The sequence below is a fragment of the Entelurus aequoreus genome, linkage group LG20, assembly GCF_033978785.1.
Source record: "Entelurus aequoreus isolate RoL-2023_Sb linkage group LG20, RoL_Eaeq_v1.1, whole genome shotgun sequence".
NCBI classification, from domain to species: Eukaryota; Metazoa; Chordata; class Actinopteri; order Syngnathiformes; family Syngnathidae; genus Entelurus; species Entelurus aequoreus.
Window position 1 is genome coordinate 36961419 of NC_084750.1, and position 63234 is coordinate 37024652.

General features: G+C 37.3%; 4 protein-coding genes across 5 annotated transcripts; 3 read left to right on the forward strand and 1 right to left on the reverse strand.

The window, feature by feature from the left end:
• The first annotated feature begins 4314 nt into the window (after nt 1–4314).
• Nucleotides 4315–9301, forward strand: atp5if1a (ATP synthase inhibitory factor subunit 1a). The gene is made up of 3 exons (XM_062028930.1): nt 4315–4479; nt 8834–8946; nt 9040–9301. Exons 1-3 carry the CDS (start codon nt 4408–4410, stop codon nt 9179–9181), a joined length of 327 nt encoding a protein of 108 aa, XP_061884914.1. The 5' UTR covers nt 4315–4407; the 3' UTR covers nt 9182–9301.
• Nucleotides 9302–9512: 211 nt separating this feature from the next.
• LOC133636239 (heterogeneous nuclear ribonucleoprotein R-like) lies at nt 9513–38656 on the forward strand. Of its 2 annotated transcripts, XM_062030041.1 has the most exons (15): nt 9513–9677; nt 18306–18466; nt 18539–18657; nt 18729–18836; nt 18917–19030; nt 19659–19835; nt 20108–20243; nt 20365–20570; nt 27981–28130; nt 28206–28324; nt 28392–28921; nt 32047–32109; nt 37023–37056; nt 37155–37217; nt 37921–38656. In XM_062030041.1, exons 2-12 carry the CDS (start codon nt 18310–18312, stop codon nt 32076–32078), a joined length of 1848 nt encoding a protein of 615 aa, XP_061886025.1. In that variant the 5' UTR covers nt 9513–9677; nt 18306–18309; the 3' UTR covers nt 32079–32109; nt 37023–37056; nt 37155–37217; nt 37921–38656. The 2 variants fall into 2 exon arrangements, with proteins under 2 accessions (XP_061886025.1, XP_061886024.1); XM_062030040.1 differs by lacking the exons at nt 32047–32109; nt 37023–37056; nt 37155–37217; nt 37921–38656 and having other exon boundaries at nt 28392–29912.
• A 5121-nt stretch (nt 38657–43777) lies between these two features.
• dnajc8 (DnaJ (Hsp40) homolog, subfamily C, member 8) lies at nt 43778–51324 on the forward strand. The gene is made up of 9 exons (XM_062030042.1): nt 43778–43927; nt 44330–44431; nt 44523–44579; nt 47377–47443; nt 47524–47618; nt 47704–47775; nt 50727–50818; nt 50888–50963; nt 51026–51324. The coding sequence occupies exons 1-9, from the start codon at nt 43859–43861 to the stop codon at nt 51143–51145; spliced, it is 750 nt and encodes a 249-aa protein (XP_061886026.1). The 5' UTR covers nt 43778–43858; the 3' UTR covers nt 51146–51324.
• si:ch211-81a5.8 (uncharacterized protein LOC560648 homolog) lies at nt 50820–53401 on the reverse strand. The gene is made up of 4 exons (XM_062030043.1): nt 53253–53401; nt 52923–53178; nt 51655–51742; nt 50820–51573 (listed from the first exon to the last, which is right to left on the reverse strand). Exons 2-4 carry the CDS (start codon nt 53135–53137, stop codon nt 51424–51426), a joined length of 453 nt encoding a protein of 150 aa, XP_061886027.1. The 5' UTR covers nt 53138–53178; nt 53253–53401; the 3' UTR covers nt 50820–51423.
• Between the last annotated feature and the right edge of the window lie 9833 nt (nt 53402–63234).

Genomic DNA, 63234 nt, shown 5'->3' on the forward strand with positions numbered 1-63234 from the left:
CACTGCAGCCACATGCAGAAATCAACATGGAATCGAAAAGTATTAAATCTGTGACAAAAATAATACCTGCTCTGTCTAAACGATACCGTTTGATCAGCTGCTCGTCATCAAACAAATCCAGGACATCGTTCCGCTCCCTGAATGTTCGCGCATGTCTCTCTCGCCTCAGTGCCATCCCCTGCTGGCAACTCCTAACCACTTAAGACACCTCTGAAGGTCTCTTAAATATCGTGGAGAGTAGGAGTGATTCTTAGACTTAAGAACGTTGATAAAAAGCTTTTATTCTTAAGTTTGAGAGTAGGACTAAATTTCGCAAATTCTCAGGACTTAAGTGTAAAATGGCACTCTAAGAAGCTTGATAAGTACGGCCCCTGGCAACCTCAGTCATGGAGAGTGGGAGGGAACTACAGAATGTTACCTTGATTGCAGTACCATTTCTGGCCACATTATTACATATGGCACCTTTAATAGCATGTTGATATTATAAGCACGTTACAGTGATCTAACAAAAAATGTATTCTAAAAGTAAACAAATAACCAAAAAACAATGAGATAACATTAAATTGAGTGTATTTTTAACATATCTTAAGGATTTAAGGGCAGCATACTAAATTCTGATATTTTTGTATTTTGTTTAAAAAAATGCTAAAAACAGATATGATCTTTTTGTGTGTGTATATATATATATATATATATATATATATATATATATATATATATATATATATATATATATATATATATATATATATATATATATATATATATATATATATATACACATACATATATATATATATATATATATATATATATATATATATATATATATGTGTGTGTGTGTATATATATATATATATATATATATATATATATATATATATATATATATATATGTGTGTATATATATATACAATTTTAAAGACAGTGCTTTGTGTCAGCTCTGTGTAGAAGATGACTAATTATATTATTGTTAATTATAAGTTAGAACATTTCAACTTTTTCTCATTACATTCCGATTTTGTTGCTCTTTTTCTTACATTTTTACTGTTATTTTTTCCTCCCGTAAGAACACAATAATACTAATATTACAATTGTGTAACTGCATAACTTAGTGTGTCAAAAATTCAGCCAGTACAAAAATATTTATGTTCAGTTACACCTTTAACAGTGTTTATTGTTGTTGCTGTAATTTTTCAAATTAATTGATTCATAAATTAGTCTTATTTGTAATTATTAATTAACTAATTAACTAAACTTTAGGTTTATTTTTAGTTTATTTTTATTATTTTTCTAACCCTTTTAATGATTTTGTTGAGGGGTGTCTAAACTGGTTTCATTAAAGGCTGCATAAAATGTCAAAGGACAGAGGGGCCATTAATTTTTTTTAATTTAAAAAAATATGCTAAAAACAGTTATATGTATTTAAAGACAAACATTTTGTAAGCTTTGTGTTATAGGTGACCAAGTGTATCAGTAATCATCATTAGATTGGAAAAATGTCAGCTTTTTTCTCATTACATTCCGATATTTTTGTTTCTTTTTCTTACAATTTTGCTGTTGATTTTGTCCCCACCAATATGCCACTTTGCCCCACTTTGGACACCCCTGATTTAAGCAGTAACAGGCAACAAATTATTACCTTAAGGGTAGTTTGAATTAATCAATTGTTTGATTAAATATGCAACATGTGCAGCCTGTGCAGGACACTATCCTTAATAAAACATTTATTTTACAATCAATGTTTACTGTGCATTTATATATTTTCTTTTATGGGAATGCAAATGTCATCGATGGCATACAAAAATAAAAGGCAATTATAATTTGGTGTTATTAAACATTCATTAATTTATTTTTATTTTATTTATTTTTGTATATAAATCTTTGTTTATAATCATCATCATTTACAAATAAACATATGAACAACAACAGTACAAAACAGCGCCAGGGTGTTGTAAACTCAATAAAACAACTGCAGTACAATGCAAAATATGCAGTGTGTGAATGTGTGTGTGAATGGGTAAATGTGGAAATACTGTCAAAGCGCTTTGAGTACCTTGAAGGTAGAAAAGCGCTATACAAGTACAACCCATTTATCATTTATATATATATATATATATATATATATATATATATATATATATATATATATATATATATGTAGCAATGCGTAAAGTCATAAGCTCACTCAAGTTCTGTAAATAGTCTAAATTTGGAGCACATCATCACAGTTTTCACAGCTTTTTGGTTGTTACAGGTAGAAAGCGTTTTAAAGTAAAGTTCCAATTATTTTTTACAGGCACAAAAGACAGGTCGGGTATTGACATTAAACATTAATTTCACAAGAATTATGATCATATCCTTGCATAGCTGCATGTTAAAGTTAAAGTACCACTGATAGTCACACACACACTAGTGTGGCGAAATTACCATCTGCATTTGACCCATCCCCTTATTCCACACCCTGGGAGGTGAGGGGAGCAGTGAGCAGCAATATCAGAATCAGAACAGAAATACTTCAATAATCCCCAAGGGGAAATAAACATTTTCAACACAATCCCATTCAAGAGCAGACAAACATTACAGGGAGACAGAACAGGATCGCTGACAGGTCTGCCAACTTCCGGCGCCCCTTACAAAAATGGTGAGAAACAGGTAAACGCTGGGAGGGAGAGAAAAAAATGTAATAAAAAAAATTTCAGTCTATGCCTGGGCCAAGGAAGAAAAAAAATAAAATTAAATAAAATTAAATTAAATTTAAAAAATACCTCTTAGCCATAGCACACAAAAACATGTGTGTAAGACGGAAACTTGTATGTTCTATACTATATATATACATAACATGTACTGTACTGTACAATCTACTAATAAAAGTCTCAATCAATGAATCAAAAAGCAGTTAAAACCAGCGTTTAGCAGCTTTAAGAACACAAATAATCAAGTTGTTTGCAAATTTAAAAAAATACATATAATTTATTTAACTTCATTTTTTATTTTATTATACATTTTTATTTATTTATCAATTTATTTATTGATTTATATTTTTTAAACCATCAATTTACTTAATTTTGAACGCCACTTCCTGTTCTCCATCCCCATCGCCCAGATGCGAATACAGCATTGCCAGACGTACAGTAGTTATTCCATCAGTAAAATTATCTCAAAATCAATAAATCAATTGTTTATTGATTGGGAGCCACCATTGTTGCATTCAAAGCCCACAATAAATAGACCACTTCGATACATGGCTATTTGCAAACACATCCCGATAATTGTTACTAGGGGTGTGGGAAAAAATGGATTCGAATTCGAATCGCGATTCTCACGTTGTGCGATTCAGAATCGATTCTCATTTTTTTTTAATTGATTTATTTTTTTATTTTTTTAATTAATTTTTTATTTAAAAATAATATTTTTTTTAATTTTTTTTTTTTTTTTATTAATAAATCCAACAAAACAATACACAGCAATACCATAACAATGTAATCCAATTCCAAAACCAAACGCGACCCAGCAACACTCAGAACTGCAATAAACAGAGCAATTGAGAGGAGACACAAACACAACACAGAACAAACCAAAAGTAGTGAAGCAAAAATTAATATTATCAACAACAGTATCAACATTAGTTACAATTTCAACATAGCAGTGATTAAAAATCCCTCATTGACATTATCATTAGACATTTATAAGAAAATTTAAAAAAGAACAATAGTGTCACAGTACTCGCATCTCATAAGCTTGACAACACACTGTGTCCAATATTTTCACAAAGATAAAATAAGTCATATTTTTGGTTCATTTAATATTTAAAACAAATTTACATTATTGCAATCAGTTGATAAAACATTGTCCTTTACAAAGCTTTTTACAAAAATCTACTATTCTGCTTGCATGTCAGCACACTGGGGTAGATCCTGCTGAAATCCTATGTATTGGATTAATAGAGAATCGTTTTGAATCGGGAAAAAAATCGTTTTTGAATCGAGAATCGTGTTGAATTGAAAAAAAAATCCATTTTGAATCGAATCGTGAGACACCCAAAGATTCACAGCCCTAATTGTTACTGTGCAAAGTTTCAGCCGCTTGAGGGCACTGTGATACAAAATCAGTTTTTTCCCCCTACAGTTTATTTTAAATGTGACCACGTTAAATGGCTTTACAACGCATACTATACCTGGTCTGTGGCAATGTGGTACTGTAGCTGCAGATTCTAAGCCATGTCACATAGTGTGTGTACAGTCATTTTTAAAGAAAACACTCTCCATCAAGATACGATAATGTGTCATTCCCCATCTGGCAACGTCACGTCCATATACACATTTCCGCATGTTTGGCAGAGAGGAGGGTTAAAGGGGTACTTTAACTCGCGCTGGCGTGGCAACAACAGCCGATAACTGTCGGATTATGTCTCGGCTCCTTTTGAGAACCAATCTGAGGGGATGTATCGCCTCTCAGATGAGAATGGCATCTGAACAGGTAAACGCTGACGTAATGACACCCCTCATGTTGACATTATCGTGCTGATGTTTACGCCAACCTTAGGACTTTGTCTCACAATTGGAGTGAGTGACCTCGTTTTTCGTTCTACAAGGTTTGGACTTCGCGCCCCCTTCAGCTCTTTTTAGTCTTGCGGATTCTGTCAGTCTTGTTCTGGCAACGTGCCGACAAATACTACACGATTCAAGAATGATTCACACGTTTTGTAAACATCATTGAGTGACGTGGGCACGGGAACACAAGCAGCTCTCAAAGGGGGATTTTCTGCAAGGAAATGACAAGAATGCTTCACTAAAGGTATATCTTCTAAAGGTGTGGCAGTTTGTTTACTTCAAGCAGGTGTGCCCAAACGGTTTTCCCCGATGGCTGCAGAGCAGACTGTATAATTGATGAATGCGGAGGCCATTGTGAGATATTTGGCTGTCTGAACAGTGTTTACAATAGGACTGCAATCTATCTGTGGCGTGGGGTGTGACGGCGCCATCATCTAATTTTCATAATTTAACATGCGGTTGTGTTTGATTTTGTGGGAAAAACAAAAAGTGAGCAAAAAATAACAGCAAAACTATTGTTTTTAGAAATACAAATCAACTCGCTTCTGTTTGTGTTTTTTAATATCGCTACTATTTGATGTATCTACTAGGGTTGTCTTGATACAACTTTTTCACTTCCGATACGGTACTGATTTTGCATCCTTGACTAATGGTCAATACTAGAGATGTCCGATAATGGCTTTTTTGCCGATATTCCGATATTGTCCAACTCTTAATTACCGATTCCGATATCAACCGATACCGATATATACAGTCGTGCAATTAACACATTATTATGCCTAATTTTGTTGTGATGCTCCGCTGAATGCATTAAACAATGTAACAAGGTTTTTCCAAAATAAATCAACTCAAGGTTTGGAAAAAAATGCCAACATGGCACTGCCATATTTATTATTGAAGTCACAAAGTGCATTTCTTTTTTTTAACATGCCTCAAAACAGCAGCTTGGAAATTGGGACATGCTCTCCCTTGGTTGAGGTGGGCGGGGTTTGGGGGGTCGGGTATTGGGGTAGCGGGGGGTGTATATTGTAGCGTCCCGGAAGAGTTAGTGCTGCAAGGGGTTCTGGGTATTTGTTCTGTTGTGTTACGGTGTGGATGTTCTCCCGAAATGTGTTTGTCATTCTTGTTTGGTGTGGGTTCACAGTGTGGCGCATATTTGTAACAGTGTTAAAGTTGTTTATATGGCCACCCTCAGTGTGACCTGTATGGCTGTTGACCAAGTATGCATGCATTCACTTGTGTGTGTGAAAAGCCGTAGATATTATGTGATTGGGCCGGCACGCAAAGGCAGTGCCTTTAAGGTTTATTGGCGCTCTGCACTTCTCCCTACGTCCGTGTACCACTCCGTACAGCGGCGTTTTAAAAAGTCATAAATTTTACTTTTTGAAACCGATACCGATAATTTCCAATATTACATTTTAAAGCATTTATCGACATCTCTAGTCACAACCAATAAAAATCTGATCCAATATCAGCCTGAATATTACATACCGTATTTTCCGGACTAAAAGGCGCACTTAAAATCCTTTTTTTTCTCAAAACTCGACAGTGCGCCTTATAGGGAATAAGTTTGGTTGAGCTTAACCTTAAACCTCAAAGCTATTATATTTGGTACATGGTGTAATGATAAGTGTGACCAGTAGATGGCAGTCAAACATAAGAGATAAGTGTAGCCTGCACTACGATGGGTCTTAAGTAAATGACACCAACATGTTAAATGTTCCATTGAAAAGATAGAATATTACACACGGCGCTCAAAAATCTATCAAAATGTTTTAGTACGACTTTGGTAAGCTATGAAGCCGCACCGCTTGAAGAATTGTCGGCGCATTAAACATATGAGTATTATTATGGTGTGTGTATAAGGTAAGACATATTATCTGGGCTTTTGTTTCGCAATATTACGCAAAAGCAACTTTTCTTACCTTCTGGTACCTGCTGATCTGTATTTGGGATCTGCATAAATCCTGAAAAATTGTGCGCGTCCGCGCCGACGCCGTAGTTTTTAAGCTTGTTCTTTTTCTCTATCTTCTTGTTATGTGACATTCATCCTCCGCTGTTGCCATTTCTAATATAAAGTAGTGTAAAGTTCTTAGTTATATCTGTCAGTAAACTCGCCATGAAAGCGCTAAAACATACCGGCGTAGTGAGTTCACATTATTCACCCAAGGAACTTTAGTTATTAGAGTTCCGGTCGGACGGTTTTTCATGGGACACATTTACGGTGTGGTTGTTTCCGGATGAGGAGATGCTGCTCCGTTATTGATTTAAGTGAAGTCTGAATGTCATTAAAACAGTTAGCTCCATCTTTTGACACTTCTTCCACTCCCGTCCTTGCACGCTACACCGCTACAACAAAGATGACGGGGAGAAGACGCTGCCGAAGGTGAGCCACGTAAATAAGACCGCCCACAAAACAGCGCATCCTGAAGCGACTGTCAGAAAGCGCCTTGAAGATGATCTATAAAACATAATCTATGTAACATTTTGACCAAAGAACCACCATTACATGTTATGTAGACTACAAGGAAGTGTTTTCAATTTAGAAAAAAATGATAATAATATGACTCCTTTAATGCGCCTTATAATCCGGTGCGCCTAATATATGAAAAAATATCAAAAAGAGGCCATTCATCGGCAGTGCGCTTTAAAATCCGGTGCGCTCTAATTTTTTTGTGATAGAGTGATTGGAGCACATACTTGTTGGTCACAAAAAACATTCATGAAGTTTGGTTCTTTTATGAATGTATTATGGGTCTACTGAAAATGTGACCAAATCTGATGGTTCAAAAGTATACATACAGCAATGTTAATATTTGGTTACATGTCCCTTGGCAAGTTTCACTGCAATAAGGCGCTTTTGGTAGCCATCCACAAGCTTCTGGCAAGCTTTTGGTTGACATTTTGACCACTCCTCTTGACAAAATGTGTGCAGTTCAGCTAAATGTGTTGGTTTTCTGAAACTGACTTGTTTATTCAGCATTGTCCACACGTTTAAGTCAGGACTTTGGGAAGGCCATTCTAAAACCTCAAATCTAGCCTCATTTAGCCCCTCCTTTACCACTTTTGATGTTTTTTGGGGGTCATTGTCCTGTTGGAACACCCAACTGTGCCCAGGACCCAACCGCTGATGATTTTAGGTTGTCCTGAAGAATGTTTCTCTCATCTGACATCACCTGGACAAAGATAAGTCCTTCTGGAGGAAAGTTCTGTGGTCAGATGAAACAAAAATGTAGCTGTTTGGCCACAATACCCAGCAATATGTTTGGAGGAGAAAAGGTGAGGCCTTTAATCCCAGGAACACCATGGCTACTGTCAAGCATGGTGGTGGTAGTATTATGCTCTGAGCTTGTTTTGCTGCCAATGGAACTGGTGAGAATGAAAAGGGAGGATTACCTCCAAATTCCTCAGGACAACCTAAAATCATCAGCCCGGAGGTTGGGCCTTGGGCGCAGTTGGGTGTTCCAACAGGACAATGACCCCAGACACACGTCAAAAGTGGTAAAGGAATGGCTAAATCAGGCTAGAATTAAGGTTTTAGAATGGCCTTCCCAAAGTCCTGACTTAAATGTGTGGACAATGTTGAAGAAACAAGTCCATGTCAGAAAACCAACAAATTTAGCTGAACTGCACCAATTTTGTCAAGAGGAGTGGTCAAAAATTCAACCAGAAGCTTGTGGATGGCTACCAAATGCGCCTTATTGTAGTGAAACTTGCCAAGGGACATGTAACCAAATATTAACATTGCTGTATGTATACCTTTGACCCAGCAGATTTGGTCACATTTTCAGTAGACCCATAATAAATTCATAAAAGACCCAAACTTCCTGAATGTTTTTTGTGACCAACAAGTATGTGCTCCAATCACTCTGTCACAAAAAAATAAGAGTTGTAGAAAGTATTGGAAACTCAAGACAGCCATGACATTATGTTCTTTACACGTGTATGTAAACTTTTGATCGCGACTGTACATAGCTTACTTTAGTGTAGTCACTAGTATATGTTTATCGCAGTACAGCGTTACTATTAAGTGGCAATAAAAAGATGAGCTGCTGGCTAAACATTACCCCCAGGCCGTATGTTGGATTCCCCTGATTTAAGCATTAAAAAAATTTCAATTTTACAGCTAGTGTTGTAAAGTATATGTTATATTTTTAGGTTAATGTTGAAATTATTACATATTAAACTCTAAACATGTGTGAAGAGTATGTGTTGAATACGGGTGAATTGTTCCAAAGACATATATGACTAATGTTTTTGAATATGGTCTGTTATTACAGCTTGGTGAACTAGGCAGGGGAGCAGGAAAAGGTGGCGGGGCAGGAGGCGCCGTGAGGGAAGCAGGGGGAGCCTTTGGAAAACGAGGAGTTGCAGAGGAGGAGCGGTACTTCAGGTGACACCCATCACATGGAATAACTTTCTCATGTCTTTTTAGTTTTTTTCCATAATCGCAACATTACCCCCAAAAAATGCTTTCCACTTGCAGGCAAAAGGAGAAGGAGCAGATGGAAGCACTGAGGAAGCACCATACAGAGGAGATTGAGCACCACAAAAAGGAGATTGAGCGCCTACAAAAGGAGATTGACCGTCATAAGGGCAAAATTAGGAAGCTTAAACATGATGACTAAACCACCATATTATTGTACCATAACTGATAATCAGATGCTGACTTATTAGACCAAGTCTGTTATCGCAGACAATTTTGAATGCAACGACCAATAAAGTGATTAATATTTCACTTGCAATAATTGTTACTGTTTGAGTATTTTGTCCTAAAAATGCATTTAATTGTGATATAGGCTCCAGCACCCCCTGCCACCCCGAAAGGGACAAGCGGTACAAAATGGATGGATGGATGCCGGATAATCATACATTTTAAAGTGTGCAACGTCAGATTTCTTGAATGAGAAGCCAATGAAAAAAATAGAAGCCCGCCCCCTTTTTCGTCCAGTTCTCGCGGTGTTTGCCCGTTGTTCACGTTCACCGTCGACGAGACGAGCCGTCTGGAAATTTGTCTCGTGGTTTTGACACAAAACATTTTTTAAACGTTTTTCTCCCTTTGCCGGGCACAGTTGTTGTCTTACAAATCCAAACACGCTAGTCTCGGTTGTCGGAACCAAACCGGTAAGTGTTGCTAACTACCCGTTTTGCAGTTTGTACGGCTCTTGTGGGTTTTTTTTTTTGCTATCTTTCTGCACAGCGCGGCCTTCATACACCTCTGCTGCAAGCTACCTAGCAAGCACACCACCGGCTCGTTCTGCTCACAAGTGGATGTTTTTCAGTGCCTAAAACACTAAACATTATTTCACATATTTTACGCATGTTGTGTTAAACAAAAGTACCCGGATATAATAACAATGAAGCATTATTCACCGCCGTAGTTTAGCGAAGGTTTGCGAGGGGGCGGGGCGGCGAGGCTGCTATATAGTAAGCGAATGATGTTACATTACGATACCAAAATACTTGCATGTTAGAAAAAGTAACGCATTTTAGATTCTTGGACGAGAACTTTGCATAATGCGAAAAACACATATTTGTTAGCAGTGCTATTAGCTTAGGGATCACTCGACGCAACATTACGGCTCGGCGAGGACGACCCCTTTTGTCCGCATAAGAGGGTTGTAATAAACCTCTTATTCACCATTTGTTAAGGAACTTTTTATTTTTTAGTACTGTGGGTAAAGCAAACTAGCGCTGCAGAAAAATAGTTTTGTTTGTACGTACTTTTATTTTGTATTTTTTTTACAATGCTTGGAGCTAGGGCTTGGGCGATATGGACGAAAAAGTATATCGATATATTTTTTACTTAAACTCTATATTCGATATATTTTTCGGTGAAAGTATACATATAAAGATATTCATTTTTGAGCGGTATTCAGTCAAATAGAAGTGAATGACAACTGTTATGTAAACAGTCAGTTGCACTTTTATTAACTCAGTTAGTCATGATGGGTGTTAACAGCACAGAAAAGAAACTGTTTAAGTCAAGGGTGTCAAACTCAAATAGAGAGTGGGACAAAATTTAAAACTGAACAAAGCTGTGGGCCAAGGTTGAACAAATTAACCTTTTAATAGGGGCCCAAACAAGTTTTGCATTGAATATTGAACAAGCAATGCTTATATAACTTTATAGTGACATGCACCGCCGCTGTATATAATCGGCGGGCCAGCTCTAGTGTTAATTTGATATCACCTCAAGGGCCAAGTGAAATTACACGGCTGGCCAGAGTTTGACACCCATGGTTTAAATAGTACAGAATTACATAACATAAATAAAATAGAAATATATTTTTCTATGTAAAGTAAATAACATAACTGTGCAAATAATACAAAATGTATCAAACTCAGATAAAAAAAAATACATTTGCAGGCAGGCACTTTGTGATTTCCCTTCCTGGTTCATGACCGCCCTATCTTTCCTCTGATTGGCCTGTCCCTAACCAATCGTGACTCATCATAGTCAACAACGAACCAATCATGGATGTTCTTATACTGCAAGCGCGTCTTGGAAGGAGGAAGGGGATGGGGTTTAGTAGCCCATGGAGGGGAAGCGGGGGGAGAACAAGGAACGCAACAAATAAGCAGCGTTATTGTATCGATATTACGATATTTTCTTAATTCATATCTTTAAAAATATATCGATATATCTTACAAACTCGATATATCGCCCAGCCCTACTTGGAGCAGTGGTTCTCAAACTTTTTTCACCAAGTACCACCGCAATAAACACTTGACTCTCCAAAGGCCACCATAATAACCAACGTTAAGAAACAGTAGTGTAGTAGGCCTAAGAGTTCATTAAAAGCAAGGCAGAGGTTTTATTTAACACATTTTTAATATTTTTGGCCACTGTAACATTACACAAAATGCACAAACATCACCAACAATGATAGTCCATATGCAAAACAAACCAAACAGTCCAGTTGCAATCGATTGAATGCCCTGAGAATACAATGACCTGGATGAATGAGAACATCCATAGATAATTTATCAACTAAATACTTATTGACATTTTTCTTGAATGGATCCATCCATATGTGGTGTCACAGTGGGGGGGAGGTGTGTAAGCTGGAAGTGAGTTCCACAAATGGCACACTCGTATGTATGAAGATTGATGTAGATTTATCCAGTATGGATGTTGTGTAGTGAACAATCTTGTTGTCCGGGTACTTGAGAGTAATGTCGTTAGCACCAAGCTCCAAGGATGGCTTGAAGCATGTTTTTAGAAGATGCAGAGTTGCTACATCCCGTCTCAGCATCAATGGGTAGATGCAAGGTTTGATTGAGTGTTCAATCTACAAGAGATAAGGTTTTCTTAAGTCTGCTGAGAAGGCAGAGTGCAACAATACCTGCTCCACTACAGATTGGTGAGGAATATTTCACAAGAGGATTTATGTAGGAATTTTGGATTTAAACTCTGGCCTTGGAGGGGAGAAGATCTCTAGACCAGCTTAGTATATACAGTCGCTTGGCAGTCTTCTTGGCAAGACTTGTGATTTAAGGAGTCCAGGTAAAAGTGTTAGTGATGGTTACACCAACTAGAGTGACACCCTTGGCATACTTACCATACATATTGCATGCAATACACTAGGGGCGCCCAAAACTCTTGCCTCCAATGTCTAAATTGAAAATGTGCCAATGGGCGGCTTGCCAAACATAGCAATTTTAAGCATACAGCCGCTCCATTAAATGGATAGCAACCAGTTAGCCTTGCACACATGCCACCATGGTCAATATGAATATGTATGAAATTAGAGGCACCCTTTGGCAGGCCAAAAGAAACGACTAGGCGGGCCAAATTTAGCTCTTGAACCCTAGTTTAGGTATTCCTCAATTTACTATACATAGAAATTAGAGTTGTATGTTGGAAAAAATACAACATTTAACAATCTCCAGAAAGAGATTGGGGTTACCAAGCTTACGAGTTGCCTCTTTCAGTTTTGCATGTCCTGAAACCACTACAGAGCTTAAACCTTTGACTTTTCACCCACATTGTCGGGAGGCTTTTTCCTGTGAGTCTTCCATTCTTAGCACAACCAGCTGTAGGCTATTCAAACATCACCGGTAGAATAAAATGCACAAAGTAGTCCATTCCAGTCCGACGCATTTAGCACTGCAAACTGCGGCCAAAGGTTTTGGTATTTGGAAAGTACTGCCCCCTCCCCCCCCCCCCCCCCCCAACTCATTTAGTCTGAAAATGCTTTGTTTGAGAAAGTTCCTGTGGAACAAAAGGGTATTGTGTTAACAATTTTAAATACAGTGGTTGCCGTGCTTAGATTTTTGTTCCAAAAGGTCAGACATAGGGTTTGGTGGTATGGCCTAAAATCTATATTACGGTAATAAACTGTAGCCCCTTATGATAAAAATTAGTCTCACAATATAATATTTTGCATATAAATAATCGAAACCTTTAAAACAAGACACAGCTAGAATGGGTCATCAACAACTCTTATCGTCCGCCAAATTTATATCGTATATCATCTAGGGATGTCCCGATCCGATATTTGGATCGGATCGGCCGCCGATATTTGCCAAAAAATGCGTATCGGCAAAGCATGGGAAAATGCCGATCCAGATCCAGTTTTTTTTTAAATTCCGGTCCGTGTTTTCCAAACGCACAGATTTAAATAATACATTCCACTTTTCTGCTGCTCCCTAATTTCCGTTCCGCATTTTCCAGCACACCTTCAACACATCCACAGGTCTGTGTCCTAACCGTTAAGACGGCCATGTGAATTAAAAGTTACCGGTAAAAATGTCAGCTGTCTCTGTGCGATATAGAAAATGACTATATCGGGATATTCGAGTATACGTTCTCACGCAGTTGCTTTTAGCTGCTGGCATAACACGACAGGCTCTTCCCACTCCTTCTTGTGTCTGCTTCTCACAGACAGCAAGCGCACCTTCTTACACACGTCACATACTGTCACGTCATACGTCACATACGTATACGCTCTCTCCCAGCAGAGAGGTAGCAACATGGCTAACTTTAGCTGTGATGCTAGCGTAGCCGTGTAAGCGGTAATAATGAAGGAAGAATTAATTAATTCCCAAGAAAAACAGCAGGGGGTCCATCGTCTGGCGGTGGTTTGGCTTCAAGTGGGAATATGTCGAACATACAACCGTAATTTGTCAAGTGTGGGGCAAAAACGTTGCTATAAAAAGTAGCATTACTGCTAATATGTAGCATCATTTGAAAAGTCCCCTGCTAGAAAATGAAGAGTGTTTGAAACTCCGCAAGTCAACATCTCCATTGTGTATTATTCAAACTCACCTAATTCAGCTGGCTAGTTGTTATCAAGAGTACTAAAACCCTTTTCAACATGAATCTGACAACTATGTAGGCTAAATAACTTTAAACTTTAATACATGCTCGGATAAGGCCAGTATCGGTATCAGATCTGAAGTGCAAAAACAACATCGGTATCGGATCGGAAGTGCAAAAACCTGGATCGGGACATCCCTAATATCATCTATATCAGGCAACCCTAGTCAGCCAAATCGTACGAAAACTGTATTTCTTCCCCCCTGAAGACTTAAAGGCCTACTGAAACCCACTACTACCGACCACGCAGTCTGATAGTTTATATATCAATGATGAAATCTTAACATTGCAACACATGCCAATACGGCCGGGTTAACTTATAAAGTGCAATTTTAAATTTCCCGCTAAACTTCCGGTTGAAAACATCTATGTATGATGACGTATGCGCGTGACGTCAATCGTTGAAACTGAAGTATTCGGCCCCATTTAATCCAATACAAAAAGCTCTGTTTTCATCTCAAAATTCCACAGTATTCTGGACATCTGTGTTGGTGAATCTTTTGCAATTTGTTTAATGAACAATGAAGACTGCAAAGAAGAAAGTTGTAGGTGGGATCGGTGTATTAGCGGTGGACTACAGCAACACAACCAGGAGGACTTTGAGATGGATAGCAGACGCGCTAGCCGCCGACTTCACCTTGACTTCCTCCGTCTCCGGGCCGCCGACCGCATCTATGATCGGGTGAAGTCTTTCGTCGCTCCGTCGATCGCTGGAACGCAGGTGAGCACGGGTGTCGATGAGCAGAGGAGGGCTGGCTGGCGTAGGTGGATAGCTAATGTTTTTGGCATAGCTCTGGGAGGTCCCGTTGCTAAGTTAGCTTCAATGGCGTCATTAGCAACAGCATTGTTAAGCTTTGCCAGCCTGGAAAGCATTAACCGTGTATTTACATGTCCATGGTTTAATAGTATTGTTGATTTTCTGTCTATCCTTCCAGTCAGGGGTTTATTTATTTTGTTTCTATCTGCATTTAAGCCCGATGCTATCACGTTAGCTCCGTAGCTAAAGAGCTTCACCGATGTATTGTCATGGAGATAAAAGTCACTGTGAATGTCCATTTCGCGTTCTCGACTCTCATTTTCAAGAGGATATAGTATCCGAGGTGGTTTAAAATACAAATCCGTGATCCACAATAGAAAAAGGAGAGAGTGTGGAATCCAATGAACCCTTGTACCTAAATTACGGTCAGAGCGAAAAATGATACGTCCTGCACTGCACGCTAGTCCTTCACTCTCACGTTCCTCATCCACGAATCTTTCATCCTCGCTCAAATTAATGGGGTAATCGTCGCTTTCTCGGTCTGAATCTCTCTCGCTGCATTGAAAATAGGAAAATGTGAGCAGCCCTTTCTCCTGTGACGTCACGCTACTTCCGGTAGGGGCAAGGCTTTTTTTTATCAGAGACCAAAAGCTGCGAACTTTATCGTCGTCGTTCTATACTAAATCCCTTCAGCAAAAATATGGCAATATCGCGAAATGATCAAGTATGACACACAGAATGGATCTGCTATCCCCGTTTGAATAAAAAAAAATTCATTTCAGTAGGCCTTTAATGCTTATCAAATTATTTTGTTCCAGACACCCAGAAATATTCAAACAAAGCACATTTTGTAGCGAATAAGTATAAAATGTTACAATTCTAAAGAGTTACATGCCGAAAAGTAGTAATGTTCCGATCAGGGTTTTATGTTGCCGTTCCTGATTATCCATGAGTGAGATCAGCCAATATTGATACTGATTACATTTATTAACTGTAATTTGTTCCATTTATTGATGGTGTGTGCTGTTGACAGTGTAACAATTTTAACAAAACATTTTTAACTGGTTCCTTATTCTCTTTTATTACTTACTGTATAAGCAAAGTCAATAGTACACAGTAACTAAACAAAAGCAAAACTTACTCTCTTATTTATATCCTGTAGTCTTTGCCCTCAAAGGCCTTCTGTGTCTAAGGAATTATTCCTTGAGTTTGTAAACATTAAAGTACCAGTAGAAAGGGAAAAAAAGTTGACTTTATATGCTAAATTGTGTTTTATTGTATCCATTAAACTATATCCAATTGTATTTCCGATCCGCAAAGTATGTGAAAATACTGTCTAAAACATCACAAAATGCTACAATTTCTGATCGCCATTTTGAATATTCTGCTCCTAATCCATCCATTTTCTACCGCTTCGGTAATTTCCGTAGATTCGGGGTCGGATGACGTCACAATGGGAATGCTTCTGCGCTCTCACCATATGAACACATCAGTTATACTGGAAATACGCAAATATTTGAGATGTGATGTATCATTCACTATCCTCATGTAAGACACGTACACATGTTTTTCTTTTTTTTATTGCAGTCTACGACATAAACAAAAAGTCTGCTAATAATTGAGTTAATGGGAACTCTCTATTCCGCCCTCAAAGCCCTCTAAATAACCATCCAAAACCCGCCAACAATACTTTATTTACATATCGTTACCTGATTATTAACCTAATACTTGCAATATAGCGTTAACACAGACAAGCTATTTTTTTTAGAGGCGCATTGATAACAGAGAGCTTATCGTACTGTACTGTGAGCCAGCCGGTGTCCTGCTGCTGCATCGGGTCTTGGCTCGTCAAAGGTATTCTAGATTATAAATCATGCCTTTCATCTGGATAATAGGAGGATTTGGCCATGTATCAAAACGTTTTTCATCTGTGACATTCAATTTATATCCGGAGATGGAGACAAAGACACAACAACCGTAGACGGTGTCTGCAGGCAGAAACTTTTCCTTTAGACTGTTCGTGTGGATTATGAATAATTATTCATCTGAATGGGAAAATATGAACATCCAATCAGTCATCTCAGTGAGAGCAGACCTTGTACAGTAGGCCATAATTTTATTATGTTCTTAGTTTCTATTTCTTGTTTAGCACTTAGCATTGCTATAGTGTTTCACACAAAAATTCAGGTATAAGTATAAGGTAAAAAGTATAAGGTTCTGGATCATAATTTGGGTTGGCTCTCACAAAGCCTGCATGATTAGTAGGGGTGGCGGAAAAAAACACAATTTCGAATGAATCTTGATTGTTATTTGTAACAATATTAATCTATTCAAAAAAATCAAAGATATACTTTATTTTTTTTATTTTTTTTTAATCTGGTCTGTCCAGCCACTCAGGAAAATCATATTGTTTTTGTAGATGCCCATATTTACTTTATAAAAGAGAAATGTGTGATACTTATCTTGATGCCTAATTTGTGTTTGACTTTATCAAATGTTTGGGTAGAATTTTTTTGAACAAAACAAGTTTTCTTTTAAGTAAAATATAAATTTATCAGAGCTGTTTGTCTATTTTATGGAGAAATGCAGTTAATCATAGAATGGCACACAACGTTGTTAAAAAGTATTGATTTTGAATCAAGAATCGTTTTGAATCATAAATCGATTCTGAATCGAATGGTTACCCCCAAGAATCGAATCGAATTGTGTGGTGCCCAACGATTCACAGCCCTAAAGATTAGCATTGTTGTAGGTGGGGAAGGGATCTGTGGTTCCCACCCCTACGTCACGGATTACGCGACTAGCTTGCTCATGTTTGCTTAAAATGGCTCGTGAATCTCTTTGAGATGTATAGTATTTTGATCATATCTATTTACTAGCAAACTTTGTAAGTCTTTTGGTGTTATCAATCAGATATGATAATAGCTTCAAAATAGAGGAAACTTGTTTTTAACAAAAGCTGCAACAAAATTATTTGGAAGATAGAAGTATATATCTAATTACACCTGTATCAATTATATACTGATACTATCTCTGGTATCGAAACCACCTATTTATGTATCAATCCGTCCTCCTCTTACATTGTGTGTACTGCAAATTGTGTCAGTCAGATGGGATCAGTCTTGTGAAATAAATCTGCCATGGCCAGTCACAAACGTTTTATAAAAATTGTCCGATGCCGATCGGCACATCTCTACCGAAAACACACAGATAAACGGACATGTTTATTTTTTGGCCGCACCGTAACTGAAATGGTATACAAAGACGAAACGTCTTCCCTAGAAAGTGGGGCGTGGAGAAACTGAGCTACCATTATAAAGAGATGTACTATATGAATTATGATTGAGTGCTTTGTTTGGTAAAAATGTTGTTAGTTGATTATGAAAGCTGTCTTTTATTTAGTCATTACCGTCTACCAAAAAGGCGCAAAATAGTAGCAAAATATCAGAGTCTGATTCCATTTTGTCATAAAATGACTAAAACATCTGACCGTGTCCATTTTGGTCCTTTGCATAATTTTTTTAACAGAAGCTTTTGTATTGAATCTTATTTTTTGTTAAATTGTGTAAGTGTATATAATTTCCTTCATCACAGCAGAATTGTGAGTGGAGAAACAAAACATCAGATGAAAGCTCCATCGTATAAGTGTATTACAATTATTTTAAATCAGGAGAATGGCTGCCGCTGAGGTGAACGGTAGTTCTGCCCTAATAAAGGAGGAAGAAGAACCCATGGATGTTACCGGGACGCTCTCGGAAAGCTACCAGATACTCATTGACGCTGGGCTTCCACAGAAAGTTGCAGAAAGTCTGGACAACATCTTTCAAACAGGTGAGCAGCCCATGTGGAATATACAAAATGTTCCTGAAATGTTGGAAAGTAACCTTATCTGTGGTCATGTAGGCCTGGTGGTATATGCTGAATTGGATGAGAGGGCTATTGATGCTCTGCGTGAGTTCAGTGAGGAGGGTGCACTTGCTGTGCTGCAGCAGTTCAGAGAGAGTGACCTGTCGCACGTACAGGTAACAACACAAATAGAGCCACTGTGGGTTTTCAGTTATTTGTTTCAATTTGAATCTCCCTTTTCATTCAGAACAAGAGTGCTTTCCTCTGTGGAGTAATGAAGACTTACCGACAAAGAGAGAAGCAAGGTAGCAAAGTACAAGAGTCCACCAAAGGGCCAGATGAAGCAAAGATAAAGGTATGGAAGAGTTCAGAATTGTGTTGTAAAAGTTTACTTCTAAGTCATGACATTCATTCCGTTTGTGTGTTCATTAATAGGCTCTTTTGGACCTGACGGGATACACTTTGGACGTCACCACAGGGCAGAGGAAATATGGAGGCCCCCCGCCTGAGGAGGTTTTCAAAGGAATTCAACCAGGGATTGGGACAGAGGTAAATATATACTAATTTACCAACATCTACACACTAAACTTAAGGAACCTGAAAGGGTCCCCTCAGAAAAAGTACTGTAAAAACTACGCAAATTTTGTAGTTCCACTCTAAAAGCTTTACCTCTTAGCATTACAAGATTGTTTGGGGACAAAAATGCCTACCTTCAAAGCTCCCATTGAATAATTTGGACTCTTTTGAAAGGTAAAAAGCTCATTCATTTTTCCCTCAGCAGTCAGAATGTGCCTGAGAGAGAAAATGCCAATCCAGAGCTTAGCAACGCTTGGCAGGCTTATTAAAAATTCCAGATGGATTTTCCAAGTTTTAAGAGGCATTTTTTTAAAGTAAACCTTTTTAATTGTTGTTCATTTGTTTTCTAAAACTGCTTATCCTTATTGAGATCACAGGTAAGCTGGAGCCCATCCCATCTTACTTGGGTGTGGGACCAGAACTGGTCACTCATGTTAACCATTTTTAATTACACCTTGATTATCAGTCTATTGTAAATCAAAGTTTACTACTGTAAAACATTAAAATAACAAAACACTCTTGCATTCATTGTATATATTTTTTAATCCAGCACAGTTAGTGTTATACTTATACTGACACCATTGTGTCATGCCTTTTTCAGGTGTTTGTTGGAAAAATCCCAAGAGACTTGTATGAAGATGAGTTGGTGCCACTCTTTGAGTCTGCCGGCCCTATCTGGGACCTCAGGTTAATGATGGACCCGCTTTCTGGTCAAAACAGAGGTTACGCCTTTATTACATTCTGCAATAAGGATGATGCGCAAAAGGCTGTGAAGCTTGTAAGTACTCCTGTTGCATATTTGGCGAAATACACTTTACATCAACATTACTGCATTGTAAAAAAAAAAAATGGCAACCTGCTGAAGAAGTATGGGGACACTTATATAATCTTTTAGCATAGCGCTAGTGCCATTGTGGCTGGCCTAGATAAATACGGATATTTACACATTGTCCATATTGCAGGTATAGTTTTAAGAAGATAATAATAGTTGATCACAATTCCTGCTTGTGAAGGTTGCTCATTTGTTGACTGTCTTTGTTTATCCTCTAGTGTGATAACTGTGAAATTCGCCCTGGGAAATACTTGGGAGTGTGTATATCTGTTGCAAACAATCGCCTGTTTGTTGGATCTATCCCAAAGAATAAAACTAGAGAAAGTATATTGGAAGACTTCGGCAAAGTTACAGGTCAGTTTCAATATCCCATAGGACGATTTGTGTGCAAAACAAAGTCTAACAAATAATTAGAAAATATTATGTATTTTGTACTGGACTACTGAGACTGAACATTTTCTGATTTACCTTCCAGAGGGTCTTCAAGAAGTGATTCTGTACCACCAGCCAGATGATAAGAAGAAAAACAGGGGCTTCTGCTTCCTGGAGTATGAGGACCACAAGTCGGCCGCACAGGCCCGTCGTCGGCTCATGAGTGGAAAGGTCAAAGTGTGGGGGAATCCAGTAACTGTGGAGTGGGCCGACCCTGTTGCTGAGCCAGACCCGGAGATTATGGCAAAGGTAAGTGTGATATATTTATATATAAATATCAGGCATGTCAAATGTCCGCGAAAAAGCCGAAATCAGCGTTTTTAAACATTCATTTCCGCATCAAAATATCAACAACACAGGAAATGCGTCCCATGAAAACCTGTCCGACTGAAACTCTCTAACAATAACAAAAGTTCCATAGGTGAATTATGTAAAACCACTACAATATAAAAAAAAATATGATCAAACAAATATTTAACGCATGCCTCAGCCGCAGGTACCCGTTGTTCTTGCCTAAACACCGGGGTGAATTGCAGAACAGGGAGGCGATCAGGGGTGCGGAAACAAGCTCGCTCGTTAGCATCATCTCGCTGGCTTACTTGTTGTCGCTTGCGTTAGCTCTCCAAGCCACAACGTCGACGGCTTTCTACTTTGCTGTTAATCATATTTGGACGATTACAATATGAACTCTGTTAGTTCCGAATCAGTTTTAGTTCTAGAGCATTTATTAGTAGCAAGGAAGAAGGTATATTTTTAACGTGACGGGTATAAACAGAGGTCATAACACCGCAATTATATTACCAGAAGGGCTATTGGATAGAAGTCAAATGGGAAACATTTTCTGGGTTCTTTGCATGCATGTCATAGAATTTTATATTACATTTTCAATTATAATAATTTTAGTCTGTTATCTACTAAAAACAATTATGTGGTACATTACATTGGACATGTAAGTGTGAAAGACAACCAAAAGAGGTTGGTAGATGATAATAAATCTAAATGTAAATTATAGTGTAGAAATGAACCCAATTGCAGGAAATGTAGTCTTGATTTTTAAAATTTTATTTCAGGGCTGAACTCTTCCATTTTTTTTGGTCAGTTTTCCCCTTTTTTTCCTCAAAGGGTGCTCACATTCCTTAAAATGTAGGAGCGTCATCTGCAAATAATAATTTTAAGTTTTCTGTACCCTTGAGGATAGCGTTGGGTCCCTTTCACATTTGAACTGATACAGTGAATTTAATTTTATTTATATATTGCTTTTTCTCTATTGACTTTACATTGAGAAACCCATTATCTACATTTAAGCTACATTCAAACCAGTGTGGGTGGCACTGGGAGTAGGGTTGGGTATCGTTTGAATTTGAACGATTCCGATTCCGATTCCGGTTCCTGGCTATCCTCGGTTCCGATTCTTTTAAGAGGCAGGGTCAAAAAAAAGTTTAGGATATTTTAAATGAGCTAGCTAACTTACAGTCTTTCTGAATGAAATAGTCTGACATTCTCCATCAATTTTAATTCTATTAACATTTTTATGAACTTTACTATAAATTCCTCACAGGGCTGTTTTCAACTAGAATATAAATATCAAATCTATGAACTTGAATATAAATATTATAAATTATGAATACATTTTCCCAGGGGTACAATTTCCTCAAGAGAGCTTTATTTTTGAAAACCTCATGAAAACACATTTACACACACAAGTGTATGATGCTGCAGGTACTTAAAAATGTTACCGTGCTCCCACTGATGGGCTAACCTGGTGCAGAAAAGCAAATAAACAATAAGAAACAACTTGCAAAACCCAGTCCAGATTAGCAGCAGGTACAGTATAAAATCAGAGACAGTTCTTGTTTAGGAAAATGACCATATCCGCCTTCTCAGGCAGGATGCGTGAGCGTTCTGGACAGATAGTGTCTCCTGCTGTGGAAAATACACGTTCGCTGGGTGTGGAAGTAGCTTGAACGCATAAATAGGAGAAAGCTAGATCTGACAGCAAAGGATAAGTCTTTTGTTGGTTCCACCGGACCACCACCATGCAGCAGGGTCGTCAGACATAAGTATCGGTGGAACGTCCTGGTACATCTGCAGCTCTCTCTCCACTCGTTTCTTGATGGACATGGAGCTCTGTTATTTCGCGGTTATTTCTTTTTTTTTGTAAAGTAAAGCCACACTTTCGACCGCCGACGCCCGCTATCCATGCTTGAGCTTGACTGACTCGCTCGGCTATGCTAACACTTCCGGCGGTGGGCGCTTCTTCGTTGGTGCTCAGCGGCTTCTTCTTCCGGTTCGGCGGACTTTTTTTTTTTCTTTTTTTTTCCGGTCGCCGGACTGGGTATCGAACATAGGAATCGAAATTTAAACTTTTGAACGATACCGGGAGAATCGGAAAGTTAGTCCCGGTTCCAATCGATACTCGATACCCAACCCTAACTGGGAGCAAGGTGGGTGATGTGTCTTGCCCAATGAAACAAAGGTTGTGACTAGGATGGCAGAAGCTTGATTCGAACCAGGAACCCTCATGTTTCTGGCCGGCCGCCCGACCATCTAAGCCTTGCCGCCCTGGTACCAATTTACAGTATTTGGAAATCTGGAAACCAAGGGTCCTAACTTTGGGTATTTTTGTGTTTTTTTCATGTGGAAATTAATGTTAATTTGTTTGATTATAAATCTTTTTTTTTTTTACATTGAAAACTGGGCTTATAATAACTGTTGTCCAGTTGTTATATTTTGTTTTCTTGCACTTCTGAGTGTAATTTGCAAATACGCATTCATTTTAGTTTGTCCTCTGTGTTGCCGTAGTCAGGAAGTAGTCTATTAGCATTAAGTTGAATGTGCCAGTTTTGTCTTTTGTTGAGCCTTACAAAATTTGCATGAAGCTTTTCCCCAAATTGTCAATATAGATATGGCGGTGGGGGAGTGGCTAGGAGCGTGGCCAATATGGAGTCGTTATGTATATGATGTCATGATTAAATCAATTGCCAATGATGCGTGCATTTCTTTAAAAAAGCTAAACAAATGTTATACATGTAACACCTGTACCGCCACTCTATATTAGCTAGATGGGAGTAGTGGGTGCTTGGGTATCTATACATCCGTGGCTTCTTATCGCAACAACCCGTCCGACTGTCACTCTCTAACAATAACAAAAGTTCCGTGAGTAAATTATGTAAACCTACAAAAATATAAAAAACAATAGCATGCAAACACAATTTGTTTAACGCTCACCTCCGCCACAGGTACTCGCTGTTCCTCTTGCCTAAAGGCCGCACCAAATTGCAGGACATGGCTTTATGTCCTTGTCAACAAACGTAGTATTATTTAAATGGAAAGTGTGTCACTTCCATCATTGATTTGTTGTACAATATTCCCTCCGACCCTTGTAGTTACTAACACACAGTGCAGTTTGTGTCAAGTGGTCATGAAAAAATTGTCTTTTACTGACCAGTTCCTTCAACTAAGATGTAGTATCATCCGTGTTGGAACACTGAGTGTGTGAACTAGGAGGCGCAGCCCCGCTCCCCTCTGTGCATGGCGCAGGAGGGGTGGGAGTGGGAGGGATACACACAGCTCTCAGCGCGAGTGATCAATCACTTGTCCATTTGGTTATGGGTAAAATTTATTTCAAACATGCTGTACAGATGGGCGAAAATTTTACTCTAGTTTTATCAAATTTGGATGGATTTGTTTTAGGGGCAAAGTGCGATGAAAGGGAACTCCCTTTTTGCACATGTGCGACAGTTTTTTTTGTTTTTTTTAAGTCACACTATTTTAAGCGCATTTGCGAGTAAATTTGTCACACCATACACCACCTTATTTGGATGATTACAATCCAAACACGGTTAGTTCCGAACCAGTTGTAGTTCTGGAGCGTGTATTAGTAGCCAGCAAGAAGGTATATTTTTGACGTGACAGAGGTCACAACAATATTACCCAAGGGGATGTGGCTACAGGATAGAGTTGCCAAATGGGAAACATTGTCTGAGTTCTTTGCATGCATGTTATAGAATTCTACATAACATTTTAAATTATAATAATGTTAGTAAATTGTCTACTTACTAGGGGTGTAACGGTACGTGTATTTGTATAGAACCGTTTCGGTACGGGGGTTCCGGTTCGGTTCGGAGGTGTACCGAACGAGTTTCCACACGGACATATTAAGTAGCGTAACACACGTTGTGTAAACAATGCACAACGAGGCACTACACACGGCAGTGCATAGTTTACTCAAAATGCCGGACATTTGAGGCATTTAACAAACTCCGCCCTGACAGCTCCGCAAAAGAGGTCCGGTGAAAAGAGGACGTATGGTCAGTCTATCGTAGCCCGTTAGCTGCTAGCAATGTACGTTCAGGGGTTAAGAAGGGGTTAAAAACAAAACGAATTGTGCGCGCAGCAGCATTCGTGAGGGAGGGGCAGAGACAGAGAGAGTGAGAGAGTTATGATAATGCATGCGTCGCCAGGCTCTGCTTTTTACCCATAGATTTATCAGATTTTATTTTTTATTATCTATAGCAGGGGTGTCAAAAGTGTGCCCCGGAGGCCATTTGCGGCCCACAGCTAATGTTTTAAAGGCCCACGGCACATTCTAAAAATAGTATTAAAATAAACAAAAACATAACAAAAGTGAAATAAAAAAGCTTAAAGGTTAAATGTAATTTATAAAAAGTTTTAATGTTGACTAATAAAACAAAGCTGTTTTTTTTTTCTTTCAAACTGTCATTGCTCAAAACATAATATTGAATAAAAATCAATGTTATTATGAATTATTGACCTATCCAAGGTTCCGATTACTTCACATCAAATATTCCACTAAGAAAAATATTTTAGGTGGAAGATTTTGCAAATTTGGTGAATAAATAACCCAAAAATGTATATTTTGTTGTTTTCTTACTGTACCAAAAATGAACCGAACCGTGACCTCTAAACCAAGGTACGTACCAAACTGAAATTTTTGTGTACCGTTACACCCCTACTACTTACAAAAACTAACAAAAAATATGTGGTACATATAAGTGTCAAAAAGACAGCCAAAAGAGGTTAGTACAGTGGTTCTCAAACTTTTTTTGTCATCCCCCACTTTGGACAAGGGGGAGTTTTCAAGCCCCACCTGCCCCCATCGCCCCAACAGAACGCTAATGCAAAGCTTAACATTTTCAAATGTATTGAACATCAAGTAACATCAAGTTGTATACATTCAAACTCAATAACATAAAATAACATCAAGTTCAATAATAAATAAAATAACTGTGCAGCTGTGGTATAACTTGCATCAAGTTCAATAATAAATCAAATAACTTGCATCAAGTTCAATAATAAATCAAATAACTTGCATCAAGTTCAATAATAAATCAAATAACTTGCATCAAGTTCAATAATAAATAAAACAAAAGTATTATAACTTCCATCAAGTTCAATAATAAATCAAAAGTGTTATAACTTGCATCAAGTTCAATAATAAATCTAAAAAATTGTTATAACTTGCATCAAGTTCAATAATAAATAAAATAAAAGTGTTATAACTTGCTTCAAGTTCAATAATAAATCAAATAACTTGATGCATAATAATAGATAAAATAAAAGTGCCACTTTGCAATCTTTGCAAAAAAAAAGGAGGAGCTATGCATTTTGGCAAGACAGAGCAAGTGAACAGGGGCGCCGCTAGGGATTTTGGGCCCCATGAAAAGAATCTTTACAGGGCCCCCAACACAGCTGCAACATTTTTTGATGCTATTTTACATACAATTATGCATTTTAATGGTATTCTGAATACAATGGAATTAATTTTGAGTCATTTATTTGCTGCACCACTGATTCTTGAGACTGTAGTAAAATGTATTATTATTATTATTATTTCAACACACACAGCTGCTCACCTCCTTCCTCATGTGGGGGCACTGGGGCTGATTCAGGGGCAGGGGGACTTGGGGGCTGACAGACAGCTGCTGCTGCTGCTGGTGCACTTGACTCTGTTCAGAATGAGGCATCATTTTGACAGAGGGGAAATCAACTATTATTGAATAAGAACAGCTTGATAAATGTTTGACTGGATTGATTATTTAACTAATATAGCAGTAAAATGTAAAAATCCACAGTTTTCTTGAGCTAACATGGTGAGAAAAGTGAGCTAGCTTATTACCACAGACAGGGACAAAGTTAATATGCATAACTTTCCACCACAACTAACAAACCCACCTTTTTTTGGGAAATATTGGGTGACATATTGTCGACCCTTCAACTCCTTCTCCTCTCTTATTTTATTTTCCTTTCTTTTTTGGCTGCCTGATTTTTGAGGCATACTGCTGTCTCCTCCGCTTTGCCCGCTGTGGCGCTGTCTGTCTGTGACAAATCGTCGGTGCTCTACCTGCAGCTGATCCAGTCGGACTGAACCATTTTACCTAAATAGAGGGGGGGGAGGGAGGGCCCTGCAGGTGTTGATGCTTCCAAAACAAATAAAGGTATTGTTACCAGGACATGGAAAATAAAACATGTGTGATTATATGTTAGTTAATAACTTAGTGTCATTATTTTTTCTGTATTATAATTTCATCATCATTAGGGGCCTCTCTGGGCCCCCCTCCATCATGGGCCCCTAGAATCCGTCTCCTTTACCCCCCCTTTTCGGCGCCCCTGCAAGTGAACATGAGTTTTACAGTACTCCAGCATTAGTGGCTGCAATGAGCCTGTTTTGCACTGCACAGCTTTTCAAATCGGGGTTGCAGGCTTGACACTGCCACTGTTAAAACCTCATTGAGGGCTGAGCTGGCTTGACGCGAGTGCTTCCCGGTGAATGACACACAGTGTGTCCAATGCGCATTTGGCGCAACCCTCTTTATTAGAGCCTGCAGCCCGTTTCTTTACCCTGCCATGGTCTGTGCGCCATCAGAGCAAAAGCCCACACAGTTTTCCCATTTAAGGTTGTGTTCTTTGAGGAAACTGTCCATTATCTCGAACAGCTCATCAGCAGTGGCTCTATTTTTTATGTATTTGCAAAACAGCAAATCCTCGCACAGTGACTCGCCATTCACAGAGCTTCCGCTTAGCCCCGCCCCCATTAGTTACTGTTGCTATGTCTGTCAAACTTGCGCTCCTACCTAGAAATTAAAAGTCTACAGGAAAAATAAGTAATTTACATTTATTTATATAGCGGATTCCACAGACAGAATCACAAAGTGATTTACAGTGTGTATAGAAAATGAAAGCATAGTAAAAAAAAAATCTAAGAATATAATTTTTTTAAAAAGTAAAGTGAAATTTCCTCCCGTTCCTCGCGCCCCACCTATCATGTCTCTATTCCCCACCATTGGGGCGCCCCCACACTTTGAGAAACGCTGGGTTAGTAGATGACAATAAGTCTAAATATAGTGTTGAAATGCAACCAATTGCAGGAAAGGTAGTCTTGATTTTCAAAATTTTTTGGGGGGGCATGGCAGCACTTCGCGCAGATTGTCAATTTTCCTCTTTTTTTTTTCTTTTTTTTTTTTTCCAAAGGGTGCTCACATGCCTGATAATGAGCAGCTATCTGTTCATGTATTACTCATCCTACTCATCACGTCTCTTGACTTTCAAGTAGATTTTGCTGTGGATGTATTTTAGCAGTGGTATCGATCACAAATTTTAAAAGTGTGATGACAGGATTGTGTATGATTCCCTGTGCAGGTAAAAGTGCTCTTTGTAAGGAAACTGGCCACAGCAGTAACAGAAGAGCTCCTTGAAAAGACATTCTCCCAGTTTGGAAAGCTGGAGCGAGTAAAAAAACTAAAAGATTACGCCTTTGTCCATTTCGAAGACAGGGATGCTGCGGTAAAGGTGAGTCGAGCATACTTTTGAATGTTATACCCTGCATGTTTTGAAATGGGCTTACCAGATTCTTATTGGAGCCAGGCTATGGATGAGATGAATGGAAAGCAGCTTGGAGGGGAAGAAATCGAGATTGTTCTGGCAAAGCCTCCAGATAAGAAGAGGAAAGAGCGCCAAGCGGCTAGGCAGACCAGGAATTCAGGGTGAGCATGAGAAGCAAACAGACTGTCGCCTTCTGCAATAACTAGCTAATATCGGTTTTCATTGCAGGTATGACGACTACTATTACTACCCACCTCCACGCATGCCACCACCAGGGCGTGGTAGAGGGCGGGGTGGTCGGGGTGGGTTTTCCTATCCAGCAGATTACTATGGCTATGAAGACTATTATGATGACTACTATGGCTATGACTACCGTGGTGGCTATGAAGACCCTTACTACAGCTACGATGACGTATACAGTAGCAGAGGGCGTGGCAGCCGTCCTAACAGGGGTGGGCTGCCTCAATCTAGGGCCCGTGGGGCGCCACCGACCCGAGGCAGGGGAGGTTATTCCCAAAGAGGGCCGCCCCTGGGAGCACCAAGGGGTAGCCGCGGAGGTCGGGGAACCCCGTTCCAGCCACAGAGGGGCCGCGGGCCTCGTGGGGCCCGGGGGAATCGTGGGGGGAATGTCGGAGGCAAGAGGAAGGCAGATGTGTTCAACCAGCCAGACTCCAAGCGCCGCCAGACCAACAACCAGCAGAACTGGGGGTCCCAGCCCATCGCCCAGCAGCCGCTGCAGCAAGGGGCCGACTATTCCGGTAACTATGGTTACAGTAATGACACCATGGAGTTTTCACAGGATACTTATGGGCAACAGTGGAAGTAAAGGCATCACAAAATTTTGGCTATATGATGACACAACATCAAAAAATACATTGGCCATATTTGTTGAATTGCTTTTTATTCATCCCTCATTACAATTCTGTATGTCCTTAGCTTAAAAAAAAAAAAAAAGACCCCTGAATTGGCTTAAGATGATTACTCGTGCAAATGTGAAGGTTAACTTGTGGTGAGTCATTTACAGTGACATTGGAACACCTCTTAACAAAAAACCGGAAACCCATTTATTGATACTCTCTCTCCCTGATTACCTTAAAACCAACAGTGAACATTACCCAAGTGGACATTCATGGTCAATAGTCTTGAAAGGACATTTTAAAAAATGACATTGCCTTGCAGGACATTTTGTGTCCGTGTCCTTTCCCTCCCTTTCTTGTACTCCCTTTATTTGTGGTTTTCGTGGCTAAAGTACATCAGGCATGTACGCGGCACGACACAGCAGACTTTTTACCCTCCACTACACGAGACAATTCTGTAGGAACATCAAGTTTGAGTTAGTTAGAATATCCCAGAAAATGCAGTGTTGCGGGTTGTTTGCTGTGATTATCAGAGCTGCATACATAACTGATGTATTTGAAGCACCATAGTTACTTGGGGACTTGCTTGTACATAAATGCTTACCGTTAGAGCTTCAGATTCCTTTTTTTTTTTTTTTTGCAACGGTGGAGAAAAGAATCTACACAGGAGGAGGAAACAAACATTTTGTAAGTGTATGCTTAGCTTTTTTAGAGGTCATCAAATTGTGCTTTTTTTTTTAATTGATACCATAATTTCCTGTTTGCTCTGAAATTGCCCAACTAGAATTTGGTTTGGCTTACCTTAAGAGCCATAGCAGTTTGTTCTCTGGTGTTACATGTATTTATAACTTCTGCGTTTGTCCCGTTTCAATAAAACTCAGCTGAGAATCAATCAATCAATTGTCAAAATCTTAAATTCAGTGGTTTTTCATCCAGCAGCACAATTGAAGCTCAACCTCAATTCTCACATTGGGATGAAGATCTTCTCTTCCAAGTCAAATTCTTTGCCTCAAGGATAATCAGTCACAAGGCTACAATTGGTACATGCAACAGGATGCAATAACTTTTAAAAAAGGTGTTTGAAAAGACTTCTTAAAGAGGATTTTAACCCTTTATTATTCCGGAATAAAATTGTGCTATGAATTTCAACAACTTTCGAAGCACCAAACTTATCAAAGTCCTTTGTGTGCATGGATGTACAGTGTATGATTTAATGACCTCGGTGGACCCCAAAATGCTGACTGTTAGTGCATAACCTTTTAGTTTGACACATTTGACTTTCTTTTGTCTTATTTTTAAGACAATTTCTATCCAAATGCGGCAAATAATTACATTGCATCCGGAATGTATTCGCAGCGCTTCACTTTTTCCACATTTGGTTATGTTACGGCATTATACCAAAATAGAATTATATCATTTTTGTCCTCAAAATTTTACAGACAATACCCCAAAATGACAAATGATGTGAAGGTTTTTTTAATTTGCAAATATATTTAATCTAAAAAAAATCACATGTACGTAGGTATTCACAGTGTTTGCGCAATTTCGCGCATTCCTCTTTGCAGCACCTCTCAAGCTCCATCAGGTTGGATGGGAAGTGTTGGTTTTCATCCAGGATGTCTCTGTACATTGCTGCATTCATCTTAGACTAGTCAGAACTACAGCATTCCTTTGTGGAGGGAGGAGAACCTTCCAGGACAACCATCTCTACACCAATCAGGCCTGCAGTGGCCGGACGACAGCCTTTTCTTTGTAAAAACTTTACCAACATGCACCTGAAATATTTTGATTACGAGGAACAAAATTCTCTGGTTTGATGAGACAAAGATTGAACTCTTTGGCGTGAATGCCAGGCATCATGTTTGAAGGAAACCAAGCACCAATACCATCCTTACAGTGAAGCATGGTCGTGGCAGCATCATGCTGTGGGGATGTTTTTTAGCGACAGGAACTGGGAGACTAGTCAGGATAGAGGAAAAGATTAACACAGCAATGTACAGAGACTTCCTAAATGAAAACCAATGTGTCCCATCCAACCTGACTGAGCTTGAGAGGCGCTCCAAAGAGGAATGGGTAAACCTGCCCAAAAATAGGTGTGCCAAGCTTGAGGCTGTAATTGCTGCCAACGGTGCATCAACAAAGTACTGAGCAAAGGCTGTGAATACTTATTTAAATGTGATTTATTATTTTGTAGTTTTTTATTTGTAATACATTTGCACAAAAATTACTAACTTTAACTTTAACAAAATGGAATACATTCGTTCTCAAAATTCTACACACAATATGACAAGTTGGATTTTTTTATGTAGTTTTTGTGCAAATTTATTACAAATAAAAAAAACTACAAAATAATAAATCACATGTAAATAAGTATTCACAGCCTTTGTTCAATACCATTTTGTAATAAGGCATATAACAAAATGTGGAAAAAGTGAAGCACTGAATACTTTCCGGATGCTCTCTACACTCACTTCCCTGCTTAAAGATCTACATTTATAACTTGTTTATTGATGCGCTTGTGGCTTGCAGTGGAATACGTTGACTCATAATGACAGTTGTTGCTAATATTCAGAGGGGGGAAATATCACGCTGTCACTATGATGCAGTGCAGCAAACTATTAGGATCTAAATAAACATTACTCAAAAAGGATGTTTATATTTTCACAAACAGGGTGCCATATTTAATTGTAATGTAAACATCATTCTTTCAACACTGTACATCTCTCCACATAATCGTACCAGACAACTTGTTGTATAATCTGGATGATTTAATATTTTTTTAAACAATGTATGATGTCTATTGAGTTGTATTGAATCCATTTTGCAAAAATCTGCACATCAGCTCGATCCCTCGCCTCTCCTTTTTGAAGACACCAAGGATGTGACCACCCAAAAGGGTTAAAATTCTTCACATTTTGCAGGTTCCTCAGAAGCAACGTCTGAATAATTAACCTTTTTTTTTTTTTTTATGCTGTGGTACCATTGTCTTTTGTTTCACGTCTGTCCTCTTATTCCAACCTGCTTAGGTGGAGAAGCAATGAGAGAGCAGCGCTGCTAGAGTGAAGAACTCACCTGAGCGGTACTCCAGGGTGAGCTAGCCTTGCACAAAGTGCTGTCTCCCCTCCTGTGCCTTATTGTAATCACTAGTCTTGCTTATGCTTTATTTGTCTATCTCCTTACTCCTCTCCTTCGCTCAAGTTCTGCGAGGGCCTAAAATTGGGGGAATTGGCCCGAGCCACCTGGGTGCTGAAAATCACTGCAAAATGTTAAGACCCGCACCTGCAAATAGTAGCCTACTATTAACAGTCATCACACACATTAATAGGGTGTGGGTGCATGTCCTTTGCTGCTCTGGTAACAGAGGGGGGTTTTTTTGCCTTCCTTTACAACAGGGGTGTCCAAACATTTTCCGCATACAGAAAAATGTATGCAATCTTTTACATTAGCTATAAACAATGTAGGTCATGCTACCTCAGTTTTCATAAGCAATCCCTTCTGAAAGCCATTTCCCCCCCCCACCCCACAAGAAATCCAATTATTTTTTTCCAGACACTCCATTACATTACCAAAAAGCACATTTAATATAGAACAATTGTAGTTTTACACATAGAAAACAATGCAGAGTACCGTATTTTTCGGAGTATAAGTCACTCCGGAGTATAAGTCGCACAGGCCGAAAATGCATAATAAAGGAGGAAAAAAAACATATATAAGTCGCATTTATTGGGGAAATTTATTTGATAAAACCCAACACCAAGAATAGACATTTGAAAGGCAATTTAAAATAAATAAAGAATAGTGAACAACGGGCTGAATAAGTGTACGTTATATGATGCATAAATAACCAACTGAGAACGTTCCTGGTATGTTAACGTAACATATTATGGTAAGAGTCATTCAAATAACTATAACATATAGAACATGCTATATGTTTACCAAACAATCTGTCACTCCTAATCGCTAAATCCCATGAAATCTTATACATCTAGTCTCTTACGTGAATGAGCTAAATAATAATATTTGATATTTCACGGTAATGTGTTAATAATTTCACACAAGTCGCTTCTGAATATAAGTCGCAGCCCCGGCCAAACTATGAAAAAAAAAATGCGACTTCTAGTCCGAAAAATACGGTAGCTAAAAACAATGTAGGTCATGCTACCTCAGTTTTCATAAGTAATCCCTTCTGAAAGCCATTTATTTTCCCCACAAGAAATCCAAGTATTTTTTTCCAGACACTCCATTACATAACCAAAAAGCATGTTTAATATAGAACAACTGTAGTTTTACACGTAGAAAACAATGCAGAGTACATATAATTCAAGGGTTTTCCAGGCTTTTACAAAATAAAAAATGACTTACTTTTGCCACATTCATTTTCATAGCTTGTTTCAACCCAAACTGAGTACGCTAGTTTTGTCTGAACGTTAATGTATGTCAGTGCTATTCCACGGGCGGCCAAATCCGACCCGAGAATGACACCAGACCGACCCACGTGTTCAGTTAAAAATAACTTTTTGTGCTGCTGCTTCTTAAAAACGGTAGAGCCCCATCCTACAAATCAGGAGTGTCAAACTCATTTTACTGAGGGCCACATCGCAATTATGTCCGCTTGTATTAATACATACCAATAGAAACATATAATAGCCTCGTTACCACTGTTTTTGAATATTACCGTATTTTTCAGACCAAAGTCGCTCCGGAGTATAAATTGCACCGGCCGAAAATGCATATTAAAGAAGGAAAAAAACATATATAAGTCGCATTTTTGGGGGAAATTTATTTGATAAAACCCAACACCAAGAATAGACATTTGAAAGGCAATTTAAAATAAATAAAGAATAGTAAACAACAGGCTGAATAAGCGTACGTTATATGACGCATAAATAACCAACTGAGAATGTGCCTGGTATGTTAACGTAACATATTATGGTAAGAGTCATTCAAATAACTATAACATATAGAACATGCTATACGTTTACCAAACAATCTGTCACTCCTAATCGCTAAATCCCATGAAATCTTATACGTCTAGTCTCTTACGTGAATGAGCTAAATAATATTATTTGATATTTTACGGTAATGTGTTAATAATTTCACACAAGTCGCTTCTGAGTATAAGTCGCAGCCCCGGCCAAACTATGAAAAAAACTGCGACTTATAGTCCGAAAAATACGGTAGCTAAAAACAATGTAGGTCATGCTACCTCAGTTTTCATAAGTAATCCCTTCTGAAAGCCATTTATTTTCCCCACAAGAAATCCAATTTTTTTTTCCAGACACTCCATTACATAACCAAAAAGCACATTTAATATAGAACAATTGTAGTTTTACACGTAGAAAACAATGCAGAGTACATATAATTCAAGGGTTTTCCAGGCTTTTACAAAATAAAAATGACTTACTTTTGCCACATTCATTTTCATAGCTTGTTTCAAACCAAACTGAGTACGCTAGTTTTGTCTGAACGTTAAAGTATGTCGGTGCTATTCCACGGGCGGCTAAATCCGACCCGAGAATGACACCAGACCGACCCACGTGTTCAGTTAAAAATAACTTTATCGTGCTGCTGATTCTTAAAAACGCTGCAGCGCCATCCTACAAATTAGGAGTGTCAAACTAATTTTACTGAGGGCCACATCGCAATTATGTCCGCTTGTATTAATACATACCAATAGAAACATATATCAGCCTCGTTACCACTGTTTTTTAATATTACCGTATTTTTCGGACTATAAGTCGCTCCGGAGTATAAACCGCACCGGCCGAAAATGCATATTAAAGAAGGAAAAAAACATATATAAGTCGCACTGGAGTATAAGTCGCATTTTTTGAGGAAATTTATTTGATAAAACCCAACACCAAGAATAGACATTTGAAAGGCAATTTAAAATAAATAAAGAATAGTGAACAACAGGCTGAATAAGTGTACGTTATATGACGCATAAATAACCAACTGAGAATGTGCCTGGTATGTTAACGTAACATATGGTAAGAGTCATTCAAAAAACTATAACATATAGAACATGCTATATGTTTACCAAACAATCTGTCACTCCTAATCGCTAAATCCGATGAAATCTTATACGTCTAGTCTCTTACAGAAAATGAGCTAAATAATATTGTTTGATATTTTACGGTAATGTGTTAATCATTTCACACATAAGTCGCTCCTGAGTATAAGTCGCAACCCCGGCCAAACTATGAAAAAAAACTGCGACTTATAGTCCGAAAAATACGGTACATATAATTCAAGGGTTTTCCAGGCTTTTACAAAATAAAAAATGACTTACTTTTGCCACATTCATTTTCATAGCTTGTTCCAACCCAAACTGAGTACGCTAGTTTTGTCTGAACGTTAAAGTATGTCAGTGCTATTCCACGGGCGGCCAAATCCGACCCGAGAATGACACCAGACCGACTCACGTGTTCAGTTAAAAATAACTTTTTGTGCTGCTGATTCTTAAAAACGGTAGAGCGCCATCCTACAAATCAGGAGTGTAAAACTAATTTTCACTGAGGACCGCAATTATGTTCACTTGTATTAATACATACCAATAGAAACATATAATCGCCTCGTTACCACTGTTTTTGAATATTATATTGTTTTACTAACAGATGATGGATTACTTGATTTGAAATCCTAAGTCAGGGTGACAAGCAGAGATTTATGTATACATTTTTGATAACCAAGATTCTTGTTGCAGATAATATTTAAGTGTACAACATACGAAGTTGCATGCAGTCTACGTTTTGTCCGTCAAAATTTAAGGAACACATTTTTTTCTACCTTAAATGTCGTGGCAGGCCATATCGTAATGATGTGGCTCCTATATATTTTTGTTCAGAATTTCTGACAATACAAACAGACAAAAATCAAATGTTACCTGCAGACGACGCTGGTTCTTAGGAACATAAAAAATAGGAGTAATAGTTAACGAAGATGTACGGCACTCACGTTTTTCGCTTTCTGGAACTGTCCCCCAAAACTAGTTGAATAGCCCTGCAGTTATTTACTGAAAAAGTGGCGCCCATGTTTAATTTCACATCCCCACAATTGTAAGTAATTACTGTTAGAATATGAGGTTCATAAGGCACCAATACATTTGGTTGAATATACTCCAGGAGTTGCCGCTAAAAGTAACACGTTGGTTAGCACATAGTTTGTTTATATGTTTTTTTTATTTGGTTGTACCATGAGAAAGGTAGATGTTTGATGGCCACCTATCTAGTTGAGTTAAGTTGGAAAAGCACACATAGAGGAGGACAATAGGTAAACTAGCTACTGTGCCACAGCTTCCTGCATTGCAGAACCTGCATGTTTATGAGCAAGCAAACTCGGAAAGGGCTAGTGAGCTCTTGGTAGCTTGTGAACGACGGGTGAGAGACCCTTGATATAAATGAGCAAAGAAACAGCCAACACATGGGATTCTTAAGGGACTTAAAACGGCATGCTTTTAGTGAAAATCCAATTATATGAAAACTGGGGTACCACTGTATATGCCAAGCTGTCCAAACAAAACATCCACATTTGTGTTATAGTTGACAATGCATCTAATTATTAATAATGATTATATTTCAGTTGAACAATATGTGGCGATCCAGTAATAAATAAGATGTGTGTTGAAAAAGGCCCCCCTTGGACACCTCTGCCTTACAAGATGCTGCATTCACTGTCGCGCCCGAAATTAATAGATATACATGTTAACTAAATTGAATGTTTTTGTGGGTGAAATTGGCTTATGTTGGAAACAATGGCTGTAGCACACATGGTGATTGTACTCTGCTGCCACAAGATGAGAGTAAGTGGCTCTGCTCAAGGTAAACCACGCAGGTAAGCTTCTTAAGTGTGGAGCCAGAGGTTTTTCACATGGATTTGTTTGGTTGTCTTTTTTAATTTACATATATATTTTATATAATAATCAACCATATGGTGCCCAATGCCTCTAACATCAGACATTGTGTCTTTATCTTGTCTATATGTTGCTTCTTGTCCCCTGTAGAAGCAGTACTTCCCTAAGACACATGGACTGATGGGTAAGATGTCACTTTGAAAGTGCTTCTTTTTTTTTCTTTTTTTTTTACCTTTTAATGTCAATTGAAAATAGTAAACATGCCTATTTCCCCCTTTGTAGATGAAGCCTCCACGAGCTGCAGGGAATCCTTCACAGTCCACAACATGCAACTAAAGGGGACAAGTAAGTAAGATTTGTGGTGTAATGCAAGGTTTTGTTTTGTCAAATCCATGTTTTAACCCAGTGGTTCTCAAATGGGGGTACGCGTACCCCTGGGGGTACTTGAAGGTATGCCAAGGGGTACGTGAGATTTTTTTTAAATGTCTGTCAAAAAGAACTGTGAAAAGAAATGCAACAATGCAATATTCAGTGTTGACAGCTAGATTTTTTGTGGACATGTGCCATAAATATTGATGTAAAGATTTCTTTTTTTGTGAAGAAATGTTTAGAATTAAGTTCATGAATCCAGATGGATCTCTATTACAATCCCCAAAGAGGGCACTTTAAGTTAATGATTACTTCTATGTGTAGAAATCTTTATTTATAATTGAATCACTTGTTTATTTTTCAACAAGTTTTGTTATTTTTATATCTTTTTTTCCAAATAGTTCAAGAAAGACCACAACAAATGAGCAATATTTTGCACTGTTATACAATTTAATAAATCAGAAACGGATGACATAGTGCTGTATTTTACTTTATCTCTTTTTTTCAACCAAAAATGCTTTGCTCTGATTAGGGGGTACTTGAATTAAAAAAAATGTTCACAGGGGGTACATCACTGAAAAAAAGGTTGAGAACCACTGTTTTAACCAAAGTAAGGTTGTTGTTTTTTGTTCCTTTGACATCATTGTAATATTTCCTGATGTATGTTTACCATATACAGAGCCATAGGAGGCAGATGGTGTGAGATGACCACAAGCTTCATTCAAGCAGCTTTTCAGTCACATCCTGAAGAGTGCAATCATCTGATAAGACTTTTATAGTTGTTTTGGTTTTTTTACATATTTGTCTGCTTTTTAATACTTGTCATCAATAATTCTACTAGTACACGAGTCATGTTATGTAATCGTTATCACAGATGTCAATTTGTTCCATGGTCCTAATTCAAAGATAGATTATTCGATGGCTCACTCATGAATAAATAAATGAGGGTTGTCATAAATTATGGAAATTGAAAAATATATAAAGATGGAATGCATCCGGGTGTGGTAGACCACATGTTAGTATGTTAAGTGAAGTGAATTATATTTATATAGCGCTTTTTCTCTAGTGACTCGAAGCGCTTTACATAGTGAAACCCAATATCTAAGTTACATTTAAACCAGTGTGGGTGGCACTGGGAGAAGGTGGGTAAAGTGTCTTGCCCAAGGACACAACGGCAGTGACTAGGATGGCGGAAGCTGGGATCAAACCTGGAACCCTCAAGTTGCTGGCACGGCCACTCTTACTAACCGAGCTATACCGCCCCTAAACCTTATGTCATTTTTAAGCAGATTACGTCACGAACTAGCACATTCACTAACATTGCTGTGGTTTAGTTTTTTTGTATGTGTACGTTTTATGTCGCTTTTATAATATGTTGTGTTTTTAAGCTATGTACGACGCCATTTTTTTTTTTTTTACTAAAAATTAAAAATGTGCACTTAGTACGCATGTGGATGATAAACTCAAACTAGTGCGCAGTAATGGACCCTCAAAACTCGCCATCTTGTCTAAGTAGTAAGGAAGGACTAACTTGAAATAATGGCGGCTGGAAAGAAGGAAGCACGCAGGAAGTGGTTTAAAAATGCGATCGTCATTTCCGGTGAGTGAGTAAGACTGATCGATTTGGGACAGCGCGACACTAACCTTTATTTTTGAGTGTACTGACTATCTTCTTCTTTTTTACCGAAGTGTACTTTTTTTCGTCGTTTTGTCATAATTCCGACCATAATGACATGATTTGAATGAAAAGTACGCAGGCATTACGTACTGAATGTCTGTAAAAAGCAAGTTATTGTTCTAAAGTGTATTAACGTCAATAAAATATATGGTTGACTACACTAAAATGATTGTTTTTTTCTGAAAATGACACATTCTTTAACATGCATTTGCTCTAACAGCAGTGTTGTACGGTGGCCTGGAAGTGCCAAACATGATGAGAGATGAAAACAAAATAAACTTTCCAATTTCAGAAAACCAATTAACCATTTAGAATTTTATAACCCGAAAATGGAATGTCCCAAGTTACAGATTGACAGATAACCAGCCAATCATTTTGTTCAAGTCTGTGGAGCGCCGCATGAGGAAGTTACGACTCGGCGGATGTGGACGAAGTAATTACTTCATTTAGCCCTTACTTTTCCGGTTCATTAAGTTGTTTCGGCTTTTGTGTTTGTTTTCTAAAATTGTGAAGTGCTTAGTTTTTTGTTGGATTTTTTTTTAAATTGTAAACTGTTTTTTTTTTTCTTTCTAAAACTATAATATTTTTATTTTTTCCGGTATATTCTTCTTCTTTTTTTTTTTTAATATAAACCTTTATTTATAAATTTCAACATTTACAAACAGTTGAAAATGATAATCAAAGTACAAAACAGCGCCAGGGGGTTGTAAATGCAAAGTAACTAAAATAGAATGCAAAAAAAAAAAGATATATATATATAGTAAACAAAGTGCAAAGCCATAGGCTCACTCAATCTCAGTAAATAACTTAAATTTGGAACACAGCATCATCGTTTTCACAGCTTTTTGGTTGTTCGAGGTAGAGTGTTTTAATGTAGAGTTCTAAATCTTTTTATAAAGGCACAAAAAAACAGGTCGGGTATTAAGAAACTTACATTTATGAATATAAAACTCAGCCAATAGTATAATGAGGTTGCAAAGGTAAAATTCCTTTTCAAAATGTTTTCCATACAGTGTAAATCCAAATAGCACCTCTTTAGAACAAAGCCCAACAACATTCCTTGTCATGAATATTGTCCAGACTATAAGATGTTTCGTCATTTATTTTGTTTTCTGTATTTGTAATTTTGTTTTATGAAATGTTAGTGTTTTGCACTTCCGGGTCACCGTACTGTTGCAAAGAAAGCTGTCACTGGCAAAACAGCGCCCTCACCTGGCAACAAACAGGTAGAGTGAGACCATTCAAAATAGTAGTGCAGAATGTATCTTGTTTGTGTTTGCTGAAAGCCAATTCGCCCGCCATGGTAGTAGTTTTGCAATTATATATATTTTTTTATTGAACGACAAACATATATCTGCAATGTACATACAAGTCTAGGCCCTTTCAACAAATTCTACACATCCATCAGGTTGAGAAAATTATGACAGTAACAAAACGTGTCAAGGAAAGAAAATAAAAGCAAATACAAATAGTGTTAAAATAATAAATAATATGATAAAATACAAAATTCAAAAAGACAAAAAAAGGGCTAATTTAAATCACTTTAAATGTTTTCAATAAAGATATCAATTTAAGGGCTTTTGCATTTTTACCATTGATTGATTGATTGAGACTTTTATTAGTAGATTGCACAGTACAGTACATATTCCGTACAATTGACCACTAAATGGTAACACCCGTTAATCAATTCATTTTCCAAGATGTAATTGATCATTTGAAACCATTAAGCCAATTTGAAAATGAACGTTTTACTTTCAGAAATCGACATTTATTTATAAAAAAAAATTGCTTGCAGCATAATGTTGACAAAACATTCCTGTTACCATCCATCCATCCATTTTCCTCCGCTGATCCGAGGTCAAGTCGCGGGGGCAGCAGCCCAAGCAGATAAGCCCATTATAAATATGCCAAAATCATTTCTAAACATGCCAAATTTGATCTCTTCAATTGTGAATGGCAACAACCTCCACACCCTTGTCTCTCAGCCAATTTCTGATCTCCCAAAACTCATGTACAATCTCACATTCCACAAACAGATGATTGACATCCTCTAACAGCTCCACAGATATAACAGCCGTCAACCTCCATGTTAAATTTTAGTTTCGAAAAAATCCTTCGAAGGGTATATATTCCATTAATCATTTTAAATTGTATTTCTTTAATTTTGGGAATAATTGGTATGTAATATATATTGTCCTTATTTTCCTTAGCTCAACTTTTGTAAACTCCTTTATGATATATTATCTATTAATATATATTAAATTATTTCACTAAAACTAACCCTCATATATTTTGTTGGAACATTTTTCATCACAGAAATGAGCATCTACAATATCAAGGTGTTGTGTTTGAATATAAAACATATTAAGGTCACCATTAGTAGGTTTGCATTTATTCATCATACATGTGGAGATAATATGTCATTTCATTTTTTTTTTTCATTTGTATTTATCTCCCTCATTGATGTGCATCTTTGATCGATAGACAATTATACCTCAATTATTCAATTATACATTTACACACCAATGCCTGAGAAGGAGCAGGATGAAGAAAAATCTTATATTTTCCTGCCCCTTCAACATAACACGTAGTCTTACTTAATGGATATCATATAAACCAACAATTATATCCAAATATAATGAAAACAAACAAAAAACACAACAAGTGCAAAAACTTCATGAAGTACAAACCGAACAAAACAAAAAAAGTAATATACACCTCACGGGATGATACAAAACAAATACAAAACCAGGCAAAAAATAAGTAAAATAATAAATATAAAGCAAAATGTAAACACTTGTAGCTGTCCATATGATTTTATTGTTCTGTCTTTATATATTTTTTTCAATTGGAATATATTTTTACAATCTTTTATCTCATTGTAAAGAGAATTCCATAGTTGAACCCCCACCACTGATATACACATTTGTTTTAAAGTAGTCCTTGAATAATGATGTTGGAAATGACCTTTTCTTCTATGCTCTTCATTCTCACAAGTGATGACAAATTTGCTGGTAATGTGTTACTTTTAGCCTTAAACATGACACATAATGTCTGTAACTTTACTAGCTCCTGTAATTTCAATAAAGCAGAATTAATAAATAATGTGTTAGTGAGTTCTAAGTAATCTACTTTATGAATAATCCTTAGGTTGTGAGTTCAAACCCCGGCCGAGTCATACCAAAGACTATAAAAATGGGACCGATTACCTCCCTGCTTGGCACTCAGCATTAAGGGTTGGAATTGGGGGTTAAATCACCAAATTGATTCCCGGGCGCGGCCACCGCTGCTGCTCACTGCTCCCCTCACCTCCCAGGGGGTGATCAAGGGTGATGGGTCAAATGCAGAGAATAATTTCGCCACACCTAGTGTGTGTGTGACAATCATTGGCACTTTAACTTTAACTTGTAGCTATTTTCTGTAGTTGATACAATGCCTTTATGTTACTCTTATATGTGTTCCCCCACACTTCCACACAGTAGCTCAGGGGTGTCCAAACTTTTTCCACTGAGGGCCGCACACTGAAAAATCAAAGCAAGCGGGGGCCATTTTGATATTTTTTATTTTAAAAACCAATACAATATATGTATAAAAAAGATACATTTAGGCCTCCACTCAGACTTGATCCCGGGGACCCCAAAAGGTTTTGGTCCAAAAAATATTACAAATGTGTTATTATTTAGTATTATTATTATTATTATTATTATTCAAGGTTTAAATCAACCTTAGGTCTATCTGTCAATATAACGCTTTTAAAGATTTAAGTTGTATGCCATTTTTGTCAAGGAAAACCGCGTTTTTTTATGGAAAAAAGCACAAAATATGCAATATTTTCCCCGAACAGAATTTTAAAGTGGAATATTTGAGATTATATAATAATTGGAGTCTTAAAAAGGTCAATAACTCATAACAACATTGATTTTAATTCATTATTTTTTTGAGCAATGACACTTAAAAAAAAAAAAAAAAGTCCCACTAAAATTATTGGGGATCCAAAAGGTCACTGCTCAGTAAAGTTTAAAAAAATAAATCCAACATTTTTTAAAACTTTTACCACAATAGTCTCAAGATCAACTTCAGATCTATCCGTCAATTATAAGTTTTATTGGTGTTTATGTTTTTTGTTTGTTCTTTTTAGGCCCTTCTTTTTTAAAAAAACTTTGTTTTTTAAATGGCAACCAAAAAATATGCAACATTTTCCCCAAAAAAATATCTCAAAGTGTAATATTTAATGTGAAGTAAATGGAGCCATAATAATAATTCATAATGAAATTGATTTTGATTCATTATTATTTTTTAAAGGAAGAAACAGCCTGCATGGCAGCTTTGTGTTATTAGAGTAAATAATGCAACATTTTCTTGTTACATTTTACCTGTTTGCTCTTTTATACCACTTTTTATGTTTTTTACCTCATATTTTTAGAATGTGCCGTGGGGCAGTTAAAAAATTACCTGCGGGCCGCACTTTGGACACCCCTGCAGTAGCTGATATATGGCAATATAAGTGCACAATACAATATACGCATTGCCCTATAATAGAACACATATTTTACCTTATTTAATATAAAAATACTCTTAGACATCTTTTTCCGTATATATACAATATATACATATAATACAAATACGACAATTATCGTACGTCTGGCAACGTTGTTTTTGAGTACTCTCTTCCTCTACGCGCACGGCTAAACGAGCCGTAGTCGCCCTCTAGCGTTTCGGAGACACACAGCAAGTAGCAAATGCACGTTAACGCATAAACGTCTACAAATTTAGACACCGAACATTTTTTGGGGGGGTAACCCGGTGGTTTTAGTGCACGTCAATGCACGGAATGATTATTTTAAAGTGGCTAAAAATTCAAAGAGGAAAAGTGAAAGGTAAATATGGCGTCAACTGCGTGGTCACGTGCTCGCCTACGTCACACGTTTTGGGTGTTAAGATGGCGGTGCCCGCTGGAGAGACTTCTCAGACAGGATCTGATGAATTATTTCAACACTTTTACACGGAGGTGCGGGGAAATCAAGCCGTGTTTTTTATATTCGGTGTCTTTTCTACTGTTTAGCTGTTTTGTTGGCGAGTGCGGGCCCGCCAGGCCTCGCTTAGACGTGAGCAACAGCTAACGACAAGCTAACATGGCAAACGTCGAGTGACTAGTGATATATTTCCACACCACGACTAACTCAAACTACGTCATTGTTAGTAATAGTTGCTTAAACATTGTCGTTGTTTGTCTTGTCAGTACGAGGACACGCTGAGTAACAATGTTTGACCATGTTCGATCGATGTCATCACGTTCCACAACAAGACCCCGCCACTTAGCGTCGATTCTTCGCTAAATAATCCTTTTTTTTTTTTTTTCTTTTTTACTTCATTCCTTAGCGCTTTATTGTCCAAAACATGTGTTCGACAGGTGAAGCAGATCGAGAAAAGAGACTCCGTGTTAACCTCCAAGCAGCAAATAGATCGACTGCTCAGGCCTGGCTCGTCCTACTTCAATCTCAACCCCTTCGAGGTAAACCCGTGCTGTTGACAAATGCATCATCGTTCAAAAATGTGTTCCAAACTAACCTGTGTGTTGTTGTTGTTGTTGTTTACATGTTTAGGTGCTGCAAGTTGACCCAGATGCAACAGATGTTGAGCTAAAGAAAAGGTTCCGGGCGGTAAGCAAAACCGTAGGGGGGAAACTGGGTCATTTTATTCACCCATCCATCCATTTTCTACCGCTTGTCCCTTTTGGGGTTGCGGGGGGTACTGAAGCCTATCTCAGCTGCATTCGGACGGAAGGCGGGGTGCACCCTGGACAAGTCGCCACCTCATCGCAGGGCCAACACAGATAGACAGACAACATTCACACTCACATTCACACACTAGGGACCATTTAGTTCATTCATTTTTTTATTTATCTCCTTCATTGATGTGCATCTTTGATCGATAGACAATTAAACCTCAGCAACTAAACACACATTTACACACCAATGCCTGAGAAGGAACATAATGAAGAAAATCTTATATTTTCCTGCCCCCTTCAACATAATACGTAGTCTTACTTAATTGATAGCATACAAACCATACCATACCAGCTTTATTTATAAAGCCCTTTAAAAGCAACCAGAGTTGAAGAACAAAGGGCGGTACACCACAAAGAAATAGAGGCAAAGGACAGACTAAAAAATGGGGCGGCGTGGCGAAGTTGGTAGAGTGGCCGTGCCAGCAATCGGAGGGTTGCTGGTTACTGGGGTTCGTCGCATTTTTGGGGGAAATTTATTTGATAAAACCCAACACCAAGAATAGACATTTGAAAGGCAATTTAAAATAAATAAAGAATAGTGAACAACAGGCTGAATAAGTGTACGTTATATGACGCATAAATAACCAACTGAGAACGTGCCTGGTATGTTAACGTAACATATTATGGTAAGAGTCATTCAAATAACTATAACATATAGAACATGCTATACGTTTACCAAACAATCTGTCACTCCTAATCACTAAATCCCATGAAATCTTATACATCTAGTCTCGTACGTGAATGAGCTAAATAATATTATTTGATATTTTACGGTAATGTGTTAATAATTTCACATATAAGTCTCTCCTGAGTATAAGTCGCACCCCCGGCCAAACTATGAAAAAAACTGCGACTTATAGTCCAAAAAATACGGCAATCCTTTATGTTGGTTTGAGATATATATACTGTATATATATACACATACTTACACACACACAGTACAGGCCAAAAGTTTGGACACACCTCATTCAATGCGTTTTCTTTATTTTCATGACTATTTACATTGTAGATTGTCACCGAAGGCATCAAAACTATGAATGAACACATGTGGAGTTATGTACTTAACAAAAAAAGGTGAAATAACTGAAAACATGTTTTATATTCTAGTTTCTTCAAAATAGCCACCCTTTGCTCTGATTACTGCTTTGCACACTCTTGGCATTTGCTTCAAGAGGTAGTCACCTGAAATGGTTTTCACTTCACAGGTGTCATAGTTTTGATGCCTTCAGTGACTATCTACAAGGTAAATAGTCATGAAAATAAAAAAAAAACCTCATTGAAATGAGAAGGTGTGTCCAAACTTTTGGCCTGTACTGTACTATGTGTGTACACAAACACACATAGGGTCTTCAAAGTTTGCACTTTTTATAAAATAGGGATTTTTGTCAAAGCCAAAACCAATTATTTATGTTAACATTGTTTTTTATGGGGAACTCTGCGTCACTATTTGCGAACCATGTTCAAAAACCAATTATGTTTGTAAATCAGGGTTCCACTGTATATAAAGTTAAAGTACCAATGATTGTCACACACACACACACACACTAGGTGTGGTGAAATTTGTCCTCTGCATTTGACCCATCCCCTTGATCACCCCCTGGGAGGTGAGGGGAGCAGTGGGCAGCAGCGGTGCCGCGCCCGGGAATCATTTTTGGTGATTTAACCCCCAATTCTAACCCTTGATGCTGAGTGCCAAGCAGGGAGGTAATGGGTCCCATTTTTTTAGTCTTTGGCCGGGGTTTGAACTCACAACCTACCGATCTCAAGGTGGACACTCTAACCACTAGGCCACTGAGTTACTGTATTTTACAATGAATAATGGGTTCCAGCCTCGACAAAATTCCATAATTTAGTTAATGTTTGTACACTTTGAACAAAATATAAAGTGATATACAATGCTGCATATCAAACAAACATAACAAGGTGATGGATCAACCATACTGCAACAATATTAAACATTTAAAAAGTAGAAATCCACTTTACAATGACTGCAGATAAAGGACAAGGAAGGAGCAAACCGGGGGAGGGGTGGAGCCGTGTCTGCATGTTTGTACTTTGGAAGAGCCAGGGGCCGTCCTGAAAAGAGAGAAGAAATATTGAGATATCAATACTGTGATATAAGTCTGCTATGGCAAAAAAAAAAAGACCGGTCTCCTCACAATTAAAACTTGATGTGGTTACTTCCTGTGCTGTGGTCATGCTTGTGATCACCATCCTCATACGTGACTTTTTTCTTCTTTTTAAAAACTCCACAGCGATTCACGTCTTCTTTTCACACTGGTCTGTTGCGTTTTTGGGACTCTTGTTGAGTTGGCAAAATGCACAAAACTTGTCAAAAGGCAAACCGTCAAAGAAAAGGCACACGTGGTGCTGGAGTGTTGAGACCTAACTCTTCCTGTGCAGCAAGTCGACAATGTTTGACCCCGCTTTCTTGCCTGCAGGCACATGAATGAAGTGTTCGTCCACAAAGACATGAGGCATATTCGGCTTGATCTAAATTAAATAAGTTTGCATACAGAGGGGTTTGTAAATCGGGGTTCCACTGTACTTGGTATCGGATGGATACCAAAATGTGCAATATCGCCCACACCATCAAAGCAGTAAATTGTGTGTAGTACTTGATGACGATGTGACATTTTGTCTTTACATCTCCCAAATCTTCTCTGCAGTTATCCATTTTGGTCCATCCAGACAAAAATCAGGATGACCCAGACCGAGCACAGCTAGCTTTTGAAGGTATACATGTGGCCCTTATCGGTGCGAATCACCTGCTGTCATTTTGAATGCCTTTTTTTTTTTTTCTCTGTCCATTCTAGCGGTCGACAAGGCATACAAAAACCTTCAGGAGCCAGAACAGAAGAAGAGGGCTTTAGATGTGATCCAGGCGGGAAGGGAATATGTGGAGCACATGGTGAGTGACCACCTGGGGGGGTTATTTGGCGCTTGTGAGGATTTGGCAATGTTCTGATTTAATTTTTTTTTTCTACTCGCCACAGATAAAAGAGAAAAAGAAGCAGTTAAAGAAGGATGGAAAACCTCAAATCGTGGAGGAGGAAGACCCAGAATGTGTAAGTACAAGTCAGAAGAATTGCAGTACCAAAGTCCTACTTGCGGCCCACTGAATGAACGTCAAGATAGTTTGAATTTGAATTATTTTATATTAATTATTTGAATCGAGAGGCTATTCCAGCTGCATTCGGGTGGAAGGCAGGGTACACCCTGGACAAGTCGCCACCTCATCGCAGGGCCAACACAGATAGACAGACAACATTAAACAGAAGACATCTGGAGCTTCATTCATAGTTTCGTTAAGCGCAAAAATTATGACAAAGTGGTGAAGCTGTATTTTCATTTGCACTTAAATTTTAACGACAGTTTATTTAAGAAACATATGTATTTATTATATACCGTATTTTTCGGACTATAAGTCGCTGTTTTTTTCATAGTTTGGCCGGGGGTGCGACTTATACTCGGGAGCGACTTGTGTGAAATTATTAACACATTACCGTAAAATATCAAATAATATTATTTAGCTCATTCATGTAAGAGACTAGACGTATAAGATTTCATGGGATTTAGCGATTAGGAGTGACATATTGTTTGGTAAACGTATAGCATGTTCTATATGTTATAGTTATTTGAATGACTCTTACCATAATATGTTACGTTAACATACCAGGCACGTTCTCAGTTGGTTATTTATGCGTCATATAACGTACACTTATTCAGCCTGTTGTTCACTTTTCTTTATTTATTTTAAATTGCCTTTCAAATGTCTATTCATGGTGTTGGGTTTTATCAAATAAATTTCCCCAAAAAATGCGACTTATACTCAAGTGCAACTTATATATGTTTTTTTCCTTCTTTATTATGCATTTTCGGCCGGTGGGACTTATATTCCGAAAAATACGGTAATTAGAATTTATTTAGTTTAGCACTGTGTAATTAAATACATTTACATTTATTTTTCATCAGTTTTTATTATTCCCTCCTTCTGCAGTATAGTTGATTAGCATTTATTTTTGTAATCAGCCTGATCTAAACCTTGATGGTTTTTGTAATTAACACAGTGTTTCATATCATTTGAAAAGGTTTATCCTGTTAAACTAAAGTATATGATTCAAATCAGGAGCAAGATGACTTATTCAGTGTTAATATCTAAGTGTAAAAATTGGGCCTCGAGGTCAAAAAGGTTAGGAACCCCTGGGATAAAGTGTACATTCCTTTGAACTTTTTGTCTGTAAAATATATCAACACACACTGTTTAATAGCATTTCTGTAATCTACTAACAACATTTAATGATGAATATCTATAAAATAAAATTCTTATTAAATGACAGAAAAATAACCACAATTGTGCAGCGTGGGGTTCTTTTCGTTAGCTGTAAGCTGACCCGCAACAAAGAAACATGCACACATTACACGCTGTTAATGACATTGTTTGGCTGCATGTGAACCACATTATTGTGCAACGACCCTGACCGGTGCCGTTTGTGTGGTGTTGGAGTTGTCCAACTGTTTGTGTGGCTGTGAACGCATCTTTGGCTGCCGAGTCTAGTGTGTGTTGACGTTACAGCCGACAGTAATTGCTTGGTCATCTTAAAAATGTCTTAGCAGACGTTACAGTAATTGACGAACAGTTTCTTGTTTAATCTGTGTGACTGTTTGTTGTCAACTGTCACTCAGCGGTGCATCGCGAGTGGTTTAGTAGATTAGAATAAATCTTTTAGGTTGGTTGTATTACATGCACAGTTGATTTGCTGTGTGGAGCTTGACAGGTGTGCAGCTTAGAGGGAACATAGTGTGTGTGCGTGCGTGTGTGTGTATACACCAGGGGTCCCCAACCTTTTTGAAACCAAGAGCTACTTCTTGGGTACTGATTAATGCGAAGGGCTACCAGTTTGATACACACTTAAATGAATTGCCAGAAATAGCCAATTTGCTCAATTTACCTTTAACTTTGTTATTATTAATAATTAATGATATTTATCTTTGTGGAAACACTGATCATCTTAATGATTTCTCACAATAAATATACATAGAAACAGATAAATATCAATATGCAACACTTTATTTTTATATTTTCTCTAAGTGCACATTTTTCAAATTGAACATTTTCAAATGATCACTTCTAAGACAGTCTTGTGAAATCACAATATCCCATTTTAACTAGCTAGCCAGTAACATTTTTTAACAAATCATGCATTACTTTGCACCATGTTTGTACAAATAATAACTCATGTAAAATACAAAAGTCAACTTTCAAATTTTTAAATAAATCATGTCACACTTTGAACTGGACACCAAATCTGTTACCTGTTTCTTTGTCAGTTAGTGAAGACCAAGTCTTTAAAATATTTTCTTGGATTTTCAAATTCTATTTGAGTTTTGTCTCTCTTAGAATTAAAAATGTTGAGCAAAGCGAGACCAGCTTGCTAGTAAATAAATAACGTTTAAAAAATAGAGGCAGCTCACTGGTAAGTGCTGCTATTTGAGCTATTTTTAGAACAGGCCAGCGGGCTACTCATCTGGTCCTTACGGGCTACCTGGTGCCCGCGGGCACCGCGTTGGTGACCCCTGGTATACACACACAGAAGCCAATTTCTGTCATGGGTGATCATACTCGGCAGCATAAACCCTGATTGAAACACCACCCTCTCTAGTGTGTGTAAATGATTTTAGGGGGTTTTCACAAATATGAATGTGTACTCCTGGGAAAAATATAGGAAAAAAAAACACTCTCCAAAAAACTTAAAACAAAAATAAAGAGGCGCACAGCAAAAAGTGTACTTAAAGAAAAAGCAAGGCCAGTCCTTCTAAAGATGTTCATATAAAATGTGTAGGCGCTACAAAACACAGACCGGTTTTGACAATGCTTGCTTGCTTTTTATATATTGCTTGGAAATAGCCCCATGAGAATAGTACTTTTTTGACCCTTCCTCTTAAAGGAATCAAATTATTGGTCCAAATTCCAACCCTAGTCCCGAAGAGGAAGTGAAGTGGGCTTTTTTTCTACCAGTTTAGGCAAGCAGTGTATAAACAGACCATGAAGCTGTTTGCTGAACTTGCCATCAAGAGGAAGGAAAGGGAAGCAAAAGATATGCATGAAAGGTAAGTGACAAATTGTTTTATTCTATAAACAAAAAAACATCCGTTTTCACAACTGATTCCGTACTTCAGGAAAAGAGCGAGAGAGGAAGAAATTGAAACGGCAGAGAAAGCAAAGCGAGACAGGGAATGGCAGAAAAACTTTGAGGTATTATCACCTTTAGTCGTTATTTGTGCATTCTGTTAAAAAAAAAAAAAATTACTTTACAGGAAACGCGGGATGGCCGTGTGGACAGTTGGAGGAACTTCCAGGCTAAAGGAAAGAGCAAGGAGAAAAAGAACAGGTCTTTCTTAAAGCCCCCCAAAGTAAAGATGGAGCAAAGAGAATGATAGAACAATGGGACTCGATTAATTTAAAACCTTGTTTTCCAGACTGTATCCCTTCCAATTATGATTAACATCCTAAATACCTGCCTCATGTCATTAAGTAGTGCATCTTCCTCATGTTAGCACGCACGGTTGGTGATCCATTTTTTTTATACATAAAATAAAAGTTGGTCTCAAAGCCATCTCCTCGTGTGGCGTCGTCAAATTGTTTTAATCAGGAGGCTGGTTTTCTTTCAAATAAGAACACTACGCCACGTGCAAAAAGGAGGTCCTTCTCGTGCTCACATAACTTTGCACTGATCTCCTCCGCCTCCAGAAGCAGGAGTTCCATTCACGGCTCCCAGCACTCCATTCAGACTGAGACCCTGGAAGGCTCCAAAGAGAGAATCATCCTTTTTCGTTGCTCCTGCTCTTCTAGTCGTGGTGTTCTTCTGCATGTGGGAGAAAAGATGTGGAATACTGGATACATTTTTTTTTTTTTTCATTGTTGAAATTTCAAAAAAGTGACGTACCCTTGCCAGGCAATGATGGCTCCGGAAGTGTGTTTTTCTGACGCACCTTTCAGCGTTCTTCTTAGCCAGTAAAGCTTGCTGTCTTTTCCTGGAGACAAACAGCACGTGGCAAAGCAGATTAGCTAAGGCTTAAATGTCTGCACTTGATCCAAGTGAACAAACGAGGGCGGTTAGAATACATAATGTTGGATAAAGAGCACATTCAAATCCTTTTTATGGAATCAAAATGACTCAAACTTAATGATTTGGTGCAGCTGCATACAGCGAAAAATTTGTACAAAGCAAACTAACCTGCTACTTAATCTACAACAATTATGTTCAATAAAAGGGAAAAATCTAATTTAAAACATTTGTATGTACGTACAACACTTGAGACATTTAGTATATCAGTGTGTGGAATTAAATTATGGAATGAATTAAGCAAAATAATTAATATGCTGATATGAATGAATGAATTGATTTGAAGACCTAAAGAAAACTGCTATATTTAGAATTTACTATAGAATGTCAATTGTGTTACAAGACAGGAAGTGAACATGTGTTAGAAATGAATATGCAGTGGAAAAGGGGTAGGATTAAATAAGCCTTGCTTCTTCCAACTCCTTTTTGGACATGTAAATTTGCACGTTATTATTTATTACATTGTAAATGTATGCATTTTCAAAATAGATACCATAACCAAACCTCTAGTCTGGCACGACACACCGCAACTTTAAATTGTAATTTGCATAAGGATTCAAAATACTGTCACATGTCAAAATGAATTGTAACATGCAGATTATATGCAAAAGAACAACCTCGTCGTTAGAAAACACCAAATTGTGCGAAAAGTACTAAAAACTTTTACCAATTGGAACTGTACGTTATAAAGTTTGAAAAAGGCCAAAAATAAGGAGATTGGATGAACCAAAAAAAAAAGCACAAACACCGAATTTCCATAACTTGTATTTTGTATGTTACATTAAGACGTTAATGGTAATAATCCTTATGAAAAAAAACTCAGCTTGACATTTTTTGTGCACAAAACTAATTTAAACTGAAGAAAAGACCAAGCATTCAAAATCACTGAAACGGTGAAATCTATTGAGTGGCTAAAATGTTCACCATTAGGAAAAAATATGTCGTGTACGGCAAAAAGCCCTTTAAATATCCTTTTAATGGCCATCTTTTTGTGAGCAGACATTTCACCTCCCATTGCATAATCTTTACGGTTATGATTAAGAATTCCTCACATTGACGATTGATTAAATCGATTATGTTCGACTGACCTCTCTCGCTTCAGTTCGGCCTGATACGCTCGCAGCCAAGAGTCCGGGACTTTTTGGCTGCTGCAGGGCAGACTTCTCCTCCTGCTGATGCTAGTCCTGCGCGTGAAGCTGCTCCTGCGGCCTTTAGCTCCTGTTTTTGGGGGGCTACTCTTGTCCAACACGCATGTGCTCCTCAGATGTTTGAAGGGGGCGCCCAGTGACAGGATAGAATCCATTCCGGGATGCGGGCGTTGCTTTTTGAAAGCACGGTGTAACTCTGCGTAGGAAGAAGAAAAAACGTTAAAATAATATTAAATAAAAGCATGCAAGGGGCTATGTCACAAAACACACCTGCAACTGTTGATTAGCTTCTAGTGTGTGTGTGTGTGTCCTCTAAATGATGTCACCTGTGTGCTCCTTAAAGTGGATTAGCTCGAGACTCAAGGCTTGCTTATCCCTTTAAATAAAAATACACCTACAGCAGACAAACAGCTGCTTGTCTACCCAGGAAGTGAGTCAAACGCTCCTTATATCAGGTGTGTTTTTATTGAGGGCCACATCGCCACTACAGGTGCCCTCAGAGGGCCACTTGCAGCAGTAAATATTTATGAATTTAAATGTATATTAGCCTTGTATCACAATTTGCATAGGCAGTAGTGATTATTACAAAAAAGACTGATGGATGCCTTGCTTTGAAATCAATGACAAGTTGATGTATTTATTTTTGACAATCTTGGAATATGTTTTTGCATGCACAGATAATATTAAAAGTTTTGAAAATATGCACTAAGAGTGGTCAAAAAATCGATTCACATCCAATTTGTGATTTTCACTTGATAAAAAAATAAATATAAAAAATGTTTTTTCAAAAAATGAATTTTTGAATTTAAAAAAAAAGACATTGAACAATCATTGATACTGTTGCTTTTACAAATGTCTGGTTTTCCCTTATTAATTTAGTATAGTATTTACACATTTTAGTTGTTTTTTCCTCATTTGCTTTGTAAAGTTCTATCCTAAGTATTGTAAAGTTAGGGTTGGGTTAGAGTTGCTCTATTTTCTTTTATGAGATTAACATTGTGATTTTTGTAAACAAAATGTATTTTTATTTTTAAAGTTTTTTGTTTTTTTAGGCCCACACTCTGTGCATACAAGTCTTACGTAAGCAGCTAAGAGGGTTTTTTGCAACCTGTAGATTATTTTGAATTTTTTGAATAAAAATTTCTATACCAAATAATATAATAGAAAAATCGTGTTTAATCGAAAATGGATTCTGAATCAAACCATCACTCCAAGAATTGGAATTAAATCAAATCGTGAGGTGGCCAAAAATCCCCAGCACTAATATGCAGTGATTATTCTCTGTCAAAATAAAATAAGTACAATTAGCCAGAAAACATTTTCAGTCTTTGGCGGGCCACATTTGGCACATTGGGTTTGACATGCCTTATATGGAAAAAAAGGTACAAAGTCATTGATCCGTCCAAGCACATCCCAATTTAAGATAATGCAATACAATGTGTCACAAATAAATGACAACTTACTTATTTCTCAACTGATTTTCATGCTGTTTATTTTATGGTCAAGGTCGAATCATGTGATAATATACTATACATTCCATTTCAAATGACCTATGACAAGTTTATTGCCAGTGTCCTTGTTTCAACCAGCATATCTAGTTATATTTATGCCACCAGCAACTTATAACTTCCATTCTTCTGGAAAATACAATGCAAATACCAAGGCTAGTATTGGTATCAGATCATAATCAGATCGATATTTTCAGTTCTCTTCTGTTTGTTTTCATATATAATGTATTTTGTAAGTAGTTTATATTATATTCATATTAGTGCCGTCAGTTATTTTATTCATCACATTTTTTAACTTTGATTTCCATAACTTTGGCTTCCAAAATAAATAAACTTTGGGAAAAAAAGACCCCAACAATTTGTATATTATGCACTTATTGTCAAAATGTCATACAGGAGCATTTTTTTAAATGTTTTACATGAACGCACGTCATTTATTTGCTCAAAACTGTTTTAAGGTCCTGTTGAGGTGTATTTTAAGCAAGATTTTCCACTCGTCTTTGCACTGGCGTAAGCATTAGTAAAGGAGCAAGTGCGGTCAAAAATACATTGCGCAATTAACGTTGACAGACATCATTTATATACACTATATTGCCAAAAGTATTTGGCCACCCATCCAAATGATCAGAATCAGGTGTCCTAATCACCAATTTTGGCAATATAGTGTATGTTTAGCTCTTTATCCCAACTAATGTACTTAAAATTCATACTTACGCCGTGTCCCGAGGTTTTCGCTCAGTCCTGTTACTCGAACACCGTTTCTACAATAGAGGCTCAGAATCCCCCTGGGGGTCATAAATGACGTGCATTCAAGTAAAACATTTTGCAAATGTTCCTGTGAGACCTTCTGACAGTAAAAGTGCATTTGTTTCCAAATATTGGGTTATTTTTCAAGTGAATTTATATAATAACTTGTGATTAATTTGACAATTTATCCAAATTCAAAAGTGAAACTAATCCATCAAATTGTACACTGTAAAAATGACAATAGATTTTACGCTGGTTTTTACAGAATATCACTGTTAAATGTAAAAAAAAAAAACTGTTTTTTTTTAACCGTAAAATCTACAGTTGTTTTTACGGTGTAAATGGAAAAAAAGTATCACATTTTTTTTAACGGTAAAAAATTGGCAGGTCTGTTGCCAGATTAAAACAAAAAAAAACAGTGGGTACTGTTTCCATTTACAGTAATATGTTGTGAAAAAACACCGTAAATTTTACAGTAAAATTCTGGTGACTACGCTGCTATTTTTTTCTCGAAAAAACAAAACTGTTGTACACTTTTTCCATTTACCTTATGTTGTAAAATAAACATTCACCACAATAAAATTCTGGTGACTGAGTTGCCAGTTTTTTTTTTTACTGTAGACCAGGGGTGTCTAAAGTGCGGCCCGCATGTAATATTTTGACGGCCCTGTGGCACATTCTAAAAATACGATTACAAAAAATTAAAAACATAAAAAGTGGTATAAAAGAGCAAGCAGGTGAAATGTAACAATAAAATGTTTCTTTCTTTAAAAAATAATGAATCAAAATCAATGTCATTATGAATTATTGACCTATTCAAGGCTCCAATTACGTCACATTAAATATTCCACTTTGAGACATTTTTGGGGGAAAATGTTGCATATTTTGTGTTTGCCATATAAAAAACTAAGCTGTTTTTTTTTTAAACAAGGGCCTAAAACGTAATATAATTAACTTATTTAATTATTTTTTTAACTGTTCAAATTAACTTCTTTTTTTTAATCGTACCCAGGAGTGCTCATTGGTCAACGCTCTCTATTATTAAGTTTTACTCTAAGTCCCCCCACCTCAGGAATTACACTCACATGCTCACTCGCACATACTCACACACACACAGGTAACCCCTGAGGTGTATTCATTGACTATTTGACAATTATTATTATCTTTGGCATTGACTTAATTTTTTTAACTTTATGTTATTCAAGCAACGAACACCTAACATTACTCGATTTATGTCGTTTTGACGACATTCAGCCAAATTAATGATTACTCGTCTGGGGTTTGAACCAAGTACCCCTGTATTGGGAGCTCACAGTGTTGACCATTGAGCTATCCTGGGTCCCATCATAAGCTGATTTTCGCTCATATACAAATGCAATCAGTGGACTGTGATAGAGATGAAACAAAAACCTACATTTTCTTAGTCATGGATTTGAACCTCATACGACTGACGGAGCGGTAGCAGTCTTAACCACCATGCTATCCAGGGTCTTCTCATATACAAATGCAATCAGTGAACTATTCTAGAGGTAAAACAAAACAACTAAACTTTCAAAATAAGAGATTTGAACCAACCACTACTGACTGAGATGCAGCAGTCTTAACCACTATGCTATCATGGCGCTTGCTGAGTTGGGATTCTGGGGAGCCCACAGTGTTGACTATTAACCTATCCAAAATCTTGTTGATTCATGATTTTTGTTTATTTACAAATGCAATCAGTGATATATGATAGAGGTAAAACAAAATCCTCAACTTTAAAAGTCGAGGATTTTAACTCAGTACTACGGACTCAGAGGCAGCAGTCTTAACCACTGTTCTATCCTGGGTTTTCTTCACTGATGTAATGGTGAACTACTAAACTAGTAACCTACGATTGAGGTGATACAAAAACAAAAAACCAACTATTTTTCGCCGTGAGAAGAGGTGACATCCCTGCAGCAAACATCTGCTGAGCGCGTCATTCTCGATGTGGGTGGTGCTTCACTTCAGTGTTCAGGTTTGCAGTTAAGTTGCAGTGATAACATAACATTTATAGTAGATTGTTACTGTGACTGATTTAGTAAGTACGATGATATAAAAGTTCAACAGAAATTAAACACAGTCGGCAGGATGTCGAAAGGAGACTTTTATTATTGCAAACAGTTGATCGAACATTAAAACTTGTCATGACACTTTCTCAAACCAATCGCACACTTCAAAATAGAAACGCTGGGCTTTACATCTAGTTAAACTACATTTAGGGTTTCTTCTTAATGTACGGCTTCCTGTTAGCCACCAAACCTAACTAAATAATGTAATATAATGTATTGTAGCGTTCCGGCTGGCTTAAATAATCTGTAAATTATTTTATAATATGTTCTGGTCGAGTTGTCAATTTCAGAATGATTAGCAGGCTCAATATTACATTTTATTATTTAATAGAGAAGGCTAAAACATTGTCATGAATGAAGCCAACCCCAATGAAAATGCTCTGTCTTGGGTACACTTATTAATGATGAAAAATTATACCTATCTGCGATTCACTTTGAGTTAACTGATCGCGGAAAATTATTTTAATCGTTTGACAGCCCTAATATATATATATATAAATAAATATATACAGATATATATATATATATATATATATATATATATATATATATATATATATATATATATATATATATATATATATATATATATATATATGTGTATATATATATATATGTATATATATATATATATATATATATATATATATATATATATATATATATATATATATATATATATATATATATATATATATATATATATATATATATATATATATTACGATTGTGTATTTTACCAACCAAAGAGTCTCTGATTAGCTTTCTATACAAGCCGGATACAAGATTTTGCAAGACCCAGGATAGCACAGTGGATAAGACTGTTGACTTGGAATGAAGAGTGCTGGGTTCAATCCCAGGTAGGTTGGTAACATTTTGTTCCACCTTAAGTCTCTAATTAGCTTTTTATATGAGCCGGAAAGAATGAGTTACCAGTGGTTAAGACTCTTGATTAGGATTAAACTGTCCTGGGTTCAATACCAGACGGTTTGACAGTATTTTATTCCACTATTTTATAGTGTAGTTTACCCAGCAACAAGTCCCTGATTACCTTTCTATATGAGCCAGAAAAACATCTTCACAAGACCCAGGATGGCCCAGTGGTTAAGATTCTTGACTTGCAAGAGAAAGTCCAGAGTTCGATACCTGTCTGGTTGGCAGTATTTTGGTCCACCTCTTGTGTATTTTACCCAGCAAAGAGTCCCTGATTAGATTTCTATACAAGCCGGATACAGAATTTAAAAAAATCCAGGATAGCACAGTGGGTAAGACTGTTGACTTGGAATGAAGGGTGCTGGGTTCAATCCCAGGTAGGTTGGTAGTATTTTGTTCCACCTTAAGTCTCTGATTAGCTTTTTTTATGAGCCGGAAAAAATGACTTACCAGTGCCAGGATGGCCCAGTGGTTAAGACTCTTGAGTAGGATTAAACAGTCCTGGGTTCTGTACCAGTCGGGTTGATGGTATTTTATTCCACTGGTTCATAGCGTAGTTTACCCAGCAACAAGTCTCTGATTAGCTTTCTACACAAGCCGGATACAAGACTTCTCAGGACCCAGGATAGCACAGTGGGTAAGACTGTTGACTTGGAATGAAGTGTGCTGGGTTCAATCCCAGGTAGGTTGGTAGCATTTTGTTCCACCTTAAGTCTCCGATTAGCTTTTTATATGAGCCGGAAAGATTGATTTATCAGTGCCAGGATGGCCCAGTGGTTAAGACTCTTGATGAGGATTAAACAGTCCTGGGTTCAATACCAGTCGGGTTGACAGTCTTTTATTCCAGTGGTTTATAGTGTAGTTTACCCAGCAACAAGTCTCTGGCTAGCTTTCTATACAAGCCGGATACAAGATTTCTCAGTACCCAGTATAGCACAGTGGGTAAGACTGTTGACTTGGAATAAAGGGTGCTGGGTTCAAATCCAGTAATTTGACTTGCAATTTATGAAGCTTTGATTGGAGGTGTCAGATTATATACATCACCTCCACATATAATGGAAACATAATAATTAACTTATTTAATTATTTTTTTAACTGTTCCAATTAACTTTTTTTTTTTTTTTAATCGTACCCAGGAGAGCTCATTGGTCAACGCTCTCTATTATTAAGTTTTACTCCTATTCCCCCCACCTCAGGAATTACACTCACATGCTCACTCGCACACACTCACACACACACACACACACACACACAGGTAACCCCTGAGGTGTATTTATTGACTATTTGACAATTATTATTATCTTTAGCATTGACTTAATTTTTTTAACTTTATGTTATTCAAGCAATGAGCACATAACATCACTCAATTTATGTCTTTTTGACGACATTTAGCCAAATTAATGATTACTTGTCTGGGGTTTGAACCAAGTACCCCTGTATTGGGAGCCCACAGTGTTGACCATTGAGCTATCCTGGGTCCCATCATAAGCTGATTTTCGCTCATATACAAATGCAATCAGTGGACTATGATAGAGATTAAACAAAAACCTACATTTTCATAGTCATGGATTTGAACCTCATACGACTGACTGAGAGGTAGCAGTCTTAACCACCATGCTATCCAGGATCCTGTCATAACTTCATTTTCGCTCATATACAAATGCAATCAGTGAACTATTCTAGAGGTAAAACAAAACAACTAGACTTTCAAAGTAAGATATTTGAACCCACCACTACTGACTGAAAGGCTGCTGCATTTCTGTCAGTAGTAACCCTAAGTCTTAACCACTATGCTATCATGGCGCTTGCTGAGTTGGGATTCTGGGGAGCCCACAGTGTTGACTATTAACCTATCCAGAATCTTGTTGATTCATGATTTTTGTTTATTTACAAATGCAATCATTGATATATGATAGAGGTAAAACAAAATCCTCAACTTTAAAAGTCAAGGATTTGAACTCATTACTACGGGCTCAGAGGCAGCAGTCTTAACCACTGTTCTATCCTGGGTTTTCTTCACTAATGTAATGGTGAACTAGTAAACTAGTAACCTACGATTGAGGTGATACAAAAACATTGAACCAACTATTTTTCGCCGTGAGAAGAGGTGACATCCCTGCAGCAAACATCTGCTGAGCGCGTCATTCTCGATGTGGGTGCTGCTTCACTTCAGTGTTCAGGTTTGCAGTTAAGTTGCAGTGATAACATAACATTTATAGTAGATTGTTACTGTGACTGATTTAGTAAGTACGATGATATAAAAGTTCAACAGAAATGAAAGACAGTCGGCAGGATGTCGAAAGGAGACTTTTGTTATTGCAAACAGTTGATCGAACATTAAAACTTGTCATGACACTTTCTCAAACCAATCGCACACTTCAAAATAGAAACGCTGGGCTTTACATCTAGTTAAACTACATTTAGGGTTTCTTCTTAATGTACGGCTTCCTGTTAGCCACCAAACCTAACTAAATAATGTAATATAATGTATTGTAGCGTTCCGGCTGGCTGAAATAATCTGTAAATTATTTTATAATATGTTCTGGTCGAGTTGTCAATTTCAGAATGATTAGCAGGCTCAATATTACATTTTATTATTTAATAGAGAAGGCTAAAACATTGTCATGAATGAAGCCAACCCCAATGAAAATGATCTGTCTTGGGTACACTTATTAATGATGAAAAATTATACCTATCTGCGATTCACTTTGAGTTAACTGATCGCGGAAAATTATTTTAATCGTTTGACAGCCCTAATATATATATATATATAAATAAATATATACAGATATATATATATATATATATATATATATATATATATATATATATATATATATATATATATATATATATATATATATATATATATATATATATATATATAAATATATAATATATATATATATATATATATATATATATATATATATATATATATACATATAAATATATAAATATATATATATATATATATATATATATATATATATATATATATATATATATATATATATATATATATATATATATATATACATATATATATATATATATATATATATATATATATATATATATATATATATATATATATATATATATATATATATATATATATATATATATATATATATATATATATATATATATATATATATATATATATATATTACGATTGTGTATTTTACCAACCAAAGAGTCTCTGATTAGCTTTCTATACAAGCCGGATACAAGATTTTGCAAGACCCAGGATAGCACAGTGGGTAAGACTGTTGACTTGGAATGAAGAGTGCTGGGTTCAATCCCAGGTAGGTTGGTAACATTTTGTTCCACCTTAAGTCTCTAATTAGCTTTTTATATGAGCCGGAAAGAATGAGTTACCAGTGGTTAAGACTCTTGATTAGGATTAAACTGTCCTGGGTTCAATACCAGACGGTTTGACAGTATTTTATTCCACTATTTTATAGTGTAGTTTACCCAGCAACAAGTCCCTGATTACCTTTCTATATGAGCCAGAAAAACATCTTCACAAGACCCAGGATGGCCCAGTGGCTAAGATTCTTGACTTGCAAGAAAAAGTCCCGAGTTCGATACCTGTCTGGTTGGCAGTATTTTGGTCCACCTCTTGTGTATTTTACCCAGCAAAGAGTCCCTGATTAGATTTCTATACAAGCCGGATACAGCATTTAAAAAAATCCAGGATAGCACAGTGGGTAAGACTGTTGACTTGGAATGAAGGGTGCTGGGTTCAGTCCCAGGTAGGTTGGTAGTATTTTGTTCCACCTTAAGTCTCTGATTAGCTTTTTATATGAGCCGGAAAAAATGACTTACCAGTGCCAGGATGGCCCAGTGGTTAAGACTCTTGAGTAGGATTAAACAGTCCTGGGTTCTGTACCAGTCGGGTTGATGGTATTTTATTCCACTGGTTCATAGCGTAGTTTACCCAGCAACAAGTCTCTGATTAGCTTTCTACACAAGCCGGATACAAGACTTCTCAGGACCCAGGATAGCACAGTGGGTAAGACTGTTGACTTGGAATGAAGTGTGCTGGGTTCAATCCCAGGTAGGTTGGTAGCATTTTGTTCCACCTTAAGTCTCCGATTAGCTTTTTATATGAGCCGGAAAGATTGATTTATCAGTGCCAGGATGGCCCAGTGGTTAAGACTCTTGATGAGGATTAAACAGTTCTGGGTTCAATACCAGTCGGGTTGACAGTCTTTTATTCCAGTGGTTTATAGTGTAGTTTACCCAGCAACAAGTCTCTGGCTAGCTTTCTATACAAGCCGGATACAAGACTTCTCAGTACCCAGTATAGCACAGTGGGTAAGACTGTTGACTTGGAATAAAGGGTGCTGGGTTCAAATCCAGTAATTTGACTTGCAATTTATGAAGCTTTGATTGGAGGTGTCAGATTATATACTTCATCTCCACATATAATGGAAACATAATAATTAACCTATTTAATTATTTTTTTAACTGTTCCAATTAACTTTTTTTTTTTTTTTAATCGTACCCAGGAGAGCTCATTGGTCAACGCTCTCTATTATTAAGTTTTACTCCTATTCCCCCCACCTCAGGAATTACACTCACACGCTCACTCGCACACACTCATACACACACACACACACACACACACAGGTAACCCCTGAGGTGTATTTATTGACTATTTGACAATTATTATTATCTTTAGCATTGACTTAATTTTTTTAACTTTATGTTATTCAAGCAATGAGCACATAACATCACTCAATTTATGTCTTTTTGACGACATTTAGCCAAATTAATGATTACTTGTCTGGGGTTTGAACCAAGTACCCCTGTATTGGGAGCCCACAGTGTTGACCATTGAGCTATCCTGGGTCCCATCATAAGCTGATTTTCGCTCATATACAAATGCAATCAGTGGACTATGATAGAGATTAAACAAAAACCTACATTTTCATAGTCATGGATTTGAACCTCATACGA

What these genes read in the sequence shown, in the direction of transcription:
- atp5if1a (XM_062028930.1), top strand. Translation starts at nt 4,408, where the DNA reads ATGTCTCGGCTCCTTTTGAGAACCAATCTGAGGGGATGTATCGCCTCT. An exon ending in TGAGAATGGCATCTGAACAG is followed by an intron (nt 4,480 to 8,833) that starts GTAAACGCTGAC and finishes CTGTTATTACAG; the next exon opens with CTTGGTGAACTAGGCAGGGG. An exon ending in GAGGAGGAGCGGTACTTCAG is followed by an intron (nt 8,947 to 9,039) that starts GTGACACCCATC and finishes TTCCACTTGCAG; the next exon opens with GCAAAAGGAGAAGGAGCAGA.
- LOC133636239 (XM_062030040.1), top strand. Translation starts at nt 18,310, where the DNA reads ATGGCTGCCGCTGAGGTGAACGGTAGTTCTGCCCTAATAAAGGAGGAA. An exon ending in GGACAACATCTTTCAAACAG is followed by an intron (nt 18,467 to 18,538) that starts GTGAGCAGCCCA and finishes GTGGTCATGTAG; the next exon opens with GCCTGGTGGTATATGCTGAA. An exon ending in ACAGGGATGCTGCGGTAAAG is followed by an intron (nt 28,131 to 28,205) that starts GTGAGTCGAGCA and finishes TATTGGAGCCAG; the next exon opens with GCTATGGATGAGATGAATGG.
- dnajc8 (XM_062030042.1), top strand. Translation starts at nt 43,859, where the DNA reads ATGGCGGTGCCCGCTGGAGAGACTTCTCAGACAGGATCTGATGAATTA. An exon ending in TAAAGAAAAGGTTCCGGGCG is followed by an intron (nt 44,580 to 47,376) that starts GTAAGCAAAACC and finishes TCTTCTCTGCAG; the next exon opens with TTATCCATTTTGGTCCATCC. An exon ending in AGCACAGCTAGCTTTTGAAG is followed by an intron (nt 47,444 to 47,523) that starts GTATACATGTGG and finishes TGTCCATTCTAG; the next exon opens with CGGTCGACAAGGCATACAAA.
- si:ch211-81a5.8 (XM_062030043.1), bottom strand. Translation starts at nt 53,137, where the DNA reads ATGGATTCTATCCTGTCACTGGGCGCCCCCTTCAAACATCTGAGGAGC. An exon ending in GCCGAACTGAAGCGAGAGAG is followed by an intron (nt 51,743 to 52,922) that starts GTCAGTCGAACA and finishes GTTTGTCTCCAG; the next exon opens with GAAAAGACAGCAAGCTTTAC. An exon ending in GCCATCATTGCCTGGCAAGG is followed by an intron (nt 51,574 to 51,654) that starts GTACGTCACTTT and finishes TCCCACATGCAG; the next exon opens with AAGAACACCACGACTAGAAG.